The 63,217-nt window shown below is 32.7% G+C and overlaps 5 protein-coding genes across 8 annotated transcripts; all 5 read right to left on the bottom strand.

Annotated features, from left to right (window-relative positions):
• Positions 1–3,229: 3,229 nt before the first annotated feature.
• LOC130646126 (uncharacterized) lies at positions 3,230–7,807 on the bottom strand. The gene is made up of 11 exons (XM_057452265.1): positions 7,718–7,807; positions 7,381–7,444; positions 7,166–7,201; positions 6,867–6,974; positions 6,585–6,642; positions 5,997–6,021; positions 5,786–5,853; positions 5,207–5,486; positions 4,725–5,008; positions 4,293–4,527; positions 3,230–3,313 (listed from the first exon to the last, which is right to left on the bottom strand). The coding sequence occupies exons 1-11, from the start codon at positions 7,805–7,807 to the stop codon at positions 3,230–3,232; spliced, it is 1,332 nt and encodes a 443-aa protein (XP_057308248.1).
• Positions 7,808–11,987: 4,180 nt separating this feature from the next.
• LOC130646129 (zinc finger protein 91-like) lies at positions 11,988–19,678 on the bottom strand. Its single transcript, XM_057452268.1, has 4 exons — positions 19,446–19,678; positions 16,625–16,735; positions 14,544–15,267; positions 11,988–14,247 (listed from the first exon to the last, which is right to left on the bottom strand). The coding sequence occupies exons 1-4, from the start codon at positions 19,560–19,562 to the stop codon at positions 12,149–12,151; spliced, it is 3,051 nt and encodes a 1,016-aa protein (XP_057308251.1). The 5' UTR covers positions 19,563–19,678; the 3' UTR covers positions 11,988–12,148.
• Positions 19,679–21,425: 1,747 nt separating this feature from the next.
• Positions 21,426–44,697, bottom strand: LOC130646132 (dimethyladenosine transferase 1, mitochondrial-like). Of its 3 annotated transcripts, none has more exons than XM_057452271.1 (7): positions 44,548–44,697; positions 44,224–44,372; positions 42,924–43,035; positions 40,455–40,606; positions 40,180–40,299; positions 35,434–35,561; positions 21,426–21,971 (listed from the first exon to the last, which is right to left on the bottom strand). In XM_057452271.1, exons 1-7 carry the CDS (start codon positions 44,672–44,674, stop codon positions 21,773–21,775), a joined length of 987 nt encoding a protein of 328 aa, XP_057308254.1. In that variant the 5' UTR covers positions 44,675–44,697; the 3' UTR covers positions 21,426–21,772. The 3 variants fall into 3 exon arrangements, with proteins under 3 accessions (XP_057308254.1, XP_057308257.1, XP_057308255.1); XM_057452274.1 differs by lacking the exon at positions 21,426–21,971 and adding an exon at positions 23,046–23,965; XM_057452272.1 differs by lacking the exon at positions 21,426–21,971 and adding an exon at positions 23,046–23,896.
• A 535-nt stretch (positions 44,698–45,232) lies between these two features.
• LOC130646131 (coiled-coil domain-containing protein 186-like) lies at positions 45,233–62,651 on the bottom strand. 2 transcript variants are annotated; one of them, XM_057452269.1, is made up of 16 exons: positions 62,595–62,651; positions 56,442–56,552; positions 55,048–55,260; positions 53,971–54,166; positions 52,029–52,241; positions 51,724–51,814; positions 51,472–51,548; positions 51,310–51,385; positions 50,606–50,701; positions 49,689–49,747; positions 49,372–49,495; positions 48,848–48,997; positions 47,898–47,960; positions 47,648–47,704; positions 47,322–47,421; positions 45,233–47,175 (listed from the first exon to the last, which is right to left on the bottom strand). In XM_057452269.1, exons 2-16 carry the CDS (start codon positions 56,527–56,529, stop codon positions 46,997–46,999), a joined length of 1,782 nt encoding a protein of 593 aa, XP_057308252.1. In that variant the 5' UTR covers positions 56,530–56,552; positions 62,595–62,651; the 3' UTR covers positions 45,233–46,996. The 2 variants fall into 2 exon arrangements, with proteins under 2 accessions (XP_057308252.1, XP_057308253.1); XM_057452270.1 differs by lacking the exon at positions 56,442–56,552 and having other exon boundaries at positions 62,595–62,641.
• Positions 45,266–45,814, bottom strand: LOC130646125 (PRELI domain-containing protein 1, mitochondrial-like). The gene has a single exon (XM_057452264.1). It carries the CDS (start codon positions 45,812–45,814, stop codon positions 45,266–45,268), a length of 549 nt encoding a protein of 182 aa, XP_057308247.1.
• Positions 62,652–63,217: the final 566 nt, after the last annotated feature.

The raw sequence follows: 63,217 nt of genomic DNA, 5'->3' as shown, positions 1-63,217 counted from the left end.
GTAGAATAGGCCCGGCTCGGCCTAGCACCTGGAACTCACGCAACGTTGGCTAAGGGTCCCATAAGGATTTATTGATATAAGAATGAAACAAGTACGTAAATAAATATATCGTTAAATCCTTGATACGTAAAGAACTTTACATGCCCTGTAGTTGAGGTTGAAATTCAAGAGAGTCTCTACTCTGTTAATTACAAGCAGCTCATTGCTTCCTCCTTGTTTGGAAGGCCGAATAAATAATGCTTTCTAGCGTTACTTATATTATTCCTGGTGCAAAAAGTTTTAGCACAAGTAGACATTTTATCGTTATTTACAAAATTAAACCTAGTTGTAGTAATTTACCCGTCTTTTTTTCTCTGAAGTTGGTTTCATGGGTTTTGTAGCAACATGTTCAAACCAAGTGGTCTTTTTTGCATTCCGGAAGATGGCGTCAAACTGTGTTTAATTCGAAAAAAACCCCACATAATGGCGGCTTTTGGCGAGGAATCATGTGGTAAAAACAAGAAAAGGTGGCTTTATATTTGCTTTATTATTTTAAATTTTAATTAACAAATGTTAAATTAGTATTTCTCAACACACTACAAGCAAGTTAAGGTAAAAAAAAAATAAAGTTGGAGGTAATCCTTTTGTAGAAGGGGCCTGGACGATTGCGAATTTACTATACTCTCTTAAAAGGACCATTTGCATTCGTGCCTTTTAAGAGAGTATAGTAAAAAACAAACCACTGACAACCAAAGATTTCCAAATAAGGCATTCAGTGTGCACAAAATATTTACAGAGAAACATCCTGGAAGCGAGGCTGATATCATCATTATTTACTTTTCACCTCCTTTGTGATTATTCTGGCGGAAACTTTTGAAATGTCGTCAAGTGAAATAGACAACGGACAACTCTATGAAACCAGTAACAAGAGTTTTGCAGTGTTGTTATCCGCAAAGTTTTAAACGAGTTTTTATTGTTTATTTTGTTTATAAGTAGAAAGAAAAAAAGAAATGCAAAAAATCAGGTTAGTTTTCACTACCAAATTTTTGTTATTATTAAAAATTTCATCGTAAATTTTCTTTCAAGTTAAAACTTTCAACTCTTGGCTCCTTATTCCCTTTTTGATTTTTGATTTTTGACTTGATACTTCATGGTGCAAAAATGTTTTGTCTTGATACCAAGTTGTTTCCTGATTTTTCTCTATTTTTTCGGATTTAAAAAAGTTTAACCGATATCCGAAACAGACAAGAGAATCTGCGAACGAGTTTGTATTGGAAATACGTTTGAACTTTTCCTAACCTTTATTGGTAAAAAGTCAGCTAAATAGATTGGCCAAACAAAATAGGTCGGCCAATAAAGACGGTAGAAGTATTTAGTTCCGAAAAAAAAAAACTAGTCACCTGCATAAAATTTAGTTACTTTTTACTGACTAAATTTTACTAACCAAGCACCTTTTTTGCCGACTAATTTTTGGAAGAACTTTTTTAACTTAAAAAATGGTTAATAAACAAGCAAATATGCACAAGTAATTTACATTTATTAAAATGTAAATCCAAAATACCCAATGTTTTTATCGTTTGTTTTTAAAGTCGGTAAAAATTATTGGTCGATATTTTTATCGACGTATTTTTACTGATAAGGTATAAATATGTTCCTTATAAACAAAACACAAGGTTTACAGAATAGTGTATGTGATTAAGTAGAAGGGTTACCTAACAGGATCTGTGCTAAGGAGAAAAACCACCTTTACACCTAGTAAAACCCTTTTTGGAGAGATATGTTCGCAGTATTTTGCGGATTTTCTAAATATCAACGAAAAATAGCACCGTGGATAAAAGTCAGTAAAGTGGTTAGTCGGTAAAATAATTTGGTCGAAAAAGTATAATAATCACTCAGCCAAGTGACTTACTGATTTCTGAACAGTAAAGAAAGTGCACCTTTCTATAATCTAGTCTTTTTGTACTTTTAAACTTGTTGTCAGGAAAAAATGTGGAAGTCATAAAACATGGCATATCAATCAATTTAGAGTTATTCACATGTTAGGAGATAAGACTGCATAGAAAAGTTAACACCCTTGTTGATATTGAGGCTCCTTTTTTTAATTTATCTTTGTTTTAAACACTGTAATCCACAACTTCACGAAAAACTAAAAAATAATATGGCTAATAAACCCTTTAACCGGACGCTACGAGAAATTAGGACCTGGTGAAATTAAATCTATAACCGAAGTTAATAGAAGTCTTTTAAGTCACAAAAAAATTGGCATTTGGATAAGAAATAAAATACATGTCCATGTAGAAACCATGTCTTGTGACAATATAATAGGACATTTTCACGAAGCGAATTAAACGGCAAATTCCCCGCGAAATGTATCTGAGCATGCGTAGTTTTCTTTGCTTTGATTTTGCTTCGAAAAATTTGCTTTTCCAAAAAGTAGAAGCGGTTCCTACTTTTTTCAGCTTAAAACCTTAAACCAATCAGAACGCTATATTTAGTGTTTATTCTTAAAAAAACTTGTTACTGGAAACTGTCTGGTTTTTAATACCCGAAAGAGTGCTTACATTTAAATTTCCCACATGTTTTTCATTTACATGAAAGTCAAAAAAATATTTCGCAACTAATTTGTCGCCGAATTTGCAAATTTTGCCGGATTTTCCTTTAAGATTTGAGTAGCGTGTTTCGGGAAAAATCTCAGTTTTACTGAAGATTTTTGGACACAATGAAAAAAACATTCTTAAGCGTTGCGTCCACTGGCAAGCGATAGAAGCTATCATCGCTTTGTTCGTTCTATCGCTAAAATTTTAGAACTTGCTAAAAGGACACGGAATTTGTTCCATCGCTTATCTTTTATCGTTTTTTTGGTTTTAATTTTTAGAATATGGGTCTATTTTGGTAAACGATAAAAAAAAAATCATTTCTATCGTTTTTTTTTTAAAATAGACCTATCGCTAAGAGCAAAGGATTTATGTCAAATGCCGACATTTGAAATTCTAATTTCAAAAAAGAATTCGAAATTCAAAAAACACTCGAATGTGTTGTGAGAAAGATTAATTAAATACTTCGTTGTTTTGTTTTGAAAACATTCACACGCTCAGTCGTTGAATGAGCATCATGTGCAGGAAAACAATCAATCTACTTGTAGAGGAGGAAATCTCCAATGACATAAGCGATATTGGAGTTAACAAGTACGGAGCAATCATTATTGGATCCATATTGTCCAACATCCACGAATGTAAAATTGTGTTTCGCATCACAAACTGCCAGTAACTGGAGACTGAAAAACCCTTGGTAGCTGTGAAAGGTTGTGAAATAACGCCTCGCTTTTATTTGAGGCCTGAATACGTAAGTAAGTAAAAACACGTAGAATCCTCAACCGATAGATCATTCCAGCTATTTTTGAAGTGATGTTAGGCCTAATTCTTTCAAGCAGTCTGATTCTCGAACTGGATTTTTTGTATGATCTTGGAGGAAAGAATACGGAAGGAGAAACAACTCTTTTAATTCTATTGAAACACTGCGTGAGGTTCTAGCAGGTGTCTGTATAGAAACTTAATTTGAAATTTTGGCGGTTGTGTGACTAAATTATTCGTGAATAACAATTAGCAACTATGATTGGTTATAAAAACAATTAGATAATTTGATGACGAATTTGATAATATTATCAAAACAAGAAGCCATATTGAAATCGGTAAAATTTCTTTTGTTTTTATGTTAACATAATTAGCGAGGAAGCACATGCTCGACATTTTTGTAAACAAAAAGAAAAAGTTTATATCTCGTTTTAAAACGACGTTCTGTTATAAGAAGTTATTTCTTTAGTTAGAATAAACATTAATCCAGCACACATTTTGTCGGCACTCGTCCGGCGCATATCTATCTATATTGTTTTTCATGATCAAAGTGGTATACTCAAGCCTGCAAAAATAGGTTAATATCATGGTTAAACGCTTATTTCCAAACGTATTGTTGAAGTTTTTAACAGCAATGTTTACCGACTTATATTAGGCACACTTTCCACACAATAATCACGTGCCTTCAGCGTGTTACAGTCCGATTTCAATAGAAAAAAGTTAGCCCCTATTAAAGGAGAATATGGAATTTGATCATTTTTTTGCGAAAAAGACTCGGTCGAGCACCTCACGCACTGATTCTTTTGAAATTAAAAACAATAGAAAATTCAATACATTTAAAGCGTACAGAAATGAAGTTGTTTCTCCTTGCGTATTCTTTCCTCCAAGGTATGATCTATCAAACTGCTAGCTGAAGTTTAGTGTACTGTCAATTAAAATTCCTAGATATGTGTAAGAGTCAACATGGTTGATTTGAGGGTCTCTATAATTAACAGTGAAGTCGTCAGTATTTAGCGATAAACGTTTAGCTGTTCCAATAAGCACGACTTCAGTTTTACCCTTTTTTAGATTGATTATAAGTTCATTTAAATCTAAGTATGAAGATATATTTGAAAGTTCTTTTGTAAGGGTTGACATGAACACCGATTTTTTCGAGTGTGAAAAGTAGACAACAGTGTCATCTGCGTATTTTATCACTCTACAATTTTGTAATACGTCAGGCAGATCGTTGAAAAATATTACGAATAACAATGGCCCCAAAATTAAGCATTGTGGAACACCATTGAACACTGGCATTGAAGATGATAAGCTGTTCTTTATTGACACGGACTGATGAGATAATCAGTGAACCATGACAGTTCATTGTCTATAACACCGTAACTTTAAAGCTTTTACAATAAAACAGCATGACTTATAGTGTCGAACGCTTTAGTTAAGTCAATAAATACAGCTCCCGTTAACTTTCCATTATCAACTTCCTTTTTGATGTTGCCAACAAACAATGCTCCCGCGGTCGATGTAGACCTATTTGAACGATATCCAAATTGAAACTCCGATAAGAGTTGGTTGGCTTCGAGATACCCGCTTAGCTGGATATGGACTGCCTTTTCGAGTACTTTTGAGAGGGCTGGTAAAACAGAAATCGGTCGGCAACTGTCTGGTTTGTTAATATTACCTGACTTACAAACAGGTGTTATTTTGGCTGATTTCCAGATATATGGTACTTGTCCAGTTCTCAATGATAAATTGATGATGTGGAATAGTGGTTTGCTGATGATATGTGCACAGTCTTTAAGAAGTTTGGTTGGTAACTCATCTAACCCAGTGGCTTTTTATGTTCAAACGATTTTATCTTTTTCAATATAAAGCTTAGATACATATTCCATTCTGAAAATTTTAACAGTTCGTTGAGCGATGTAATGCGGAGTCTTCCAGACATAATAATTTAATAAAGATACACTAGATTTTAATGTCTTCACTATTGTCGAGAAGTAATCACAAAACGTATTTGCCTTTGCAATATTTTCTGCCTTGTTGCACGTGGTTGAAGCGAAATTTGCTTTACTCTTCGTTGGAAACAATTTTTTTCTGATGTTCCAAAATTTCCTTGGATTCAAGTTGTTCTCTTGTAACAGATTCCTATTATATTCTTCTCGGCTACGTTTAATGTTGTTATATTGAAAATGTATTGGATCATGTACTTTTGACAAACGGTTGCAGAGATATTAGGATTTAAAGGTTTTTTGATGACGTCATTAATCCGTTCATTCGGAAACGGATTCGCGGTAAAAAATCATTGACGTCACCACCTCGTTTCCAAGTTATTTGGCCTCAAAGTTTTAATTGCACTGTAATGGTTTCTCTTAGGTTATTATACTTTCCTTTAACGTTAATATTATTTTAACATTAAAGTTTGGTAAATTACAGAACAATTTTATGGGCGATGTTTTACAGACTTTATCCCAGAAAATAGTGAAGAACTAGCTGAATACCCGTGGGAGAATCTACTGAATCTCTCATTAAACTGATGTAAGGGATACCAAACAAAAACATACAGCATATGGTAATTTGAATTTTTAAAACTTACAACCCAACCTCGGCTCTTTGTCTCTTTTTATAACAGGACGGAAAAGAGAAAGAAAAAGCCCTAGGATCGAGGTTGCTTACAGTCTGCATTGCTTTATATTTATACCTGTTGAAACCAAAACGTTGAAAATATAAGCAGGTACAACAACAACAACAGAAAAAGAAATGGAAAATGTCCAACAAAATCAAAGACGTCTAACAACCGTTACCTAAAAAGAGAAATACGCTAAAACTTTATACTTGCTTTGCCATTCCAGAAGTACACCAGGAAAAAAAGGGATATCAAACAAAAAAAATCCAACATTTTTCATTAAGTCATACAAAATCAGCTATTCATCCAAAGTTATACTCAAAATATAAGAAATTAATAGTTAAAAACACATTAAAGAGAAATATAAAAACTTGAATTATTTGGTATATTGTATATCTATCGAATATTTCAATCCAAAATATTAAAAGAACAGACCCAAACTTATAATCAAGAAAATCACGCATAAAATCAAAGAAGATAGCAATGCAGCGTGGCCTTGTGATTATGGAGTTCGCTTCGTAATCACAAAGTCCGTGGTTCGGTCCACAGCGCGGTTATGTTTAGCAAGTGTCTTTACTACAACCCATGCCATGTGAGGGACATTGGGTAGGTAATGCCGGTGTATACTTAATGTATACATCCCGAACACAGGACCCATATTGATAACAGTATTTGAAACACTGAAGTGGCTATAACCTGTATAAAAATTCGGAATAATAATAATTATAATTTCGAATTTAAGAATCGAATAACTTTCAAACGGTAACGTAACAGATGTAAACATTGATTTAAGTTTAGAATTTAAGTTTAGGATTTTTATAATGACATCAACACTGAATCACACAGTCTGTACTCTTAAAAAAAGTATCAACAGAAAAATTACTTTTTACAGTTTATGTAAATTTTTCTCTAGGATATACACGCTGTTTTTATAAGAAAAGTGCGTTTTAGTTTAAGTCTGATGTTCTTAACTTTTTTGACAAATGCTATTCTCATTATTCTCATTATGTTCTTAGCATGACTATGGCCTGAAAATATATAACGTGTTAATAAAATAAAGCATGCTATAAGTTACTTACTATAGGTAGCTAATGATAATTTCTACTACCTGTAACGGCCTAGTGCTTGGACACAAAAAAGTTCAGTTCGTTTGATATACAATAAAAAAGTAAACTTCTAATCAGTTTTGTGCGTCATACAAATGTTCATATTAACAAACTATTAAAGGTTGCCTCCGACGTTATAACAAGTTCATCTTAACCGAAAGAAACCATTAAAACATTATAGAAAAAAGTATTATTTAATGATTTACTTGCAAAATAAAAGCATAAACACGATTTACTTATTCCATGTTTTCATAAAACCTTGTGGTTCGACCGCCATTATTGCAGCATTAAAAACACGCTTCAAAATCTTGAAAAAACATCAGGATACCTTCTGACGTCACAAGAGCCAAAACCACACCGTCTTGCAGCATGAAAACGACGAAGCGAGATTTCTATATGAAATTAATTATAAAGAAGTTGTTCCGCTATCACAATTCTAATTAGCTTTAAAAATATTTTCTTTTTCATATTGTAAACATGATTTTTGATTGGATGTCCCTACTCTCCAGTGGAGGATTCGAAGTATCGTATTAAGAAAGGATGTTGTGTGGGTAAAGGGATGACCTAAGAAACAAGGGCTTCATCAGACGCACAGGCCTTGTTTCTTATACCGCTTTCTGCTCGGGTAATGAAATTGATCCGTGATAGAATCAAAACAACCCGACCTGGCGTAAGCGGTCAGTCATTACGAAGGGTCTGTTTATAACGAAAGGGTTACCTCTAAATAATTCTTTCTCGATTTGTTTGTTGACCATGCTTAACAGATTTGGTTAGTGATTGATAACAAACCACGAAAGATTATTAGCGAGGTGAAAAGGAAAGGGAAAAAAATGTGCTGTCTTGTTGCTAAAGAAGACTAAGTCACGTGATTTTATGGGTTAATATAATTGGTAGGTGAAAGGCACCTGTAATTGCCGTCCGGGAAAAAAACGAGCCTTTATTACCCCTGCCGAAAGGCCCTGTAGAGAGCATATTTTTGAAAACTCAATTAAATACTCACAAATGACATAATTTTGTTTTACTTTTTATTTTATGTAATTTGTACATATTATTTTTTTATTTTTTTTATTTTTTTAATTAAGTTAAAATACATTTTCGGCATCATGGAAAACCCATGTTAACTCATTTTCAGGAACTACACGCCCTTCCATATATCCTGTGTATACCCCGTCAGGCTCTGGATAAGCATCACGAATTTTTGTCTCTGCACATGACGGGATGACCCTTCGCACAGATTTGCCAAGTCTGTTGTGAACCCACCACGTGAACTGTCGGTAAGCAGCATAGCATGTTCTAAAAGAAAAATGTTAACCTGAAATATCAAACTTATGTTCTTATAACCCATATTTCTATAAACAGCGTGTTTTGACTGGAACAACATCTACTTACTTATTGGGAACGTCATTTCTTGGAGGAAGATACGTCGATTCTCTATCATACATTCCAACCAAAGCAGTCCAGAGATTTCCTTTCCTTAAAACAATCGACTCGAAATCTTCATGATTGACTATACAGTTTATTTCTAAAGAATATATTTTTAATAACTTAATAATCAACATATAATGTTTCGTATATCCCGCTAAAAAGTACACACCTTGTAGGTTATACATATGTCTTGATTCCAGTTCGTGACAGCAAAAACATTCAGTTTCAGAGCTCATTTGACGGCAATTGTTGCATTTACACCACGACGTAGCGTCAAGGTTAATCCTTAATTCTGCTATTTGCCCATCGCTATCACTGTCATATGTCACCCACGATGAGTCCGATAAATCCCCCTTACGTTTAGGTTTAAACTGGAAGCCAAGTACAACGTTAGAATATTTTGATTCCGACTCATCCGAAGATTACAGTACTTAACAAACGTGTTGCTTTTAAAAGGAAAACAAATAATTCTGCATTAAGCAAACAAAAAATTTTTTTTCTAGCGCTAATGAATCTTCTATATCTCATAAATACTTAATACTTCGAAACATATCAACAAGGCATTCTAAACATGAATTAGTCAGTAGAATATATCACCGTGAGGTATCCTATAATTCTTTGGTCCTTGTGACGTCAATTATGCAGCCATTATGAATTTCAAAGTTCGAGAAGAAGCGTGAGCATGATAAAGCCACATGAAGTGAGGTAGCTCAAAATTTGAAAGTTTATTTACAATTATTTGCTGTACTAAACTTTTCTGTAAAAAACGAATGTTATTTTCTTTAATACTTATATGAATAGGACATTATTAGGTAGCATCATTAAAACGTCGGAGGGAACCTTTAAGCTTAGACATATTTTTAGGATATTCTAAACTTCTCACCCATTTTTCAGAGTATATCTTGCAAAATAAGGGCTTAAAGAAAATAGTTTCCGACTCAAGACACAATAACAAACTTAATATTTAAGGAAAAATTTAGCTCTGAAAGAACCGGCTAAAATATCGTTATACACCCAACTTCATTTCTCTACTAAATAATTTAAACAACACACCTGCTTTTTCTTCCGCTTTCTCAGTAGGTAGCTTGCTAGCGTTCTCTAGATACTTGATACATTTTCAATCAATTCTCTTTGTAGTAATATTCTCTTTGTTATATCATCGTACATTTTTTATTTTTTTAAAAAAAGTATTTCTAACTAACAACACCAACTTCGTTCGACAACAACAGTTTCTTCTTTTACATTTTAGATTCGAATTACATTCATATTCAAATTCGATAGATTTTTTATAAAAGGAAGTAACCTCGGTCCCAGAACACAAAAATCAGGTTTAAGTTAACCTTATTATGAGTAAACATTGTTTGAAACAATTACTTTAAAAAAGAGACAACGTTCTTCGCTTCGGTTTCCTTTTTCAGTTGAGAAACAACTTGTTTCCGTTAGATACGGCGCGCACATTGTAAACCGGGGGTAAAATTATATTATTTTATCTATAACAACCACGGGGCTTTTAAAACAAAAAAAACATATAAAAACATTTAAAAATAAATTAAAAATTAGTTTTAATAAAGTTTTTTAAAGTATTTTTTAAAGTAATAGGAAAAGAGAATTAAAAGTTTAAATAGTAACCCCCTGCTTTGCGTTTTTTTTTAACTTGGTAAATTTTAGCGTAAAGGCCACGTCATAAGAAAGGGACCCGTGATTTCCGTGTCGTGGACTCACAGTTTTACTCACGCGAAGGAATTATTATATAAGATATAATTCACTTTGCAAAAGTCACAGACAGACAAAATATCCGTATTATTATAGAGAAGCGTCCACCGTTGATAAGAAAAGTTTGAAATAGCGTCAAATGACCAAATCAAACTGTGCGCTTATTTGAAAAAATATGGCAAACGAAAACAGGTGTTATTTTTGTATAATTTAAGCCACAACTTAATTTTGCCAGAGCTCGATAATGACCCATTCAATGTTTTCCAAGTTGGTACAGTGACGTTGATCAAGCTACGCTAGATTTGTAGTATTAGATGACAATGTAGGATGTGAGAAAAGCATGACGGTGAAGAGCACAAGCGTCCACTGACAATAAACGTTCAGCGTAATACAAGTTACTGTAGGAGGATATCAGGTTGGGATTTCAGGTTAGAAACAATAAGTGTATTGTTTAGTGACAGAGAAATAAAAATAATGACCAGCCTGGTTAGAATTCAAGTAATTGTTACAAAACAATTGTGTAGTTCAAAAATTAAATATATAATTGGTAATGAGGCTACATATATCAGGACAAGATGTATTAAATATAGAATTTTTATTTCTCAAAAAACATCCAAACAAAAGATAATATATAAATTTGTCCAATAATATCTATCGTAAAAAAGAATCGACACGCTTCGTTTACAACTATACTGGACATATTTTTTGGGACACTTGCCGCACATGTATTGAAGGAAAGTTGAAGCATACCTAATCGGCAAAAAAATTAGTCGGCAAAAATAAAAAGTCGGCAAAAACATTACTCACTTGGACAAAATTTAGTTACTTTTTGCCGAGTAAATTTTTGAATTTAGTCACTTTTTGCCGACTAAATTTTTAAATTTAGTCCCTTTTTGCCAAGTAAGATTTTGAATTTAGTCACTTTTTGCCGAGTAAGATTTTGAATTTAGTCACTTTTTGCCGAGTAAGATTTTGAATTTAGTCACTAACAAAGAATAATTGCATAAACTGATAAAAATTGGCAACAAGAAAGAAAAAACGGAATTAAGGTGGTCGGAAAAAAAGTTTGGTCGACAAAAAAAATGTCGACAAAAAAGTTTGGTCGCTAATAAAAAAGGCGGCAAAAATTTAGTCAGCAAAAAAATATTCACTTAGCCAAAAATTTTGGTCACTTTTCGCCGACGTTTTTTTACCGATAAGATATTCAATTTTTTTTGGTACAATAACTTGCGTAAAGGAAGTTACAGATAATATTCAACCTCTCAAATTTAAAAATATCTTCGAGTGTTACCACCTTACCACCCGAAAACAATAGTCCTGGATGCCCTATACCTTATATTTCCCGATTCTGAGACTCCGGATAAAGTCCGTTTAGACAAAACAAATTATAAATAAATCAGATTCGCTCAAGCAAAATCATAAAACAGTCTTTTTAAAGGCTAAATTTTTTAAACCAACGGGTATCACACCTACAGACAAGATACTAAAACATAAACGCATTAAAAACCAAATTTTTCAAAACATAAATCCCTTATGGTACTAATGTTTTTACGCGGGTAAATATTATCGCGCTAAAATGTTACGAAAAGTATTTTCTCCACAAAACATTTACAAAAGTATACACTTTTAGATCCTGCTTTTTTATTACTCTGACATAAAATTTTTATGAATTAATGGTATTTCTTGTTGCTTTTTTTGCGGTTATTAATTATCGCAAATAGTATCGTGAAGAATATTTCGCGGGTAAAAATCCGCAAAAATCGCGAAAATTAGTACTGTTTATATAGAATATGCATATTAACAATATATAAAATTGTTTAAACAAAATGATACAGCTATATATAAATACATTTTTTTAATAAATAACTTTTTTCCTCTTAGAATTCAATAAAGAACACAGAATCGCAATATTTTTACAACATATACATCTATTACATTTCTTTTTTCAAATTGTCTTTCTAAGCAGACGCTTGGGAGGGTACCATATCTGTTGGGGCACTCTCTCCCATTGTTTCGTGCCTTTTAATATGTCCTTTCAAACCGTCAGAACGACGGAACCGTTGGAAACAAATTGGACATTCGTAAGGTGCTTCGTTGGTGTGGATTCGAATATGTCTTCGCAAATTACCTTTCATAGAGAACGAACGCTGACAATACGGGCAGTTATGCGATTTACTCGTATCATGAGATTGAACGTGCGTATCGTATACACTTCTTTTCGTAAAAGTTCTTGGACATTTTGGACAATTGAATACTTCTTGAACGTGCGATCGCAGGTGTATTTCAAACAACGACGAAGATGTGAATTCCTCCCCACATTGTTCACATTTCATATTGTGGTGTGCAGCCGGTGGCGGCGAAACTTTCTTCACAGAGCTATAATGAGGCTGTGAAACAGCAGGCGCCAACTTTATTAAGGATTGCTTCGATTCTTCCATTTTTTCTTTGAGAAACAAGTTTGAATCACTAGAAGAAAGTGGCAATGGTATATTACGGGGACCATCAACCGAATTGGCCATTTTAGGATCATAAATGAATATTTTCGAGTCATCAATATAATGGTGTCGATTAGGGTAAAACTGATCTTGCGAAATATTTTGGATGTTTGCATCAGATGGAAGCTTCGTAGGATACTTGTGATAAATAGGACTTCCTGGGCTCCCATTAGAATGCTGGTTTTTAGAATTGGTGATGTTTTCGTTTTGTCTTCGCAGATCTTCCATTTGCCGGGCATGATGTTGTGCAACATGGCTCTCTAATAAACCGGGACGTCGAAATGTCTCCGGACAAAAATTGCAACGCCACGTTGGTACTTCTGCGTGTAATGACATGTGGCGTTCCAGATTCTCTCGTAAAGAAAATGACCGAGCACAGACTTGACATTGGAATTGGCGTTCCATCGAATGTAAGCGCATGTGAGTTTCGTAACTGGACCTCTGGTCAAACACTCTTTTACAGACTCCACAAACGAAGTCTTGGTTGACGTGGGAGTTCATATGAGACTCGAATACTTCTTTGCTATAAAACGTTTCCTTGCATATGTCACAAGCGAAGACGGGGGTGTCAGCATGCGCAGATCTCCAATGAATGTCAAATGTTTCTTTCTTTCCAAAAGATTTGTTGCATAATGCACAACGATAAACAAGCTCTCGGAAATGCTGGCTATCTCTTTCTTCATTATGAGTATTTTCATCTTTTACACGAACAGGCAGGTGGTTGGGAACACGCACTGGATAAGGTAGTCCTTGAGTACCGTCATGGTAACTTTTGTTTTCATCTTCACCATCGCGTCGGTGTTTGGAAAAAGGACGAAAAGATGAATGTGGGTGTCTGTCAAATTCGAATGATTGTTGGGAATGATGGATTTTACCAAGCAGATTTCGAATAGGATTACGGATAGCAGATCCTTCATTTTCGTGGCTTGTTACTCGCTGGGAATCCTCTACTTCGTGGCGCCCATTTCTCTCATGGAGAGTCTCGTTACGTGGTTTATCATGATAACTATTCCATGCGTAATTAGAGTCACTTCTGCTTTGATACTGTGGAAATTCTCGAATATCATCTTGTATCAAAGGAGGAGGGCCACCGTTTTCTCGCCTATACAAAGGTGGAGGTGGTGGGCGCTCATTTTCATCAGAGGATCTAAGGTGGGGAGGAAGATGCAACTTCTCGTGACGACGCAGCTGGACAGGATCTGAATAAAGCATGGAGCACATTCGACATTTTTCATATTTCAGTCTTGGTTTATGCACACTAATTCTGTGCATTTCAAAACCAGCAATGGTTCTGAACTCATCATTGCAAATCCTGCAAGTGTATTTGTTATTATGCAATTTTTGGTGTTCAGCGTATTCGGCCAGTGATTGAAGCACTTCGTTACAGAATTGGCAAGGAAAGGTCGTGTGTGTTTGTGTATGTTCAAAAAGCATTTCTTCTGAAGGACACTGGGCATCACAGCAGGGGCATTTGTACGCACGACTCGACTTTTTAAATGCTTTTCCGCCAGACCAATAAACGTTTTTTCCATTTCCGTTGGTATTTGGAGATAACTTGTCACCTGGGGATTAAGTATAAAAAATATGATGAATATGATAAACTCACGAAATAAAAATATTTAGAATAGTTATAGTAAAAGAAGGAAAAGTTATTTCACAAAATGTGGAATGTAAAAACTGCACGCTTGTTTTTAAAAAAAACCTTGTATAAACACGTTATTGTACCACATAGAAATGAAGAACATTTGGAAAAATATTAGTGATAAAGTTACTTTCTAATACAGGAAGAAGTGAGGTATATAATTACTTAAACAAATTTTAAAACTAACGCCATGGTGGAAGTTAGAAAGCCTGTTACCTGATGGTATTTCGAAGTATGTATCAGCACCATGCATTTCTTTTTGCAGGTCTTCTTGCTCTTTCTCCTCAGCTTTTACTTCATTGGTTAGCAAAGTTTCGTCTAAGGTTTGCAAACGATTAGAGAACACGTCATCAATACAGCTTCTTTTTTCGGCGGGTTGATCATTTGTACCTGATATTTTTCTGACAATATCATCCAACGTCTTTCTTTTCTTAATTGGATGATGATCACTGGTACTAGAAGATGGTCGAAAGTCGTCTTTCTGCTCGTTATTATAACTGAGAAGATCTTTATTTGACTTTTCATCATTAGCTGTGATCGCATCAGAGTACTCGGTTGAATTGTTAAGTTGCATTGAGGAATCATCATTTGTGTTATCAGAAAGATCACCATCTTCGTCTGATCCTTGGGTTTCCTGAACAGGAACTTCGTTTTCTGGCAGTTTGTTGTAACTTTTATTTGCAAATATTTCTTGAGCGGGTGACAATTTATCAGAATACAAACTGACATCGTCATGATCTGTCTGCAAAACATCAACTTGCAAATCACTAATCGCACAGTCATTCTCATTTTGCAACTGGTCAACATTATTTTCCCTGGAAAATTCCTTCGACACAAACGTTGGTGTTCTATTTGAGGTACAATCATCCGGTGTCTTGTACTTATTTTCCTTATCTGAGTGCGATTCTTCATCGCTCATATACTCGAATTTTTGTCCATCCTGCAACAGAGATAGGAGAATTAAAGTTATAAAGAATCCCAAAGCGAAATTATCACTTTCCTCAAATACTGAAAGAACCAGGAAATATTGAAAATTACTTCTCGTGAAAATTAAATCCCTCAAGGTACAGTGGACTCTCGATATAACTATAATATAATCGATATAATAAAATTCAGTGTGCTTTAAATTCGTATTCTCAGCTAGGATTCTGTCCAAAACCAGAATTCAAATTAGCAGAAGACGTTCGAGAATTTGTTTACATGATGCATATGTAATGTCTTTACAAGCATTAGTTGTTTTGTTTGCGCAGAAGTTTCTAGATTAGCTACATTCAAAGCCATGTAACTAATGTAGAAGATGCTTATCCAGGATAAAATTGTCTATTACCTTAGTGGATAAATTTTGGCGAGTATTTAATTTGGCGAATGACCAAAATCGAATATTTGGCGGGGATTTAATTTCGCGAAGGATAAATTTTATAAAATTAGGGGAGGATTTAATTTGGCAAATACAAAAAAGTGTTTATTTTAGCGGGAATTTATTTTGGCGAATGACACAAAGAAATGAATTTTATTCATAAAACTTATTGTGAATATAAAAAAAAAATTCGCTTTTTCGGGAAAAAAAACATTTTTCTTTTCTTAATTAAAAAAAAATTGTATTTTTTTTAAATTTGGCGAACGGTAAATTATGTTAAATTTGGCAACTATTTAATTTGGCGAATAGTCAGTTATCAAAATTTTAGCGGGTATTTAATTTGACGAATTTCGCCGAAATTCGTCAAATTTAATCCTCGCCAAAATTTATCTACTTAAGGTATCATCATGATAGGAGAATTTTTCTGGATCCTAATGTGTTTTCTATTTTCTGTACTTTGAGTTCGTTACCAAGGTTTTTTGAGCTCGGGGTACGAAATATGGTTCGTTATTGGAGGATAATGGGGGGGGGGGGGGGGGGGGGTGGTTGGGGGGGGGTTGTTATATAGAGAGTTTCTTAACGCTAACTCCATGGGGAATTTGGTTCACTATATCGGGGGTTTCTTAATAATTCCTTTAATAAAGTTTCCCAATCACAAACATTCATCATTTATCTCATTTAATTATTTCTATCTGCCTGAAACAAAATATTTTTCCCTAAGCTTTTTTGCGTACTCATATTTTTAGGACAGTCATTTTTAACAGTTTTTGGCTGATTGCGCAAATAACAATTGTGATGTCAAAAGATGCTTATTAGAGACACTTCAAGTTCTTATGTCATAGCTAGTGCTAATTCTTAGAACATAATATGGGGAACGCATTTTGTTGCCCCACCCCACTCAGTAAAGTTAATGAGAGAATTTTAAACTAATTGCATATACCTCCTGCCCATGTTTCTGTTTCCAAAACTGTTTTATTAAATCTTCATAGTCAAGTAATTTTTCTTCAGCTATCCAGCTTTTAAAACAGACAAAATAATATCTTTTTTGATCCTATAAAAAGATAAAAAATATAGGTTATAATTATATATAGTTTGATTAAAATAACATCTGTATGTAAAAAAAAGAAAATTCGAAAGAAATACATTGTGTTTATAATTAGTACGAAAAATACGTATTAATACAAAGATAAACGCATTAAGAGGATATGTATAATGTGTCTACAATGTTTTGTATATATAAATCAAAATTAAAATTTTAGAAAAAGAATTGAGTAAAATAAAATAAAATGGCCGTCAGACGGATAATATATTTGATTTCGGATTCAAATTTATGCAATCCTATTGGAAATATATGAAGTAATAAACAAGTGTTAAAAATGTAACGAAGGAATGTTATTTATCAACACCACCAAAAAAAGCTCATTGATACTTCGGATAATCCCGACTCATAACTACGCAATATGAGTAATTTCAACAAAGACAGATCTATGAAAGATAAACAAAATTAGAAATAAATAAACAGAAAAAGTCGTCCTATAAATATCGTCTAATATTTGGATTAACGGAGTTAAAAACAAATTTAAGAACTAATCAAAAAAATGTTTTTAACATATCACTAATATGGAGAAAGGATAGAAGGAGATAAATAACAAAAACAAGTAAAGAGTAACAGATAGACGAATATATTTAATTTTTTTTATACTTGAAATTAAAATTCTACTCTAATTGCACTCTAAAAAAAATTAAGAATATGTTAAGAGTCACCTATGTTTATTTTTGGCATAAAAAAGACTTTTAACACCACCACAAATTATCTTTCTACTGGCGAGAGATGGAACCCTTATTTTTTTAACATTATATTAATGAAATTTTGCAGAAAGTTAAGTAAAAACTTTTTTTGTTTATGATTAAAATGGGAGTCAATTAAAAAATATGAAAAATAAAAAAAGATAGATTGCTGAAAAAATTGAAATTGTTGAAAGAAGATATATAGTCGCTATAGCAACAATCCTTTCCTTCTGAATCATTCTTGAAGAAAACCAACAAATTACGTACACTACATTCCACTTTTGAAAGTTTAGAATTCCAATGGAGACTTGAAAAAACATATCACAACAAAGTGTCCCTCATTATGTCAAGTTAAGGGATATCCGATTCCCTTATGCAAACTCACTTGAAGTGCTGCCAAGGCAAACTTCAGAAGTTTTAGAGGAGAAATTTTGTAATTAGAGAAAAAAGAACACTGACCACACGTATCAAGTATGATGCAATGTCAAATGCCAAGACACCAAAATGAAGAATAAGTTAACAGATTCGTTATTAGCAGTAGCATCCTAATCACTTGACATATACTTTATATATACAAAAAAAACACAGAAATTTCACTTTAACCTGAGGTGTTTTTTTGTTCTCATATCCTGAGCATTATTTTACTACGTTACAAAAATTTTCAAACTAAAATTTAAAATTGAAAAAAATGCAACAGTTGTTCTGTCAGCTATTTTCAGTTGTTCTTATAAAGTTGTTCTTATAAAGTTACTCTTATTAAACTTGTAGCAGCCTGTACAATGCTCAACAGAAAGAATAAAAACATAAATCTATGCTTATATATTTACTAGGTAGAATGTGCTTGTTTTTTCAACACATTTTCAGTTCTAATTTTTTTTCGTTTTTTTCTTTTAAAAAAGAGGAAATTAGAGGGTGAAATTTATAGATGGTGATGAAGATTTCATAGGATTGGTGAAATAGATTGTGTCCAAGTTATCTTTTTGTAAAAACATATATGTATATCTAATATAAACAGAGAAAAAGTTGATCGAAAATAATTGTTTTTAGCTAGTAATTCTAAACTTCAAATCCTTTATCAGGCTGATCATATTCTATTGTTACGCCGCGTATTGTAAGCAAAATCTCAGCCTCAAAATCGTACAATGGGTGCGTTTTTTTGCTACCAAGAAACGTTAAGTACAATAAAATAAAAATGACATAACCCATCACTTCGTGCACAAAGATGCGTAATTATTATTAAGCAGGCGCCACGTTATAATAATCAGGGCTGAACAATATAATACCAGTTCACAGACTTCAAAATTTAGAACGTAATTAGATATTAAAGAACATTACAAAATGTTTTTTTTAATGCAATTTTCCAAATAGAATACTAAGAAAATATTATACGAATATATTTACTGTCAAAAATTTGTAACATTAGCGAAATTTGTACAATGCTTCTTCATATCACAAATCTGAAGTAATCTTCGTGTCCCAGGTAGTAAAAAAAACATCGGACACTTTTGTCCAAACATTTTATAGCTAAAAATGAAACTGTTTTATATATTCCCTGAGTTTTAATCACTTCCCTTTTCACGAACACAATGGCATTATTTAAGAATACATAATTGCTTTTACTGACGAAAAAAATATATAATGACCGTTTAATTATTTTAATAAAAGTTGAAAGTAGAAAATCTTTTCAAAAGTTAAACTTTTTAATTCGTACTTTTACTTTCGCGTTTAGATACGCAACAAGATCTTAATCTTCGAAAGACCCACTTGCAATATTTTCATATACATTTATAATTTAATACCCATACATAGTTTATATCTAGCTACATTAACTTTATTTATATCCATGATCAAATGTACACACTTACGGCTAGGCTCACAGCTGAGAATTTCTAACACAACTTTCTCTCTTTTTGTTTCCGCAAAAATAAACATCAACTGAATTTTAATAAAAATATATAAACACAATCGCTAACCTTTCCAATTCTGGTGTCGACTATACTGTCTACTTCCACACATTCCAAGCCTTCGTACTTCATCGTTTTGCATCTGTTTTCTTTTATGATATTAACTCGGTTATCCAACTCTTCCATAATTTTTTCTCATCTTCCTGTTTAATATATCTTAAAATAACCCTGCCGGCCACAGAGGATACAGCTATCCAAGTTAATCCTAAGGATCCAACGAATTAATAAATTTGTATTGTATTTTTAAAAGCCGGGGTAACAGAAAAAAATTGAACATCTAACTTTGTTGTTACCGGGGGTTCGTTAACGTAAATAAAGAAAAATGTTAAGTTTATTAACTGCTGCTTTAAGGAGTGTAACTTCTTAATCCCCAAAGAAAGAAAAAACCTGTTATTGTATTATTTCTACAAAATTAGAATTAGTGAGTTTTTCCGAAATTTTTCCTTCACTTTTAAAATTCCCCAAGTGTACAATTAAAAACTTTTTAAAAGCTCAACCCCCGGCGTAAATTACGTTCAATCCTATTGCGCACACCATCGGAGCAAAGGAGCAGAGCTCACCGAACCATAAAATTAGCCACCTGTCTTGCTTCTATCAATAAGAAAGCACGCCTCGCTACTTTTTTCAGGTGGTAATATTTAACTTCCCACTTGAAAATCCTTACACCAAGACGGGTGATTAAACAAAGGTAACGTATTGAAAAACAGAAATTAAACCAAAATATTATTGAACTTATACACCATTTATATTTGTCAAATCCTTAAATACCGTAAGGTAACATTAGGATCCCAATTCTAATTATATAAAAGTTTCTCAGTAATAATAATTCTTAATATTTTTTTATGCGCCCCGGATTGCACGACAATAGATGCAGAGGCGTGACTGGACTGTGACAAATTGTGAAAATCCTTCAAAATTATTTTGGCAAGCGTTTGTCAAATTTATTAAGCAGTCAAAATTAATCATTGGTAAAACATCTCAAAAGCTTCATGAGAGGAAAGTATCTCCAATCAACCAACCAGGCTAGATTTGATGGACGTGCTGCTTCAGTGCATCGTTAGCCTGGGAACTAACTTGGTGAACAATAACACTAGCAACTAATAAACGTCAAACAATTTCAATCCATGACCCCCCGTCTTTATGTCAAATCTTAAACTTTTTTATTGACATAAGAAAAAAAAATGCTCGAAAAAAATTGGAGTTTATTTTCCCAGTTTTAAATCGATCTTTTGTTTCAATATGGCAGCTGAATCCTTACTGCATTTTTGTTAAGTCAACACGAAAAAAACATTGCCAATAGAAACACAAGTAACATGTTACGAAGTCCAATAATATAGGATTGACACCGAAATGAATAAATAAGTCTTTAGAAGGAGAAACAATAAGGTGTTGAAAGCTCGATTGGCTTCTAATGGATTATTCCTAAGCAACAAGAACTAACAACATAAGAATGGGAAAAACACGTTTTTTGTTTCATTTTATTTAGTGTTTTTTTCATATGTATTCCTTTCTAAAAATTAATTAGCAAAAGTTTGTTTATCCTAGGAGATCTATCCATGTTAATTATTCTATTTATTTATTTTTGAACACTTTTATTTTTTTTTAAAAAAAGTTTATCCATAATATTTAGGATTTCTTGGCTGATCATTCCCCTGAATTTTTTCACGAAGCAACGAACACACTTGAATTTTTAAAATCCATATGATATAAAAATAAATATGGCACCACCACAGTGGCGACCTCATTTTTCCCTACTCCTGTGTTATTGTTTTTCTTTATCAAAAGGGCTTGGGAATAACCAGCTAGTATACAAAAGTGATATTTTGAAGAAAAAAAACTTCACGGTTCGTGAAACATGCGGAAAGTTTTAATAAAAGAAGGGTGGGAAAATTGTGAAAACATCGAGCAATTTGATCCTCTCGGCGTAACTTGTACGATCACTGGATCAATTTATCGTGAACGAGACGGTTAGGAAACACAAGCAAAGACCAAGTTATTGTCCAGGGGAATTTTCTTATTACCTTTAGATCATGCGGCAAGTAGTTTTTCAAGAAAAGTATTTTCCCTTTTACAAAATAAATTCCATCGATAAAATAGCTTTTGCGAATCCTCGTAGTCAAAGTTCTGTGCCACAATTGTTCTGCACAACTAATTAAACAAATTATCTCCTGATATAAATAACCAAGCATAAAACTTTTAATTAACAAGATCATTCCCCACACCATCAGAACAGGTAATAACACGTGATTTTCTTAAATGGCCACGCTGGTGTATCATGCAAGTGGGTTTTTCCTTCTGGCTACGACTTTTCTGTATGGCTGGTTACACGGGCAAGTTTAGGCTTGCTTGATCAACTCGGGTTTGTTGACTTGCAGTGGAGTACAAGATTGCTTGTATTGCGTACACATTGCAATAAATTCTTGGGTAATCAAGTCAAATTCTGTAAACTGAAGTTGATGAGGTCGTAGTGTTGGGTTTACATTTGCACGTTGCAAAAGCTCGTCTGCTAAATATTCGTGACCAGGAAAGAGACGCCTACACGATAAACAAAAAACATTAAAACAAAACAAAATAAAAACAACAACAACAAAAAAAAAATAAGATCATTAAATCAGTTTTTAAAATTAAAAATCATAATCCCAGTACTAAAAACTGGATTCGTGCATGATCCATGTATTGGTAACGTGCTGTGAAGTATGTGAAAGGTATGTAAATGCTGTGTCAAAACGGCGGTAGAGTGTTAGCGATTATGTAAATATGCAAGTTATTTTTTATAGGAAACTGGTTAATGACAAATCCGGTACTAGATCTATCTAGCTAGTACCGGTTTTGTCTAGAAAGTTGTGGTAAAAAAGTGCAAGACTCTAATAGAAAGGGATTTCGTGATTAGCGAATTGACTTTAATTTGACAAATTGTCATAGTAGGCAAGCATTCACGTTTTATAAGAACATACTTTTAGTTATGGCTGGGTTGTGCCTGTTCTGAATACTTTTTCCAACCTCCAATGTTCTTATTAGCGTTCCCCCAATGATTCTTTTTTTACGGATGGAGGTAAAGATTTAATATGATTAGATGAAATAAATGTGAATGAAGTTATCATACTGTGAAAATATACATTTATATTATATTAGTAAACAGATTCTAGATATTATTTTGTTCTTACACTACGAATGAATTCAGTCTGAGTACGCTTTTATGTTTTTGATTTTTTCGCGACATCTCTGATAAAAAGTAACTTTTTTCCAACTAAGAGTTAATTGGTTAAAAAAACAACATTAAAAACCCTTTTGGATTTAAAATTAGAAAGAAGTTCAGAAATCTTTTGTTCTTAATAAAAACAAGAACAGGACTTAAATGCACGAGATTGTATCTTTCGTTATTTAAAGAGGTGACATGCAACATGGGATTAAACTTATCGGTTATTAATTTATAGAAAAAAATAATAAAAATTAGAAAAAGAATTGTATAGGTGTTTATCAAAAACTGTGTTTTTGCTTTGTCATAACATTCAAATATTAACTGATAGGAGTTATGAAATAGGCGTTAATTTTTGATTTAGTGACTTCCATGAAAATCAACAATGGGATTAATTATGACCACTGAAAGGCTGAAGCCTAAATCTGTACATGTTTTTTCTCTTCAATAAAAAGAACTATTCAAAAAAGCTAAAATCAAAGGTACCATCACCTTCGCGAAATATCCCGTTACAAAAGAAAAATAACAAAAAAAGGGCGGCTCTATATTGTGTTAAAAAATTATTTAGTATTTAAAATCACCCGGGCTGGACCTAAAAAAGTACATCTCATAAAAATATTTTCTTAATGTTGTTGAAAAATAATAACATGACTGGATGACACTAAGACTATTAGTTAGCCTCTTATCCACTAAAGCATAGCCTCTTTTCCACTGGGGGTTGGTTCGTGATCCTTGAAAACATGTCACACACTTCTCACAAACATAGCGCAAACTTAATGATGGCTGCTTGACTCAAAAATGCATGACTAATTTCAAAAATGACGATTCTCCAGGTGACGAAAAACTTGGACTAAAAAAATTTGTCCAAATATAATAGATAAGTACCGGTACTAAATAGTATTCTACTTCTAAAGAATTCTATCGGAGGTTCATTATATCGAGGTTCGTTATATTGCAGGTTCGTTATATCGGAGGTTCGTTATATCGGAGGTTCGTTATATCGGAGGTTCGTTATATCGAGGTTCGTTATATTGCAGGTTCGTTATATCGGAGGTTCGTTATATTGCAAGTTCGTTATATCGGAGGTTCGTTATATCGAGGTTCGTTATATCGGAGGTTCGTTATATCGGAGGTTCGTTATATCGGAGGTTCGTTATATCGGAGGTTCGTTATATCGGAGGTTCGTTATATCGAGGTTCGTTATATTGCGGGTTCGTTATATTGTGGGTTCGTTATATCGCCCGGTCGTAATGTTGAGAGTTCACTACATGTAAAATATGTTGCTTTCTTTCCTCATACTATACGCTTTAAATCTCAAGCATTTTCCTTATGCCTAAAACACCTTAAACGTTTGAATTACGAGCCCTTGTAAATACATATAAAGTGGCAGAATTAAATGTGAGAAAAATTTCGTTTACTGAAATTTTTTATTTGAAATCTATTAAAATACTATCTAAACATACCTGTTAAAGATTGAGTTTAACACTCACTACGAGATAGTACTACTTTGTCAGCTGAGTTGAGACATACCCAACAACGTACTAAGCTTCTTCCGAAACACTGAAAACATTCTGGGAGCGTGTTGACGTAATGAAATAAAAAAGTGCGAATTTTTCACCTTCTTTCTTAAGTAAGAAAAACTTTTCTTCCTTAATTTGAAAGTTTATAAAGTTATCCATAAAATATATTGTAAAGTCGCTTAAATAAGGCTCTGTTCAAACACTGACAATTGAAGTTGAAATGTCAGTTCTTATTTTGACGTCATCACTTTTATCATTTCCCAATATTTCTGAACTCTCAAAAGTAAAAAACCTCCATAAATAAAACTCCCACATTTATAAAGAACGGTAGCTAAGTATTCTGTAATGGCGATTTTGTAAACTTTTAAAAGGAGACAAATGTTATTCTTCGCTACGCGAACGAAAAGCAACTTCCTGAGATGTCTCATCCTATAGGGACGTATGACCTGCTTTGGTCATATTCTTTTGTTAGATATTTAAAAATCTAATAAGGATTCAGCACGTCCACAAAAGTTTTTCTGAATACTTTGTGTTGGCGAAAATATTTTTGGAGAAGTCTTAAAATGCTTCAGTTACATTACTTAGCTATACTGCGGCGTCAAACAGACATGAATGGACTGGAAATACCTCCCTATTATAGTCTAAACTTACAACTACGCAATGTACGTGACTATTCTGACATTCAACTGTCATTTCAGCTTATTATCTTGTGAAATATGATGGATCATTGTTATGGTTGGACAGGGTACACGATAGTCTATTTGGAATTAATTAATACACTAAAGACGGCGTACGAAATGAAGGGGTTGCGTGGAAATATTTTGCATCCGTCATGGTCACAAAAATATTGGTGTCAACTGTCTCTTGGCATGGAACGAAAAATGGGCGGGTAGGAAAAGTGTTTGAGATCACAGAAGAGGAGAGGTTTGGCTGAACGTAGAACAATTTAGAGTGGCTCAGAACAGTAGACAAAACATGCGTTCCTGCCACAAAAACTATTATCAAATAATTTAAGTAAACAAAAACTCCCCTTTTGTTTCTATTGTGTGGATCAATATTTGCACGTAAACTGATTTCAAAACAGTGAAAATTTGATTTTTCCTTCTATTTACACTAATTATGGTCAGCGTTCTAAAACAATGCTCTTAAAAATAACAAAAATATCAACAAAAACAAATAAAAACAACAAATAACAAAACAACAACAATAACAATAACGACAACAAACAACTAAGGCCAACAAGCGCAAACTAATTAGGAAATGAGAATGACTAAGAACAATATGAAGTCCTCATTCAACAGTCACCACACAATGTCAAATAAGAGACACTCGTGTTAGATCTTAACATATTTGGCAAGGGGATGGGCCAGAATTTGAATCTTCCGTTGATGACGCATTGAGATACACCGTTGTGTATTTATTGGCAGTGAGCCGCCATCTTGGATAGTCTTGAAACAATAAGGTGTTATTTCAATGGAGAAAAATGAGAGTCTGGCATTGCTTAGTGAGAGCTACTTAAGTGCAACTTATAAACAGGATTAAAAGCGACGCTGGACCTTACGCAATGCTAAATCCTATGAAATTAAGATTTGTAATATCAAAGGTAGATTTATTTTTTTTCTTGACTACCATTCTTACAATACTAACAGTTCGAAGAAGAAACTTTAAGGATGACTAAATAATACATTTTATGAGTTGATTTCCAGACTAAAAGTCTATCTATAGAATTTTACAGTTTATAAAAGAACACGATGCGCTAATTGATAATGCTATAGAAATTACTGTCCGAAAACCGCCTTGAATAGTCCTGTATTTTTATTAAATGCACTTAAAAAATTTATCCCAATTGTAAAGAAAACTTTAGAAACATTTCCATTTCTGTTTCATTTTCATTTTCAATAAGATTTCTGGCAACTGAAAGAGCATGGGAAAAGATAAATCCTCTTTTCACTTTCGATTCTGTTACCAAAACAGGAATCTTGAAGACATACGTAGGTGCCAAAATAAATATATAAATAGCAATACTAACACAAAGAGAGGGCGTTATCTCCAATCAAACACGCCCTTGAGAAATGAGTAATTTCTTTTAAAATTTGTGTACAAAGTATTTCACACAACAATAAATAGAAAACACGTTGTTAAAATCTTTATAAAAAACATGAGATCATCCACTTCCCTTTTAAAACATGAAAGTATTGTTAACAACTTCGTATTTTTACATTCTTGCTCTCCCAAATTGACAGTTATTCCAACAGGTAGTCGAGGAGGCGAAAAAGGAGGCCACACATTCGTCAATAACAAAACGACAACCCTTTTAAGTGAAATATCCCAAGAATTTCTCGCTGACACATTGTAGATTGGACCGCAAGGATTCCAACGACAACGCAGTAATCCGAAATATTGGTATTAACGTTTGTGGATGTATTATTTTCATCGGGAGAAGTAAACAACGACGAGTCAAATGACGTCAGTAGAATATTAGCGAAATGTTGTTTTTCTGAAGTATTACGCAAAAATAAGTTTGTGGCTATGCGAGCCCTCTAAAACGCAGTTGCATAACAAAAACAAAAAAAGGAAAAAAATGGGGACTGGAAACGACAATAAACAAAGTTCAAGACGGGCTAAGATATTTTATACGAAGCGGAAAATTCAGAAATTGGAATGTTGGTTGCAATTTTGGTTGTGTCTTTGAAAGGACAGATCTGTGTCAGTTCAAATTCATCAATACTTCGTTTATCTAAAGCTTCTTATCGAGGTATTTCGATGTCTTCTGCAATGAGTGCAGCTAGAGAAAATTATTGGTTGTTGTAAAGGACAGTGAGTCTTCAAGACATTGACAGGAATACACGATCGTTTTTGAGCGAGCTATATATTTGCAACAGAATAATAAAGAAACCAACATTCGGAAAACAAAGCAAACATTGCCTTTTATGGAGTGTGATGTATGCCATGTACGACTGTGGTAGCCATCAGATGAAAATTGCTTAGATGGTGTGGCATTATGAAGAATTCGTTATGAGGATAGCTACGAGTGGCGACAAGTTTAAAGAACAAGTTTTGTAGAGTTTAGCGGAAAACAGCAGATATTTTTCAGAAATCATTTTTAGTACTGTGAACAAAACTTAAGATTGTTTCCCTAATCATCACAAGCTATGAAAACGTTTATGAAAAGTTACAATCATCAGTTTATATAATGTCCATAATACATGTTAATAGTGATGCAAATTAACTAAAGGTTGGCTATGTAGCTTGTTTCTTGTTGCCAGTAAGATAATTTTTTTTGAATTTCAAACAATGCACATCTATACACGAGTAACTTTCAGACTTTCCTTATAAATCTTTTTCCCTGAAAGACTTTTCAAAAGTTGTTTTAACCTTTGTTCTTTTACGCATACGTACTATGCACTGAGATATGACATTAGTACACAGCCAAGAGTCAAGAAACTTAGCATTAGCATTAGTTTTGTATATATGTAAAAAAAATATGTTTCGTAATCTGAGACTGTAACCTACGTCCTTAATATCTAATTTTATACAATAGTAACGAATGTAGATTTGGTAGACATGAAAAATAGAAGAAGAAACGTATGAAGGATGTTAGAAGTTTGATTTTGATCAGTTGTTTATTGAAATGCAAGAGATTAAAATCCTTCATAAGAATGAAATGTAAAATTAAGAAAACATCACCCCTAAAAAATGTAGTATTAAACATAAAGGACTTTGTCCTAATCTAATTTCTTGCATAAGAACATGTATGTTTTACGATGAAAATATACCTATTCTGTCAAATTTTTTTAGCTAAGGATATGTTTCAAACCTTATAATTGGATATATATGTTTACTGTGATGAATTCCAAATTTAAAGTCATTTTTGGATTATTGGAAAAAATAATAAAAACTAGGACAATAAATTATCAAATAATAACCTTTGACACATCCCTGCGCAAACGAAGCTGTCATGTTGAAATAAACTTGTAAACAACAAGTAATTCATGTAGAAATAACAGACCGGAATACTTCCCCGGCTTTAAAAGTCTGTAAATTGTGTGTAGAAAATCTTTGGTAGACAAGGGAAATAATTTTGCTTATTTTCTTTGTCTAATGAGTTTTTTTGAAAATTTTATAAAAATTGGCCCTCATAATGTATTATTTATCAGTCAGAAATTATTCTTAATCTTTACTGGGATTTTTATGTGGGAGGGTTAACCACTTGAAAAATAACTTTTGAATGGCTTAAACCCCGTTGATAAAACCTAAAAAAGATAATGGCTGAAAACAAATTTGACGACATCAGCAATTTGGGTATCGGGTCATCGTCGTTAGCTACCCTATATATTATATTACCTTTCGAGACAATGCTAAGGGGGAGCAACAACAATATTCGAGTTTAACAACACCACTGACATGTCAACTCCTAAAATAAGGTTCTAAATAAAGTTTCATAAAAAATTCCACTAAGTTTCAGCTTTTGACCTTTATCATACAGCCAAAGTATAAAAAAAAACACAAAAAAAACAACGAAAAGATGCGTCAAAAAACATGCTAAATATGTTGTCGTTGCACTGAAGGAGGACCCAGAATAAAGCTGCAAGCGGCCATTTTAAACGGACAGAATAGAAATATTAATATAAGAGAAGGCTTGAGATGTGATCATAACAAAAATCAAGACTTGTTTTTACCTTTCTGCAACGTAAACATAAACTATAGCTGGGTGGGGCATAATAATTTTTTTACTTCATGTTTTAACTATACGTTTATACTTAACCACAAATATTGTTGTGAATTTTGTTTTTTAAAAATACTTGATATTGAAATGCAGGGTTTTCACTCCTTTTGAACTTAATTATTAAAAGATATATAGAACAATTTTCGTTGATTTTTTTAGGAGATTTTTTCGATCAGCGGGACAAAAATAAAAACTTAGGAGATTTTAGGAGAATCAAGGATGTCAAAGGAATTGATCAAGAAGGACAAATTGGATGGATCAATTTTTTTTTTTGCATTAGCTGATGCAGAACATTTTGGAATTGATAAATAAATCTATTCAAGCAAAAACTATCGTTATTTTTTTAGCCGGGCTTATTTTAATTCAAGGAAAGGAGAAAAATTTAAAGTAAATAAAAGATTATAAAAAACAACAAGTTTTAAGTTTACAAGTGCGTGATCGAGAATCAAAAACTATTACATTTATCGGAAGTCTCTTTTCTGCAACAGGAAATAGACAACCAAGAAAGAAATGAAGTCCTACGAAAAAAATTGTAAAACAATTCCTCCCTGAATAATTGCCTCGGACAATTACCCCCGTTAATTGTACCCCTTTATTCTACCACTTGAACAATTTCCACCTAGAATAACTTCAGGATAATCCCACCCCCCTTGATGGGACAATTTCCTCCGGATAACTGGCTTTCCTCCTCTTAGAATAACCACCCCCTTCCCTTGGATACTTTTTAGGATAACTTTTCGTGTCTTCAATAATTAGCCTAAATGTATTAGGGGGTTATTGTCCTCCAAACTGTAAAACCATTGCAGTTGATTAAACGTAGAAAAAAAATTATTTAAATTATTTTTTATCCTCCGTCTTAACATGTTTTTCTAACAGGTATAGGGAAAGAAGTAATTATCAAAAGTAACAGTAAGCTAAAAAAAATTCCCGGACTGTCGAATTGTTTATTTTTGAACAAAGAAAAACATACGTACATTTTCCTTGGAATCATCTTAATTAATTTCAGCTCTTAAAAAGTGACATGTGCCATGGAGATGTCATTTACTAACAGATAATGTCAATCGAAAACAAAACAAAAAATTAGCACCTTTTATTTGCTACTTAACAATATCACTGATATTGTTAGGTAGCAAATGAAAGGAGCATCAAGACAAAACGCTGCCGTATTTAAAAAGTTTCTTGATGCAAGTTGTTCGCCGTAATTGTGTTGAAGATTGACGACTAATATCAAGGGTTATAAAAATTGGGGATGGAACAGATACACAGATCGACTTATTTGTGATTTTGATCATACCTCTACTTTAACTCAAATCAAAAAAAGGAAAGCTCTGGCAAATATTTTAGGAGAGAAATAAAAGAATTATACAAAACCAAATAAGCAGTGAAAAATACAGACGTCCTGCATAAGTGAACATGCAGCATGGATAAAAGATGGCCATTTTTGTCTCCACAAGGAAAACGAGACATCAATATTTACTCCCTAAGATTATAGCTCAATTTTGATCGTTGTTTACTTTCTTTCGGGATTTCGAGTATTTGCACTATAAAGTCTTATTTTGTTTAGGAAAGAGTTTAAGATATGTCTCGTCAAGAATATTTGTGATAAAAAAATGTGGAAAATAGCCACAGAGGTAAACAGTCTACAATGTCTAGACTAGGAAAAATTTACATATGATAAACACATACAAAGTTCATGGATTGGTCGAGGATTATCTGTCTCAGCACAATGTTACACAATTTCAATTACATTGGAGCATGAAAAACGCCAGAATGATAAGAATAACAAGGGCAAGACAAAACAATGAAGTACAAGAAAGCATAAGAGACTAAGGAGATAGAATCAAAACGAGATTACATGTTAGCTGAAAAAACGAACTAGACTGAATTGTGCCTATAAAGACCAGACATTGAACGGATAGAGTGAAGGGACATTAGGGATGACAGGGATTTGATAGGGGGTAAATAAATACAGAAATAATAAAAGGTCGTTGTTTTTAACATATCTTGATTTGAATGCTGAAGATTAGAAAACTGGACATCTAACTTCATAAAACGTAGCAATACCCGCATTTTGTTTTATAAGAATCGACATTAAAATACTCACTGTTTTTTTTTATCTCTCTGTTTGTCTGTGAGTCAATTTAAAAAACGGGGATTTTGTAATCGCACCTATCATAATAATACCCCCGTCCGCGAAAATATAATTACTTCGTGTTAAGAGGTGGACAAGAATACACGATATAGTGATGCGGGAAGTATATATAACGGGCGACCCCTATAGTATTTTCCACGGGTTAACGACTATAATGAAGATGAAAAGTCAAGAATAAGCTCATATTGAACCTTTGTTTGGATGATTATGATTTTTTTTATTATTCTTTATTAATTCATGCAGATTTTTATACTATCACAAATATAACATTTCTTTTCTCAGGTTTCACTTGAAGTATTTTCCCCCTCAAAATCAATTTGTCTGTTTTTCTGCTTGAACAACAGCACATTAGGGGTGACTTTGACTCTAGACTTTTCAATTTTAATAGTGTTAAGAATATGCAAAGAATATAAGGATAATTTTCGCCCAAAGTTAAGAATATTTCTCTTGAAAGATAAGCGTGTATTTTAATTCACAATGTTACACGGACTTACAAAATCAAGTATGAACTTTCTAACTTCTGGAACAAAGTAATTTTTTCGTAATAATCCCTTAATTTTTGTTAAGCCTCTATTTAATTAAATTCAGTTTTGACTCTAATTTTTTTTTAAGAGCGACAAGTCTAAGTAGCAAAATCAAATCGCAAGTAAACGTTGCATTTGTAGGAAAGTAAGATTTGAGAAAATATGTTATAAAAAAAATCACACGCTTGGCGAGGTTTGATCCAATTTTAACAGTTTTACTATCATACCCCAACAAACTACAGTTCCATACAAAGGAGACTCAGAATTACATTTAATAAATAAAACCTTTCGTTAGGGCGTGAAAATGTCTTGGATGTTGACATAAAAATCTGCTTTTTTGAGCACTTGAAAAAAAAGCCTGGTTTCAACGAACCTTGTACAAACAAAAGAGACGAACAAACGCCCGGTTTCTAACTTCAGAGGTGGGAAGCCTGGTTTTCACGACCTAGGTAAATGCAAAAACCAGTTATTTACGAATCTGATATGATATGACAAAGAACAAAATTCTGGTTCCAGAAATCTAGCAGATAAAAAAAAACTCGGAGTTCCACAAAATTTAAAAACAGTTTCTTGGTTTCACCATATCGACAAAAGCCTTGTTCTACTATAAAGCATAGACGAACTTATTGAATGACAACTTTTTGTAACTAATTATTCTGACGGATTATAAATCTCATTTAAAAGGTTTTTTAAAAGATTGATACATAATTAAAACAAACAAATCTATCGTACCATTAAAACTTTATATTTTCTGTACATACTTGCGGGGATATAGCTCAGTGGTAGAGCATTCGACTGCAGATCGAGAGGTCCCTGGTTCAAACCCGGGTGTCCCCTATTTTTTTTTTTTTTAACAAGAAACAACTTGATTTGTAGCGCAAAGCTCAAAAACAGCAAGATATAATCAAACAGAAAAATTTCCATTGCCGCACTAAGCTATTGCATCGTTTTGTGATACCTTTTAGGGTTGATGAACTAGAGTATGTCGGAGCAAAAATCATGAAATCACGAGTCGCTGTTAAAATCATGAAATCTTTAAACCAGAAAAAATTCTGAGTACACGTTATTTTATCAGTAACGCAAATTTCTCGCTGAGGCAAACACTTCATATAGTCAAGCTTTCAAAAAAAAACCCTCGTTTTTAAAATAGTTTTTTCCTTCAAATCTAAATAAAATCCAACCAGAATATTATATTGCTTTAAGAACTTCAGTTTTGTCATGATAATTTGATATTCTATCTGAATCTCCTTATTTGAAGAACATAAAACCATTAAAAATTTTTGGATGACGTCATAATTATTATAATTTTTCAAATTCCGGAAGGGTGTATTAGAGGGGAAAAAATAATATTTTTTTCTTTCACTCTTTCTTTCTTTCTTTCTATCGATCTTTTTTTATTTATTATTTTATGACATTTTTGTTGTGTTTTTGTCCGTTTTAAGTTTGTTTGTTTTTCCTTTCTTTTATTTGTTTTCTTGGCTCCTCCAACTTCTCAGTTTTGATAAATTTCTTTTCTTGTATTTAAAAATAGTTTGTCATTGCAAATTTTAAAGGAGAACACGAATGGTACCTTCAATCCACCTTAATTAAAGTCCATTTCACTTTGATAACAACCTTACCACTATATTTCAAATTAAAGAATGTTAGTTTTAACAAGAACTTACGTATCCAACCGTTTTTCCAATAATTGTAATAGCAATGGCGTATATTGTTGAAGAAGCACTTTGTTCATCACTAACATACTGCCTGGCAGTGAGCGGGATTCGATCCGCGGTACCCAGAACTGGGAGCCGCAGACGAACCCACTATACTACGTGCGGCAATATGTTAGCGATGAACTCAGATAGTTTATTCGGATGGTGTGTATACATAGGTGAGTATTTATCATAGCACATCCGTATTTCATTCTCAACAGAGAATGCTTTAATATGGCAATATGACTTACACGCATTATACTCGCCCGTCATGATCAGAGGTCTGATCGGGGTGAAGCATTCTCTATTGAGAATGAAATACGGATGTGCTATGATAAATATTCACCTAAGCAATGGCGTAGTCGTCTTTAACGCTGCAGGTTTTTATAGGAAAACTAGCGATAAGTTTAGTTCGAAAAGTCCCTTAATTTTGACTCGATTATTCGGTTTTGTACTTCTTTTCTAACTTCGTTCCGAGGTTTATTTTCTTAAGGAACACATTAAATAATATAGTTTTGGAAACAAGGAATAGACAAGGGAAAAACCACGAAGTCGCCTCCATATGGCTAAGTACCACCGACGCTTTGATATGGCTCTCAGAGGACCACCAGAGCTTGGAGATAAAATCTTTGTTTTTCCATCGGTTTCTCAATTTTAAAGAACCTACCGTCGGGTTACTTATCAACTTGTTTCTTATAAAAGCAATTTTCAACAGTTAAAAACTCCACATGCAATAAATTGTAAAGCTAGGTGCCACACACGGGCCTTGCTCTAGCCAAGTGCGTACACAATGTACACCATACAGTGGACTCTCCATAACTCGAATTCTCACGGGGAATCAGAAATCGTTCGAGTTATGGAGCGGTTCGAGCTTGGAAATGTTGCTAAGTTTAGCCTTTTTACATAAGCCCCTTGAAAGAAAACGATGTATTTGAGTAATTATCTACGTTACGGGTGACTAAATCTATTCTGTTATGAAAAAATCCATTTCATATGATATTCAATATTATCATTCAAGTCCTTGAGAGACCCCATCGTTTCTTTTCAAAATTCGGAGACCGTCGAGAATACTAACAGCTTTCAAGACTTTCTATGTCGTTGGTTTAGTAATCTTGCTCTTGTCCTGGTCTTCGTTGTCTGCGTCATCTTCATTCACGTCTTCAGCTTGAGCCCCCGAGAATTCTGATTTGAATTCAGCAATGATATCAGCGGTTGATAGTCGACTAAGGGAAGTACTGACTTCGATGTCGAAATCGATGAAATCATCTGTTAAGATATCAGGGTCGATGTTGGCAGAAAATTTTGTTTTAAGTACAGAAGGTCGGTCTTTAGTGGTGGGATAGGATCCTCTTCTACGCCATCATCACTTAATTCTTTAAAAGAATCAGCTTCATTATTGATTGCTTTCTCCAATTCTTTCTTCAAGATTCCAGATTTTCGAAACAGTTGGCGAAGGTTTGGTTCGAGACATCATCCCAAGCATTCTTTAGCATAAACATCGCTAAAAGGATCGAGAATTTTGGAACAGGCTTCTAAGGTTACCTTCGTCAAATTGTTTATCTTTGTGCTTTTTCCAAGTCGATAGTGTACTTCTTGGTATTGCAAACTTTCTAGCAACATCTTTCGGGGCAGTCCCCTTTTCCAATTCATTAAGAGCATTGTACTTCATTTTACATGACTTGTTTTTTATTGGACGTTTTTTCCCTGCTACCACAGACGCCATTTCATTCATGAGAATAAGAACTTCAAAGCAACAATATTTGTAAACACACCACTTGGCAATCGAACGGCGCGGGAAAAAAAATATTGTTCGACTTAAGGAGATTTTCGAGAGATTCGAGCAGTAGAGAGTTGATTATGAGAGTTTATTAGGAAATTTTCACGGTGCCTACGAATTCGTTCGAGTTAAGGAGCGGTTCGAATTAAAGGGTTTCGAGTTATGGAGAGTCCACTGTAGTTGCTAATCGCACCATACGAAAAATTTATCACATTTGGCAAAAATTTATTTCGTGAATCGAATTTTTTTTAGTGAAATTGATATTTGCGTATTTTCAGGAATTTCATTACGCAAATTAGATGTTAATTTACGAAATTCGCAAAGAGTTCCAGTGGCAAAAATTCCAGATATAAAAAAGGTAGCTAAATAAATATATATACATTTTAATGAAAGAACGAATAAGCCAACCTTAACGGAGTTCTAATCACTTTTTTTCTTTTGGAAAATATGGCTTTAACAACCTGCTCAATGACATCGAATGGAGCATCAATTTGTGCCTTTCGACGGGGGATAAAGTGAACCAGCCAAGCATCGACCTGATATAAAAGGGAGAAGGTACAATTAGTTACAACGGTGATATATTATTAGGCTCGGTCGTATCAGTAAATGAAGACTAGTGGATTATCACGTCAAGAATAAACTTACGCGGCGAGTTTGCATATTAACGATAGAAAATTTTAATGTTGTCAACACAGAGCGGACTTTACCCCTTGTTGTATTAGAAAAAACTCAGGTACATTTATAACATCAGTGATAAAAATTAATAAAGTTGAACTTTTTTATTTCGTTTTAACTCCAGTAATTTAAAAAACATGTAAACCAACAAAATCCTTGGGTCCCGTAATTCGAATATTGCGGACTGCAATTTTTACTTTCTTGCGTATTTGGATGCTTTATCACCACTATCGCCAAAAAGAGGTAATTATGGTCCTAAAAAGGTTAGCCTTGTTCTCAACTGATTTAAAGATAGATCCCTTGTTGTTGAAAGTCTCGCGCAAAATTAACCATTGATTCGACAGAATGACGCAATCTTCTATTGCTGACTAAAGCAGTAATTCTATGTAGAGTTAATTGTTAGAGCATAACCTGACTTTTAGCTTTAGTCCGATAAAACTTGAACACTGGTACCTTATTCGTACAAATGAAAGGACGAAAAAAAAACACAATATTGTATTTGAAGATTAGTTATCAAGTAAATTGTATTAAAACATTGTTTTTAAAAATGACGACATTCCGAAAAATACATTTTTTGTCTGTAGAGTTTTTACGCATTGAATTTGTCAAAAGATGAACAAATTAAATTTGACGAGCATTTATTTTGATGATGGATGAAAAATATAAATTTGGCGAGCGTTTAATTTGGCGATGGATGAAAAAAATTGGCGAGCACTTAGTTTGGCGATTTCAGACAAAAATCGCTAAAATCGCCAAATTTAGTGCTAGCCAAAATTTGTACGATTAAATTCGAAAACTCATGTAATCTGAACATACTTAAAGGAGCCCTAGATGATTCGAATAAACAAAACTGTAATTTTATATGTTATTAATATGGTCTATAGTCCATGTGTGTAGATATGTTGCCAACATTGTCATCAACTTAAGATTGTCGAAGAGAAGCACAAGCAAACTCAAAATGCTTCAAAATGAACAGTTTAGGCTCGTATAAAGACACACAAAACAAAGCAGAAAAATTTATATTTGGCATTCTAGACAGTAAATTTTTAAATTTTTTCTCCACTTTGTCAAACCCAACCATGGTAGGTGCTTCTACATTACTAAAATATAACCCCTCCAAATGCAAACGGCCCTTAACTTTTTCGGCCAAATCAAACAACGAATAACTAAAATTTTTAGTTTAAGCTTTTATGAAGCTTCATCAAAGATTGCTAACGCAGAAATTGTTATAATATAATGTTGCCAAGAACTAAAATGGATGCCTTTAGCGTGGAATGACATATGTAATTCAATCTATAATATACATCAGCTAATTCGAACACGCAAGGAATCGAAATATATGTTCGAATAAACGATTGTTCGAATTAAGCAGCAGTAAATATAAGAGTTTCATAAAGCAAGGGACCAAAAATTTTGTTCGAAATGGCGGATGTTCGAATTAACGGCATTCGAATTGGCGGATGTGTACTGTAATTTGGGATTTTTTTAGACGATTTTTATTAAGAACGATATTAGGGAAAATATTTTGGGTAATTTAGAGTACCGAATAATCAAAAAGAGGATTAACTAAACAAATGGAGGTGAATAATTAACAATCTGGAGGGATGACTATTCAGGTAACCTCGAGCACTCTGTTGGGTTCGTGCTTGTATGCTCTCCGTGATTATAAATACCATTCTCTTCGTAATCTCATTATAACAAAATAAATAGGATTAGAAGAGGTGGCCACAAGTTATTCAACTTGTTTAAACTGCTCATGCCAAGACATCTTTACGTTTCCAAGCTCTTGCCACATCTACTTTTTTCAAGGTCGACGTTTCAAGGCAAAAATCCACTTCAATCTATTCTCAAGTTGAGGGGACACGCATTGAAACGGTCAATATTGCGTATTGTTAACCGTCAGGATTTTTCAAGCGGGCAATACGGGTTTTAAGGCATTCTGATTGGCTTAGCGCTCTTGACGACGGGCCGATATTTTGCGGTATTGCCTGTTGTCAAGAAAAATGGTAGCCTAAAATGTAAACAAGCACGAAAAAAAATTGGGGAATATTGGGAAAAATATTGGGAAAAATATTGACACATGAAATATTGGGAACATGAAATATTGGAACATGGGGACTGACAAAGAAAGAGCAAAGCGAAATTGATGCAGTACATAGAAGACAACTTAGAAATATTATAAAAGATAAAAAGATCAAGAATCAAAAATTATACGAAAAGTGCAAAGAGGAACCTATAAGTAAAACTATGAAACATACCAAATGGAGACTACTTGGACATATCCTTAGACAACCAGAGACTACACCTGCACAACAAGCTATGAAATACTACTTCGAAATCTTCCAAAAAGAAAGAGCAACGAAATTTCCAGGAAACAGACGAATTACTTTACCAACTTCTAAAGATCAAGATATCAAAACAATTCTCAAAAGAAGAAGAAGAACAACAATCAGATTCAGCAACAGTCCGTCTGGATGCTTCTTCAATATGACTAGTAAGAACGATGATCTGATATCCAGTTTTATCAAAAAACTAAATACAGGGCGATGAAATCATAAAAAATACGTCTTCTCTCATTTTCAGATTCTTTCCTTCAGCTTTGTGGTTAATATAAATATAAAACTCGTTGAAGCCCATGTTATTCTTGGCTAACTAGCTACCTAGCTAGTTAAAAAAATTATTTCAATATTCGTTGTAACTATATTTTAGTCGCGCATTCAACTTCACACCTTATTCTGTACGTGTCAAACATCACAATGTTTTGTTTACAAGGTTTTATTATATAGGGACTTTCGAATTCTAAATAGGATGTTTGATTTTAGACAGGACTGTTTCGAATTTTGACCACGAGTGTTAAGGTTTGCACAATTGCGTCAAACTTTTTATCATCTCCATCAAACTAGCGAGTTTGATGAAAATTATGATGCATCTGAGTTGAACCATCAAACACTATTTTTTCAAAAAAATGAGAAAAAAAGAAAAAAAATCGAGTTTGATGAAGTTTGATTGCGATCAAACTTTTTTATCAAACAAAATGGGTTCATCAAACCAAGTTTTGCTGTTTGATGGCTGTTTGACGCATTTGAGTCGAATTTCATCAAGTCATTTTTATTAACCGCGATGAGTGCAAAAAACATCAACAGTGGAGGGTCTTTCAAACTTTCGAATACTGCTTTCTGCATTTGATATTCCAAAACAAAAAACATATGCTCATTCATTGAACGTTGAACAAGACAAAATGGCAACGTCAGAAAGGGAAACAGAGATCAAAAATGGCGATTTGTTTGCCAAAAAAAAAAGAAAGAGAAGAAAAGCTAAAAGTTGATGATAAAGCCAAGGCCGTCAAAGATTAGACAGATGAAGAAACTTCTGAACTCATCGAATTGCTTGAAGTCAACCCTTGTTTGTGGGATATTTTCCATAAGAATTACACAAATCATGATTCAAAGGGATTAGCATACTCAGAAATGGCAATGTCTTTGAATGTCACTGTCGATTCCGTAAAGACAAAGATAAACAGTCTGAGAACACAGTTGGGAAAAGAGCTTTTCACCTCTTCGTTTTATACAGCTGCGTGTTTTTCTCGATGTTGCTTTTCATCATCAGAATCCATAAGCTCACTCAATACCAGAAGATTCGCCATTATCAACCGCCATTTTGAAATTTTGTAAATGAATACGCCTTCAATCATTTCGAATGTTTTGATAAAACGTATTTGACGGGTTGACGCAAATGGAAAATTCGATTTCATCAAACATTCGCAGTTAAAATTTTCATCAAACAGTTTGATGAGCTGTTTGATGAACAGTTTGACGCATTTGCGCCCGTCTGTAACAAAAGTTGTGCTAGTGAATTATATTATTATAAGAACATTAAACTAAAATTCTTTTTTTTTATTTTTATCTAACTTAGACGGTTAACAAATACAAAAATAACCGATTACCCCGGGCTGTACCAAAAATATCGCCCTCAGTCATTGCACCAACCTCGCAAGCTCGGGCGATATTTTGCGGTACAGCCCGGGGTAATCGGTTATTATTGTATTAATATTTAGGAAACGCGTTTGGGCGCATTCTTCGTTAAAGAAGTCAAATCATTTTGGAAAATATGAGCGCTGTGAATAGTGTAAATTGCTGCTAGAACGCACAACCGCGAAATGCTGAGTACGCAATGCTGAGTACGCAATGCTGAGTACGCAATGCTGAGTCAGCAAAAGTGGAATTTTACTTTTGCGTCGTCAAGCGCCTGCCAAGGTTCATCTTCCAGCACTTGTCATACTTACGTCTCCAAGCGTTGGGCACGGTTACTTCTTAAAGCGCTTGTCACGGTTACATCTTGAAGCATTAGCCACGCTTACGTCTTGAGGCGCTACCACCACTTACGTCTTGCAGCTTGTCACGGTTACTTCTTCAAGCAAGTTTGTATTCACTTTTATTAAACAGAAATAAATGTCAACTTTAAAACAAACTCAGTTCGTACCTCAGGTTCCGGTGTGAAGACGGCACTATTTAATATCATCGCTCTGCTCACGTGACAGTAATTTTGAGCCATTATCGAGAGTCGTGATCTATTGTAGTTGAAAGCGTCGGCAGTCAAATTCTGAAATGAGCGAAATTACCAAATATATTACATTTAAAAAACGACAACAACAGCAATAAAAAATATAATAGCATATATAATAAAAAATATAAACAACAAAAACAAAGTTAGCGAAAAAAAAACATTAAACAGTAGTAAATCTTAATTATATATACCTCGCCGACTTCTTTTTGAAACACCAACGTCATAGGAACTCGTCCATACTGGAACGGTCCTTTTCTTCGTGATATAGCTTGCAACCATTGAAGAAGCAATGGGATAGATACTGCGAAGGGTAGGTTGCCAACAAGACGGACGTTAGGTAGATCTGAACAGACGAATTATCTTCAAGTATTTAATACGTTTTTTAATTATTTTTTTATTTTTTGAAGTAGTTTATCACTGTACATTTGATAATCGTTCAGCGTGAAACTGACAGTTATATACTTTTAACTTATTTTCAAATACATTGAATTGTAACATCACTCTACTTTATCTTTGTTGGTATTGAGCACTTTCTTAACAGAAATAACTTTTGAAAACTAAGGCTATATTTATAGTTGGATCCTGAAGACCTTTTTTTAGATCTTGATTGAATATATGTACATTATAAATGCTTCTAGCCTTCCTTTTGTGCCATTTCCCGTAATCATTACTTTTAAAATTTGGGTAAAATGCCTTGTAAAGACTTACACATTTTTTGACTTTATAAATCTTGTCCGAAATTTTTTTCCGCTGAAATGAAAAATTGTGTCCGAAAGTTTTTCCGCCAAAAGAAAAATAAGTACAATCGATAAAATTACACCTCTTCAATCTCATTTTTGTAACAATAACTTCGTTATGCGGGGCTAAAGCAATTAGCGTTAAAAATCACAACAAAGTGTTGTTTTGTTTCATCAGAAAAAAGTTTTTTCACTTTTTATTCCGCGAGGTTTAATTCTTGCGAGAATTTCTTTCACCAAGGCAAATATAATATCGCTGGTTTGTTCATTTTTTTGTTTAAATTCGTCACCCGTCAATTCTGTTGTCCAACTTAATGTTAGCTTAATAATTCAAATCTTGTTTTTTGTGGTTGTCCCGGCATAACGGTCTTACAGCGAGAAATTAATAATGGCGCATTTTTGATAATCAACGGAAACACACTGTTAATAAAGATAGAAGTTGACACTTTCAAAAATCGTCTATAAAATTATAACTTGTATAAATATAATTCATTTATTTATGCATGCATTGCAAAAAAAAAAAAAAACTGAAAAATAAACAAACAGTAAAACAAAGTCCTATCACTACTTGATCAGAATCATAAGTTTATTTGAACCTAAGTCTACTTTTCTTCAGAAGAAAATGCATGTCTAGTGTGATGTATAATGGCTGGATCAATCAAACCTGAAAGTTTACAAAACCAATAACATATGGAATATGCTCAGGTAGCTGCTGAGTAATCAATGCAATTGTAGTTTAATGAACGAACATGAACGAACATCTTTGAATAATTATAATCACCTGTCACCAATAATCTGCGATACATACATACTGGTAAACCAAAGTCATGTTGAACTAATGTAGTTTTTTCTCTCTCTTCTTCTCTCTCAACCACAATAGTTGTAGTTAAAAACTTAATCACATGCTTTTCTATACCTTTAAATGAGTTACTCTCATCTCATCACGTCTTTAAACGACGAAAAACAATAATAGCTTTTCCTTGCAACAGGTTTAAAAAAAGTTTGTACTGTGTGTACAATGCGACAAAATGCAAATTCAAAATGGCTAATTTTTTTTATTGTTGCAAAGTTTATAAAAATTAGACTTAAATAACTTACTCGAAAGTTACCGTTACTTGATCAGACCAAAATTCCTCTAACTGTTCTCCGTAATTCTGTGATAGTACGATAAACAAGAAAAAAGGACGGTAAAAAAGGCCTAATATTCATCACACCGGGGAATTGAAAACTCATTAGATATTTAATTTTAATTTTATTTTATTTATCTATTTTTGACTTCTAAGGGGAAAATAAACAGCAACCTAATATTAGCAATGACGTTAATACAACACAATTAAACGCTTATTATAACACCCTATGACGCAAGTTTGCTTGTAAACCATAACAAACAATTGAATTTGTTTACACCAAATTAACATATCAATTGGACGCTGCGGTGACTAATTTTCTTGCTTTACTCCACTTGACGCTGAGGTTATTAATTTTCTCGCTTCAACCCCTGTCAAATGAACAGTACAAAATAGATATGCGAAAAAGGGCTTCGCAGGACAGTGAAGAGGTTTTTGAAGCTAAGTGAAATAAATACCAGGATTGGTGCAATATAGGGTAGCAAATATGATTAAAAATTTCCAATTTGTTGACTGCACAAACCTTGCACCCTTTTTAATTCTTATATTTCTGTTATGTCACTGGTTGATTGATTGATTTATTTTGGTGTTCAAGCATTTCAACAAAAAAGGAAAGAAGAAATTTACGCAACAATACGACACCGCAAATATTTAAGACTCTTGGCAAACAAGTTAGGAAAAAATCACTCATTGGTCAGACTCACCAACAACTGTTCTAGTCCACAGTATCTAAGAAAATCAAGAGATGTGAAGACAGTTTTAAAATGATCACGTGTTCAACAACAGTCACACATACCATTACTTTCCCATGGTGCGTGATGGACATCTGTTAATGCAGAAATGAAATCAAATTTCATGATATCCATATGATGTATTGTCATATGACCTTTAGACGCATCTTTTAAAATCTAAAATGTGAGCAAATTTTTGAAAAGAAAATTAAGCTGTTTTAAATTGTTAAACTTTCGCAAAAAAAACTTTTGAGAGTCCAAACACTCACAAAAGTTTTCGGATAAAATTAAAATTGGATAAATTTTCACGATAAAAACTTAGCAACATTTGAAATTGGAAATTTTCCACAGATTTAGTAGTTTTAACGTTTTCAAATTTCTTACTTTTTTACAGTAAAAAATAAACAATGCCACAACTTTAATTTTGTGTTCTTACAGACATAAAAGGCCATATTTCTTTTGCTAATATCAGCACTTATTCCAGCAAATACATTTGAGGAAGCAACAAGAGCACTTGTTCGATCGATTAATGTTGTGCAATGCTGATTGTTTGCAAATGAATTCTGACCGTTGTGTACACGAGATCAGTGGTTAACTCTTTAAATGACATGTTCATGTGAACGTATGTTAATACTTTAAAGAAACATATACATGGTCAACCATGTATATGTTTCTTTTAAGAGATCAGTGATGTTTATAAAAAACTCACAAAGCTCACTTTGCAACTATTCGCAAACTTTTATAACAAAAACTTTATTTGCTGCTATGACGGAAAATCTCTAAAAACAGGAAAGCAAATATGTTCTAGTTCGAATAACAAAAAATTGGTTTTGCAGCGAAGATATCTGTCCCACATTTATAAAAACAAAGTGTCGAGAATGAAATGTCAAACTGCAAACGTCTTAAATTGAAGTTTCAAAGTACAATATAAATACCGCAAATGATTCCAAACCGAACTTTAAGTACTTTTGACAGAATCACACAAGTGTTTTTGGCCAAAGCAACAAAAATACAACAAAAATGCGCAATTGATGTGATTGTGGCAGTAGCACATATATCAGGGCTCCAGAACACGGAACTGTTTGTTGTAAACTTCAAAAAACAAGGTCATGTTCACGCAATTAATTTGAGGACCAAAATTTAAATTTTCAATGTGCACTAACAATTTATGTAGAACAAATATTTACGCTCACAAATATTGAAGTCTTTAAGGGAGTTGTCTTAAAAAGCCCAAATTAAAAATAAAACAAAGCATCGTATATTTTCTAAACTGTTACGGATTCGAAAATGACAAAATATTAAATACCAAAACAACGAAATTAGTATTATGTTTATCAAATATTATATATTCTAAAAATGCTAAACCTCTAAGGATGGCAAAAATCTGTCATCTATTTCCACAGCGTGCAGATGTCTGATTCCACTACTGAGCAACGATCTTGTGAGTGAACCGGGTCCTGCACCAACTTCTACCACGTGGCAATCAAAAACATCAGCTTTGCGGGCAAATTTGTCTAAATTAGAAAATCATGGTTTACACTGTGTCAAATAGCAACACTTCTCAGAAACTTTGTTTATTTATTGACACCTGTGACATGCTAGATAATTAACATACATTGTGGAGAAACATGCATTAAAATTAATTTTTTTACTGACAAATCAGCACACAAAAAGGATGTTCCCAGATACCTGTTATATTTAAATCAAGTATGAAGTTTTGACTCAGTTGCTTTTTCGCTCTTAAACCGTATAAACGTATGATGTCAGAAATTTTGGGCATTGGAGGTAATCTTAATTGTTTTGTAGCTGTTGACATCTAATAAAAAATATAGAAAACTACCATCAGAAAATACTTGGTTGCTTTGGAAATGATTATGAACACAAACAACAACATCAATAAGGTCGCCAGTGAAAGTCAAATATTACAATATACGAAGAGAACAGATAAGTAGGTAGACGTAAATTTCACTGAGTAGAAAACTTTCCTAACCACAACTTAAGAAGATGGCAAGGGGACATTATTTGAAATATTAAACCACAGGACAACTTAAAGTACCAAGTAAACGTATGACAATCTATACAAATGAGGAGGATGAAAAATAACAAGTCAATACGATAAAGCAGTTGCAAGTGTTATTTCAATGTAAAAAATAATAGACGATATCCTAAAAAGTTGTTGTTCCATATACCTCTCTCAAGACCTGTACAAAATCAAAAAAAAACAAACAAACGAATTTAATAGTAATGGAATTAAAGAAACTTTGCAAAATAGAATACATGTTAAATTCCTGAAAAAAAAAGGAACTTTAATTGATCGCTTTTAGTCATTGGATGCATTATCAGGATATTTAGCATCCTCATAAAAAAACATGGGTACATAGAAACAATTCTTCAATATAACAATATTTTACATATTACTAGATATTGGTAATGGAAAAGTTGATTGTCCTGTTGAGTAATGATTGTTTTTCTGTAGTACACTTTCAAAACCATTATCCATTCTTTGAATGTTAGAAATATATCGCTTAGCACCAAACGATTCAAACGCATGGCACAGTCCATAAAAACTACTGCTAATCCAAGATTGTCTCCTAACTGACGTCCAGTCCTTATTATCATTGGATATTTTAAAAATAGATTTTTCTTCCACCTTTAAAAAAGTCGTTAGGGTTAAATTCTTCGTATAGGTAACAATGGTCTTTGTTTCAATATCAACATGCGATTCTTCCAGAATGTACGCAGTTGCTGTAGGTAAAATTCTTTGCAACCAGGAAGGTGTCTCGTTGGTTTTTGAATATATTCGAATCGTTTTTAAAATGTTATTTTCAACGTGCCTTGAAAGAACGTCTTCTGACAGTACGTGTTTACTGTAAGGGTTAGGATATCGCTTGTAAAACATCGAACATAAGTGATCCCACTTGTATTTTATATTTGATGACGTTTCGCAAAACTTCATCTTGCTTTATACACTAACAAACACAAATAAAACACATTATTAACTTCAATTAAACCTTCAAGTGATTCCAGTGTTACATGCATTTTAACCATGTAACACTGATTGTAACTAACTTAGGCCATATTTTATAATTATTTGCTGGTCGTCGGCCTCCACAAGAATTATAGTTAATCACTTAGAAAAACAAGAATGGAAGAAAAAAAGCATTGCTAATTGCAATTGGAAAACCTTTTTCCGCATTTCCATTTCTTGGAGGTTTATAACATTATAACAAGAAGTATGACTTTATCTAGAACACATGATTATATTGTACGGGGAATGACCTCGTAAATAGCAGTGAAACCTGTGAATCATTCACTTAGCTTTGTTACAGCAAGATACTTAAGCACATAAGGTCTATTTTACTGAATTAAATTATATTCTACAAGCGATTAAAATTTCAGGTCTTCACACCAGTTACGCAAAAGCGACATCGGATACAAAACTGACGAAAAGTTATGGCACATGCATGTCTCAAAGAAATATCTAATAGATTGAAGATTAAAGTCAGCTTCATAATTCACCAAAAACACTTTACTATCCAGTGGTAAAATTAAACAAGAATTCCTATCATTCCATCTATTCTATGGCTTCAACAAAACTTTTAAAAATAAATTAATTTAAATAATAAATTAATGATATCTACAAATCTCATAACAAAACTCTTGACATACACATATATACATCATACATCCAATACCAAAAAATCGAACGCAAGCCTAAATAAAGAAATTGCTGATTTATAAATAACGTAGACTAAAAATGAAGTAATATTTAATGCTCCCATGTTTCAAACTCTTTTGTAAAATTCTTTATCTCCGTTTTTACTGAAAAATGCAATACAAAACTCTTATCAAAATAACGTAATTCAAAGGTAACATAAAGAATTACAACCCCATCCTACTGTTACGAACAGATTAACAATTAAATGTCTATGCATTACTACACACCACCTCATTGATCCTCTCATAATACTCCAAACACAAATTAACATAAAAACAGAACTTTGTTTTCCACAAACAAAAATGTAAAAAAATATGACAGATAAAAAAATCTAACTACTCTATGTCTAACCTATGACCAACAGAAAAGACAAATTCTAAGAAGAAACTGGAGCTTTGTAAGAAAATCAAATACGATTTTCTATTGAGTGACACACATGTTATCACCAATTTCTTGTGCATATTGTTCTGAGAGCATCTGTCGTAACTCCTCGATATGGCTTCGTATACCACCTAATAATTCAAGTTTTAATTTTACTGCTTCTAAATCTGTTGTTTCGCATTCGCCTGGTAGAGGAGCACTACTTTTGTCCGGTGAATCTGAAACAGGACGAAAAACATGTACTCAAAAAAGTACATAATTCGATAACTACTTAGACATGTCGAATCTATTCAAGAATATATATCAGGAACACGTAGGTAGAATGTTATTAATTTGACATGCTTATATTTAATTGATCAATTACCTTGTAAACCAAGTAATGCATTTAAACTAGGGTCATTTCCTTTCATTCTAGAAGCACATAACGTAACAAATGACCCAACATCATCAGAACAATGAGATATCTAAATCAGTACAGTTGAAAATCAAACAACGGTTTAAAAATGATGGTGAAGTGGTATACTAGTGCTTAGAGCAGACAGAGAAATGACAACAGGTCAATTTAAGCTAAGTGTAATAAATGTTTCTAATTACCAGTAGGAAAGTTTAAAAACAAACATGTATTATTCTTCTAGCTCATGGTTGTAACTATAGTGTATATTATGTTTTCTATAGTGATTCCCCTTTTACCTCTTCAAATAATGACTTCAGCTTTACTTGATATTCTTCTGTATATGTTTCTTTATACTATAAATAGAAGTCGGCACTACAGCATTAAATACACAAAAATTAACTAGCAAGCCAAAAAGCGATAGAAAGTTTTTATAATTGGTCTTATGAAACTTGCTTTAAATAACACAAAAATCAATTCATCTTTTGTACTTTCCTTGATTAAACAAAATGTTAACAGAAGTGTTAAAAACGAGATCCTAATCCGTACCTTAATGAGATCTTGTTGTAAGTCAAGGTTATTTTCCAGCAATTCTTGAGACCTTGCAGAAAGCTATTACAAGAAAAATTAGGAAAAATCTATCAAACTTTTGTAGTCTATTACAGGCCATGTTTCCAGCACACCAAATATCATTTGTGACATTTTAAATTAAATTGCAGGACTTCGGGCTTCAAAAAGGCGTGTCACAAAAATGCGCATAAAAATAGATTTTTTGCTGATTTAACCATGCATAACTCAGTGTAAAAGTAGCATAATTTTTGGGGTATTGCGCTCTAATGTATAGTGGTATACATGACATAATAAATTAAAATAAACAAAAATTGAACAAATAAATAAAAAAGATATTGGTGCAAAAGTATGCTGGTTAACTGTTTCCATCTGCATGATTAGGGGGAAATGTGTAAAAAAAGTAACACTTATATATATTATAATGCCCGTATATGTCTGTCCATCCATCCGTCCGTTTGTCTGTCACTCAAAATAGTAGCTTAGCTTCGCAGGTAGCAAAACGCACGCAATGCGGTATAAAAAGGACGGGTGAACCCGTGGATTTTTCCACGGGCTAACAACTAGTTTGATCTATTTTCATACCGTTGTAAAATATACCCAATATAATGGGAACATGGTCACAGTTCAGTTTCTATATCCACAACCTGCTGAGTGCAGCGACAGAATGGTTAGATTTAATATTATTTAACACAGAAAATAATTCGAACACGGTTTTAATTTTGATTATTCGCTACTCAGAGCGAATTACTCAGTCCCCTAACTATCTAACTCTTTCATTTTACACTACACATTTCGAATTCCTGTTAATTCACACAAATTTGCTGCTTCGGTGTGTTAGAAGATATTGACTTGAAATTTAATTAAAAAAAGAACAACCTACGATACAGCATTGTAATGCTTAAAACAATTAAGCATTATGTGATGGTTACCTTTGAAATAGTAACGCTTTTTTCTTGCAATTCTTCTTTTAACAAAGATAAAGTTTCCTTCTGTTGCAACTTATCTTCATCAAACAATTTTTGTTTACTTAGAAATTCATAATGCAGTCGATTCATTTTTTTGTGACGCTTTTCCAGTGACTACAAAAAAGAAGTATACGATGACAGTGGTAGGTGGTAAGTTAAAAACTCAAAACTGTTCCTTGAAATTATAAAGTTTTGTTTGACACTTAGTAAAAACAAAGCTGAGCATGATAAAAGCTGAAAAGTCCAATTTCACCAAAACAACATTCAACGTATGCAGCTTTAAAATTTTCACACGAAATTTAATTACAATATTCCGAAATCATTACAAATCTTTCTCACACTGCATTTGTAGATCTGAAACAATTGGAGATGCAAATAATTGTGTAAATGGTACTGTAAATAGCATTCAATACAATCTGTTAAAAGAGGTAAAAATTGATTTCAAGCATTTTTCGAACATCGAGCAAACAAATAACATGTTGTCTCACATGCTTTAAATCTTCCCTTTCCTTTTTTAAAATATCATTCTCTTGCTTTAGTTTTTCATGATCTTCAATCGCAACAGGACCAAGTTTATCACGGGCACGATACTTTCCGAGAATATTACTAAGACTAAAAAGTAGAGCATACAAGACATTGATAAGGAACAGTTTTTCAATTTCAGTCAATACTCTGCGATGGTTGATGTCAATGCGGCAGACCGGCAAATCGTTGTATTTTATTTCTGAAAAGAAACTGAATTAAGAAAGGCTGCGAAAATATTTGTAGCCTATTGTATGTATGTACTACTAAAAATAACTGTTACCTGGAAATTTGATCATGAAGTTCTGTATTTAACCTCTGTAGCTTCTTACATTCTATATCCTACATATGAGTTTTACAATATTACAAAAAATATATTTTTATTTAAAAAAATTTATTAAAGGCATTGTTAGTGTATTATTTTATCATGAGAGAAATACATTATATCAACTCCTACATGATTTTCTTCTGGTTATTGTGTGTGTGTATGTTAGTTGGCAACATTGCTTTTTATATTGGCAAATGAAAGATAGGGTTTGCATAGTATTCTTTATCCATAAACAAAAATCATTTGTTATACACTATAGCTGTTTAGCCTGTGGAAAATTATACCCTGGAATCTTCTCTCATATACACATCCCCTGATATACATATTTCCCGCATCGCTATATCGTGCATACTTGCCCGCATTATCATGCAGCATTGAAATTTACCTGAACGGGGGTTATTTCTATGATTATTGTTGCGATTGTAATAGCGTTTTTAATTACAAAAACCAGTTTTTTTAAATCGGTTTACAGACAGACAGCGAGGATTATCATATAGTCTAGTTATTTACTACCTGTGTAAAAGTACATGGGAATTTGCCCTTGAAAAAACTTACAGGGTTTTGCCAGTTCTAAGGTTTTATGTCTCACATACTTACTGCATGTTACTAAGAAAATATAGATCTGGTCACTTGTACTGCCTCATTGCATACAAAATTGACTGACAGCATATGATTATGGTAAATATATAGTTCGTAGAATTTTTTTTTGGATTTCTAAACCTTCATAGTTTTCAAACTGATACGATTCTAAAGTGATGCTTTTCTGTATATGAAAGTCTTGCTACACTCCTTTATCAATGCCAAAGATTGGTTCCTGCAATGCTTAACTGTTTAATGTTATATAATTTTTGTAACAAATAAGTTACACTTACTTTGTTTTGGTATTCAGTTTTAATCTCTTTATATCTTTTATGTACAACTTCTTTTTTCTCTTGTATGTCTTCTTTTTCCTGATGACAATTTTTAACCTATAACAAGAATGGTATGGTGCCATTAGGGAAATAAGGTAGTGGTAACTCAGTCTTGCTGTTTTCGCAGACATACTATGATTGCAATTTTTTTAAAGGCACCGTATAATCCTTTTATCAAAATCATCTTAAACCAGTTCTTAAATTATCCCAAACACAGTTTTCAATTTTGTCTGTTATTTACTCTATATGAATTGAATTGTAAAACGTTTAAGTTAATTTTGCATTCCATAATATTCTCGGTTATTTTCACAGCTTTAAACAAAAAATGGTCATTTATAGATTAGTTTAACAAAAATATTTCGTGTACATTGTTTGTTTTGAAAATTAACCATCATAAACGAAAGGGCAGATGGACTGACAGACAGAGACTTTTAACTTAAAAGCCTGTTACTTTTAAAACAGTGTTAGGTTTTATAGGACGATTTGGCACATGCTGTATTTTGGCTGTTCTTTATTAATATGTCTTGTATTAGTCAACTTCAAGGTTTCTTTTCAGCGTTATTAATAGGAAGTAAAGCAAATTTGCCACAAGGTCTCCTTAAGTCATAGTAAGGTTGTCCTAAATACTATTTCATGCTTTCAATAAATTATTATAATAAACAGACCTCTTTCCGTAATTTTTTAAACTCTTCGGCAGTAGGTAGTTCTTCAAGGTAAGATTGTAATTTAGCGTTTTCTTGTCTAAAAATAAAAATTCTGATGGATAGGACAAGGATTTACAAATAAACTTGCTTGCTTTTTTCAATTGCATTTAGATGTTGGCTTACTTGGTAACTTTAAAATCTTGCAAAAGTTTGTCTGTCTTTGCTTGTTCCAGTTTAAGTTCTTGAACTTTTTCATCTAACTAAATCATAAAAACAAAAAGCTTTCCAGCCAACTGCAATGTTTTAGAAAATGGTGCTAAAACAATTGCCAACTATAAAGGGGGAGTTTTGCGTGTGGTCAATGATGTTGCTTCCAAATGTCTACTTTGTAAATAAAGCATCAGTGAAAACCTAATAACTAAATAAAAACGCAACCTCTTTTTTTATAACTGTAACATCAGATGAATTATTTATTTCCATTTCTTTTAACTTTATTCCAAGTTTACCAAGTTCATATTCTCTTTCACTAAAAGCAAAAAAAGGAACAAAGTAGAGCAATGAAAAGTTGAAGACGAACAGACATACTAAATATAGTATGATCACTGCAATTTGAAAAATTGTGTATGCGTATTAAAACAAAAAAATTAAATTTAGTTAACATTTTGGAAAATGTCTAGACTGCTAGTATATTTTCTGCATTCCTTGATCCGTTTGTTTAATGACACTAGATTACACCATACCCAAGCTTTCTTTGCAACTTTTCAACTTCAGCTTGTTTTACTGATTTAGCTTCCACTAGTTGTTGTTTTAAGTGTGAAACTTGATATTGGTATTCTTGTAAATGAAGCGTAAACTTTTCATTGCTGTTTGATTGAATTTGATGTTCTTTTTGAACAAGTAGCTCTTCCAGTTCTATATTTGTTTGACGCAGTTGAGTGATTATCATTTTTTGCCTACATACAAGGAAGGTAAAAGTAAACTAAATTATTAAGAAAAAAAATTAACAGTTGTGTGAACTTTAAGAGATACTATACTAGAAACTGAAATTGGAGTTTTAAATTTCATCTAGAAACTTCTTAACAATGCACAACTTTGCACAACCTGCATAGAATCCTAGCCGAGTCGGTCAAATGAATTCGACTCTGGTTATACAGTAAAATGCTATAGCTACGAGGGCAAACCAAACGTTGTAAAATAAAATCCGTCTTTTTCAACCAATCAAATGCAATAAGTACAAATTCAGCCTCTCTCCTTCACATTAGTTATGCTAACATGTACACGAAAATAAACGCCTGTCTTTTTTAATAAGTACAAACCCAAATTCTCTCATTCACATCCGCACTTAGCAATTGCGAACATGAATTTAGACATGTTAACATAACAGGCATGAAATAGTCTAAATCAAAAAGGCTGAAATCTTAAAATGGTGGGAGTAAAACTAGAACAGCATGATCTCTAAACTATAGCAAATTGGAGGTAAACAATAAAAATACAATTTTGATGTTAAGAAGCAGACTAAAATTATATTTAATTGAATTTTGGGGACAAACAAACACCAATTTGAAAACTGGTTTATGAAGATGTTGAAGGTTAACACTATTTACTATTCGAACCTGAGGGGATGGAGGAGGTTCATCCTTCTGCCAGCTTTTTTGTACTAACTTCTGAAGTATACCATTTTTAGGGTTGCAATTTAGTGATTTTTCATTATTTTTTAGTTAGCTTCAGGTTAGACAAAGAATTTTTGGTATGGTGCCATGCCTGTTGCATATTGACTCATTGGTCAACAAGTGGTCAGGAAAAAAATCAGACAAAAAGTATATAATGCGTTTATTCTTGACTAATCGATAAAGCATCATTTGAATTTTAATGACGTTAGCAAGCCATCAACAAAAAAAAAATAGAACCTTATTTTCATGTTCTCTTAAATGTGTACAGAGTTCAAACTGCTGATCAAGAAAATGTGTATGATCATCTGTTTTTGATAAACGCTTAAGAAGATATGGAAGTTTACAAATTTTGCTGATGTCAGCAATGGCCTGGTTAAAGTCTACATTTTTTTTGAGATATTTATACACCTGTTGCTCTCATCGTATAGATCTTAAAACGCTGATCAAGAAAATGTGTATCTTACACATTTTCTTGATCAGCGTACTTCTGACAAACGGTTGCACAGATTTTAGGGTTTAAAAGTTTTTCGATGACGTCATCAACCCGTTCATTCCAAAACGGATTTGGGGACTCAGGTTTGAGAAAGTTACCCAAATTGGTCCTAGGTGGTCCCTAGTTACTTACACAATGAAAAATCATTGACGTCACCATTTCCAAGTTTTTTGGCCTCAAAACTTTAAGTGCACTGTAATGGCTTCATTAATTTGATACAAGGTATTGACCTTAAATAGTGTTATTAACGTTGTGGCGTAACATTAGAAAATTTAACATTTCAGACATGCATTTTTCAGCGACATCAAAGGAAAATGAACACATCCGCTTTGCCTGTTACAGACATATAGAGATGTTTATACTATATTTTACTCAATAGTTTTAAGACTTTTTTATACCAAAATTGTTATTTCAATATTTCACTCTTTTTCTGGCTTAAAATAACAATAGGGTTAAAGACTTACGTAGTAGAGAACAAAACATCGTTTGGTACATGACAATTTTGACACAAAATCTTACTTTTGCATAATAATATCTTTTTGCTCAATGATTTCATCTTTCGCAGAAAATAAATCTTGACATTGAGCGGCTTGTGATGGAGACATCCTTTTAGTGTAGGATTGTATACTTAAACCACTTTGACTGCTACCATAATCCTTTCTATCTGTTGTTTTATCAAGCAACTTTTCACAGGGTGTTAAAATCTTCTTTGTGGCTATTAAAGAGAAATCATAATAAATGAACTAATTTTGGAAAAAATGTAAAATACACACAAGATTTTGTTTATTTTATCTTTTTGCGCTTTTAAAAATAAACAACAGTGTTTACAATAAATTCTATAAAGTAGTTGCAACTAAACAACTCAATTTTACTGAAAATTCAAACACAAGATAATGTATAAAATATTGTCTCAGCAAACTTTTGTTCTTAGGTGAAGGCAACTAGTTATTTCACAGGCAAAGCAAATTTGTTGGGTTTCTCAGTTGCCGGAATAAAAATAAATAATCTATTACCCCTTTTTGTAATTTTTAAGAATACAAAACAAAGTTGTATTTTCAAGGGAGTTACAAAAAACTTCTTTCTTGCTTTTTTCGAGATAGACTTACTCGTAATTCATTCTAAGCAAAGCAACTTTTATAAAAACAACAAATTATTTGTGACAGAGGATGCTATGACAGGCATATTTTACTTTGTGTTTCACATGCATTTGCACTATATATGTTCGGACTACGTTTGACTGTGTCATTTTAAATTAGTTCATTTTTCTTTCGCGATATTTACTGCCAACTTTAAAAAAATCTGTATTAGCATTTTTTTTATGGTTTTTTGAAAAAAAAATAGTTGGTCAGGCCTCTAGAACGAATAATTAAGTTGCCATCAACTTAAACTGCTAATTTTAACAAAAATGTCCAGATGATCTCCTAAAAAAGTTTAGGTATTCAAAATATAAAACGATAAAAAATATGTGAAGATGGCTCTTTTATTTTTCAGGAGTGAGGAAAATCAAGATGCATATCGAAAAAAAAAGAGGTAAAATATTTTCAAATCATTTAAATTAGAATCAAGTTGGATTCTAATTTAACAGTAATTTCTAACCTTTGTATGGCGATACATAACCCACAGTTTTGTTGGTATTATGTATCACTTTCTGTACCATGTCATCAGTTTGCTGATGAATTATTTCAACTTTCTCAGAGATACTAGGACAGGATTGAAAGATACGCTTCTGAGATCTTGGTGACGATAATTTCTTTGCAGTAAATGGAGTGGCTAAATTTTCATGTGTATCATTGGAATACTTGTGGAAGCCTGAAAGATAACAAAAAATTATACATACAGTAAAGCAAATACACTTCCTAGCAGTTTTTAATTGGATAGGCTCGTGTCAGCAATTATTTGCTGACAGTAAAACTCCACACAAGGAAAAATAACAAGGAAAAAAGAAACCTCAAATATAAAAGAACGAAAAAAAAAACAAAATGGAGAATATAACATTGACAAAAGAAATTTTTTTTTGCAGAGCATAGTTATGTTGCCTCTTACTGCCATGTATGAAGCGTTGAAAACCATTAAAAAACTCTACAGGCTGAAATATAGGAATAAGAAACCGTCATTAAAAAAAAATTTATAGATATCTGGTCATTAATAAAATGATCATGTATTTCAGCCTTGAGAAAAGAATCAATTGACAAATATTACAACTTTAACAACACTAAAAACAGTATATACCCACTTATGGTTAAATTAAAACATATTGGAAAATGCTAAAATTTATTTAATTAAATGCTGTTTGTTCTGTGTCGAACTTCAATATTTATTATGCATGAATTATTGTTTTTTTGCATATAATTTTATATAGTTATATAATAATTTTCTCTAGTAAATAAACATAAACACTCAGATTTAACATTAAGAACAAACTAGGGTTTTAAGGTTTTATAATGACGTCATCAACCATTTCAAATTTTAATACACTTTTTTTAATGTGTAGAGCTTGAAACGCTGTTAAAGAAAACATATAGGATTGTGTGCTTTTGACGAACGGTTGGGTTTAAAGCTTTGTTGCTGACATCATTAACCTGTGCATTTTAAAATGGTTTAACTTGTTAAAATTTTAGATAATTTCAGGTAGTCTGCAGTTACCAATGAAGGAGTTGACATAAGTTACTTCCACCCATTTCTAAGTTATCCTCAAAATTGAAGGTGCAATGTAATGACATCATTCACCTTATTCAGTGCATTCACATTAAGAAATTACACATATTCAGTAATTTTAAAGGAAAATGAACATCAACTTCGCCTGTTACCTAGTTAACATCTTATTATGAAAGAGATAAAAAGTTCAAATTATCAAGTTGTGATGAAATTGAAATTATATGCACCTAAAGGAAAAGAACATCAACTTCACCTGCTACCTAGTTAACATCTTATTATGCAAGAAATAAAAAGTCCAAATTATCAAGTTGTGATAAAATTAAAATTATATGCACCTGTAGCATCTTGTGGAGTCAATGGAACAAATTCAACTTCATCCATCTTCTTGGGTGTTGACCAACCATTCAATGAATTGCTGGACATTTATAAGTTTACTTGTTCAATAACTGTAAAAAAACAAAAAGAAAATTTTGCAAGATCGCTCTGTACGTTGGACTCACAGTACCACGATGGAAGAATTAAGGGTGAACACAGCAAAGTCTAAAGTCATGATTAGTAGCATTGCATACAAGTGTGACCTTGTATAATTGGAAAGTGGCCTTGTGGAGTTTGCAGGAAAGGGGTTGGTAGTAATCCAATTTTTGTCAGGCTTGCAAGCATTGTGTACATAAGAAGTGCAGTAGTATTGGTGGAAGGTTAAGAGCTGACATTCAGTTTGTATGCAAGCGTTGCAAAGATGAGATTATAGAGAATGAAGTATTTACCACTTCAATGATGTACAACAGTGGCTCGTTAGAGACAGTTGAGAACTTCTGTTACTTAGGTGATATGTTGGGCAGTGAAGGGGGTGTTGGAAGAAGTGTTACTTGCAGGATAGGTTCTGCTTGGAAAAAGTTCAGAGAGTTACTTCCTTTGTTGACCAGCAGAGTCTTGTCAATTGAAGTAAAAGATAGGTTGTATGAGGCCTGTGTAAGAAGCGTTATGTTGTAAACGGTAGTGAGACATGGGCAGTGAAGCAGGAAGATCTTGACCGTTTAGAAAAGAATGATATGAGAATGGTTAGGTGGATGTGTAACGCCAGTTGGAGAGACAGGACAGACTTGATACAGCGAAAGTTGAGTTTACATCTAACACAATCTAGATCAGATTGGAAGAGGGTCATTAATATACCCCGTCCAACCCGTGCTAGCATGGAAAACGGACATTAAGCGTAGAATGATGATGAATGATGTCATATTGAATCAGCATAATCTGTAATTTTTTTCATTAAAAAAGATGATTATTTATGTAATTCACACATGCAGATCATTACAGAATAATTTTATGGCCTTTCGACAAGCTGATCCTGTCTTGTGAAAATGCAACTACTATGTTTAACTCGAATTAATTGTACAAGAACAGTTGTGTATCATGTTAATAAATGACCAGACCAAATAATACAGTTTTCTTCAATTTTCTAGAACAATATTGAGAAATACTAACTTATTTTTTTTACTTGTGATTTCATAATGTATAATTTATTGAGGAAAATTTTAGGTTGGACCTGAGGGGTTATAAATACCGGGATGGGATTTTTTTTGTTTTTACCCTATAGTCATAAATATATGCAACACAATTTTTTTTTTGTTAATGCTTGAACAGAATTTACTTTTACGAAACAAAAAAGTAGTTGATTTGATACTACTCTTAGTACTACAGGTAGAACCTTGATTAAGGTTTCCTTGGTTAGAATTACCACTGTAGTTCATGATTTTATTTGTACTACATACTCATGGCATGTTTAGCATTACAGTCAGGCCTATCAATAAGGGGAGAGCGATCACTCTCGCTCACGCAAAGACTCGCCCAATTTTGAGAAATAAGAAACTAGAGTCATTGATTACTTTCCCAATCATTTTAAGCAAAGTGAAATATTAAACTTGTGCAATATTGTTGTTTACCTCAGGTATCAGTTCACCTGAAGTGAAGTAAAATATTAGGAAGAAAATATACGCAAAATTAATGTAGAACCAACTAAAGCATTTAAATGTTAAGCAGTGGTATTTGGAACAAATGTCAAGTTAATGATGTCATGGAAAAAGTACTGATATAAGCAAAAAATTATTGCTATCATTTTGTTCCTGAAGTTTGATTCCATTTGGAATACCTATCAAAAGTTATCAAAAGGATGGATAGTGTGGGTGGAATTAGCCCAACCGGTTATAATGTTCAAAACATCCCCAGACCAACTCAAGTATTAAGCGTACGACAGATGCAATTTTTCAAAAAAAAGGGAGAACTATTTCCACAACTTCTTCCTTCATTTTGGATCTCTTTATGATAGAAAATTGATTTCACCCTTCGTCTAAATTTAAAAATTCGTCTAAAAAGTACACTCAGATGTTCCTGTAAAATTGATTCCATTAAATATTACAGTTTGTGTGTACGTGCAGAAATGCATTTTCAAATGATATATAGAGTGTACAATACAAGGGAATTTACCATATCAACACCAGAGCCACTTTCTAAATAATCACACATAACCACATCACATAGACCATATGCTCAGATCTGGGTTAACATCAGCAAAATTTGAAAGAGAAAACAAAACTTTTAAAGAAAATGATTGGCATATTTTTGGTTTATCAGCAAAAATTACATAAGATAGGAAATTATAAATATATATATATATATATATAGCATACAATTTTTAGAACAGGATTTATTGTATAGTTTAAATTTTTTAATTTTTATGAGAGTTTGACCGTAATATTTGGAAGATGCTAGTTTTGCAATAAGTTTTCAGTATTCTTTGTTTAAGTACAGAATCTATTTCGTTAGAATATATTTTTTGTGATGAAGAAAAAATACACATGTTTCCCGTCAGAAAAGGATACAATTAAAGTTGTTTTTCTTTTCACAGAATTTGATTTGAGTTTTTAGGAATTTTTTTTAGTTTTTATGATTTATTTTTTTTTGACATTTTTACATACAAAACCATTCTTGTGTTTGTTGAAAAACATATTCCCCGAAAGTCTTACAGGCTTCACGAAACCACTCCTGGCACCTGTTGCAGGATACTGTCTGGGTTCTGGGACATATACGACACAAGCAATACAACTCGATTAGCAACACCTTTGCCAGACAGAGTGGTCTGATAATAAGTGCCTCTAGAAACTCAATCATTTTCTATTTCACGATGGCAGCCAGTACGGTCGTGCGCTACGCTTTACTATTATTCTTGTTGTTGTTTTGTTGAAATATTGAAACTGTTAAATGCAAAAGAAAGAATGATTTGTAGAACTGTTAAAGAGAAAAGGATTTAATATATTACATCAAAAAATTTGTGGCTTATTAGCAAATTTTAGTGGTTTCCACGCAATTTTTTCATCTCATCCAAACATAGATGTCTTTACGTTATCATATTTCAACCTCATATTTCAACCACGGAAGATGTGGATCAGCTGTATAAAATCCCAGCTTATAATATTGAATAAAATAATCGTAATACTTTAGCGCTTTATATAAATGACAACATAAACTATGTTAGGCAAACAGATTTGGAGATTGATGAACTCCAAAGCGTTGCTATAGAAATTGTCTTTAAAAATATGCATCACGTTCTTATAGCAACACAATATAGACCTCCAAACGGCACAAAACACTTGCTGAGTAATTACAATGAGTTATTAGAGAAATCATTATCGCTTTGTTGTGCAGAGTCTAAAAATAATATACTCATAGGACTTAGAATGTAAACTACCTAAATTCATGAGATGATAGAGAAGTTAAAGCAATAATTCAACAGCATGGCTTAACACAAATAATTAAAAAATAAACGCGTGTAACGCAGGACACAAATTTTTAATCGACATTATAGCATCGAACAGCCCTGCTTCAATGGCTGAACAGGACGTCATGCCAACAAGTCTCATTAATCATGATTTAGTAGGTTGAATACGAAAATTAAACAACAAAAAGCGCATGTCAAAAACAGTCAAAACTAGGAAATATACCAAATAAAACCCTGATAATATGAATCGTGATTTTGAACAAGTGAATTCATTGCATTTATCTGTTCTTTAGATATTTGTCCTAAAAGGTGTGCTAATTATGCGAAATTAAGACGTCATGAGTAAGCATTGAGCATAATTATGGTAACTAAATATTGTAACTTATGTAAAATGTTTAAAGAGTCAAAGTGAACAGCCAGAAAACATGTTTAACTCTATGTGGCTTGTCAAAATGTTAAATATAACACCCTTGCAGAGCATACTCATGACAACATGCATAATTAGTGAATCTTTTTAGTATTCCAAATTTTAAAGGACAAATCAAGAATTTTTAAAAAAAATACTCAAATTCCTAGACAACCTTTCAAGCTCTTTCATATGCAATTAACTTTATTTTTCGCAGGAGGTAATCTTTAAATCAGGAGACTCAAACACACCTGCAAATTATCATCCAATTTATAGCTATTCTTGCGGTTGGGTTCGTGTCATAATACTGGTTGAACCAATCACGGCCCAGTATATATTTTGATTAAGTAGCCATTATGAAATGATAGACAAATGACGTAATTATAATGCTTTTGTGGTGAAACCTTCATAAGTAAAATATCTATTATATATATCTTTAATATGTTTTAGATATTGCTTAATATTCCTTAATCTTTGCCATTTGGGGACATTGTGATGCCGTTTTGCTTGTAAATTCTATTATTTAAGATTTTTACTATAAAGGTTTGACTGTGAAAGGTCCACTATGTATCGCATCAAGGAGCAACTGCAGTTGAATATTAATATTTATCTGCCGTGAAACATTTATGCATCAAATAGTTGGCTACTGAGAATTAGCATGATTCCCCCATATTTTGATGTTGAATTAAAATACGTTGGTCAGTTTTGTTGAAAATTATCAGAAATTTTCAAGCATGTTACAGTCCAGTCCAGATGTAAGCGTACGCGTACGCTCAACTTGCAAAAATAATTGCTTTCATTAAAAAAAAACAATAGGATACCAAGTTCCTTTCAAATTGCGCGAAAATAATTGCTTCGTGTTAAAAACAAAAGCATAGCAAGAAACATTGTTCAAAAACAATACTCTGCGCGAGAATAAATTAAACGCGAAGGCCATTGAATTTTAATTTTTTTTAACAATGAAACTAATTATTGAAACGCGATTTTAATCTGATATATTTAAAAAACACAAGCTGTTACTTTCAAAATGCGATCTAAAAAAACATTTCTATCGCCGTTTTTCGTCTTTAAACTTTTAAAATGCGATCTAAAAAACATTTCTATCGCCGTTTTTCGTTTTTTAAACTTTTAAAATGCGATCTAAAAAAACATTTCTATCACCGTTTTCCGTTTTTAAACTTTTAAAATGCGATCTAAAAAAAAATTTCTATCGCCGTTTTCCGTTTTAAAACTTTTAAAATGCGATCTAAAAAACATTTCTATCGCCGTTTTTCGTTTTTTAAACTTTTAAAATGCGATCTAAAAAAACATTTCTATCGCCGTTTTTCGTTTTTAAACTTTTAAAATGCGATCTAAAAAAAAATTTTCTATCGCCGTTTTCCGTTTTAAAACTTTTAAAATGCGATCTAAAAAACATTTCTATCACCGTTTTTCGTTTTTTAAACTTTTAAAATGCGATTTAAAAAAACATTTCTATCGACGTTTTTCATTTTTAAACTTTTAAAATGCAATCTAAAAAACATTTCTATCGCCGTTTTTCAATTTTAAAGTTTTAAAATGCAATCTAAAAAAACATTTCTATTAAAATTAAAGTTTCAATCTTTGTTAAAATATAATAACTTCTATCGCTTAAACGCTTTAGTTAACCCGCGCAACCAACAATGCCTTCTCGCTAGTTTATTTAGTTTCCACGCAAAACATTTGTTTAATAAAAATATTAAACAATGGCTCTTCGTGTCACATTGATAGAGTTGATAACAGTTGCAATTATGCTATTGGGAATAGTTATGTTAACACTATTTAACAATAGTTACGCACAAATATAATAAGCTATTTTTTCTTCAATAATCTTTTGTTTATTACGTGCAAGTTAATGACTTACAAGACTCGCAAGATAATTAATAACAACAAAAGACAAACAACTACCGCCTCCGAGAAAAAGGTGTGAAACTTGAGCGTACGCGTATGCTTACATCTGGACTGTACTGTAAGCTGGTTGGACTATCTAGCTAGCTAGCATCAGTTAATACCTGGTAAATACCTGGTAAATATTTTGTTAGCCTTTTCATGAAGACCTTACTAACATTTCATCTAAACTGTTATTTTTTCTTTTTGCGGATGACCAGAACATATATTTTGAATCTGATGTCTTCTCAAGCTTGAAAACTGTATCAACCAAGAGCTCAAACAATTAAGCCTATGGTTAAATATCAATTGTTTAGCTCTGAATCTAAGTAAAACCAACTTTGTTATCTTTACGAAATTAAAACTAACATTAGCTGTATATAAACTTGAATAAAAACCATTTACCAAAAAATACCAGAAAAAAATTTGAACATCTGGGCTGCCATCTTTATGATCTTTTACCTGCGCTTCGCAGTAGAGCAGTTTTGTCAAGAATAATAATGCGCGAAGCGCAATTTACCTATTTTTCAGCAATTTACGTCATATAACATTAACGCAAACTTTTCAAATTCGTAAAATACAGGATGTTAAAAAAGTTACTAGTTTATTTAAAAACCGTTATTAAGTTTAAAAATATATTTCTAATGTACCACAAACAGACAATCTCTAATACAATTGTATTACTCTTTTATACATAGTCATATTAATTACGCTAACATAGTGTTTGGTGCAGCACTAATAAAACTAAAATACAGTCACTTTACTTTCATCAAAAACATGCTGCCAGAATAATCACTTTTAAAGATAGGCTGACTCATTCCAGACCATTACTTCAGTCAATGAAAGCCTTGGATGTATTTCAACTAAATATCTTTCAAACGCTTTGTTTCAAATACAAAGCAAAAAATAATGACGCACCTGAAGTATTTACTAACACCTTTCACATTTCTCATAACAAATACACAACGAGATCTGCAGATCAATACTATCCACCACTTAGGAAAACTAAAAACAGTCAATTTTCCAAT

This window comes from Hydractinia symbiolongicarpus, chromosome 5 (genome assembly GCF_029227915.1).
Source record: "Hydractinia symbiolongicarpus strain clone_291-10 chromosome 5, HSymV2.1, whole genome shotgun sequence".
NCBI classification, from domain to species: Eukaryota; Metazoa; Cnidaria; class Hydrozoa; order Anthoathecata; family Hydractiniidae; genus Hydractinia; species Hydractinia symbiolongicarpus.
Note: the sequence above shows the minus strand (reverse complement) of the source record. Positions and strands in the feature narration are given on the sequence as shown.

Excerpts from the sequence above, each read along its gene's own strand:
- LOC130646126 (XM_057452265.1), bottom strand. The coding sequence starts at position 7,807 with ATGGTCAACAAACAAATCGAGAAAGAATTATTTAGAGGTAACCCTTTC. Across the intron at positions 7,202-7,380 it reads GGCTCTTGTGACGTCAGAAG|ATGAACTTGTTATAACGTCG; the intron begins GTATCCTGATGT and ends CTTTCGGTTAAG. Across the intron at positions 5,009-5,206 it reads AAATTTTCAGAATGGAATAT|TCAGGTAATATTAACAAACC; the intron begins GTATCTAAGCTT and ends CCTGTTTGTAAG.
- LOC130646129 (XM_057452268.1), bottom strand. The coding sequence starts at position 19,562 with ATGGAAGAGTTGGATAACCGAGTTAATATCATAAAAGAAAACAGATGC. Across the intron at positions 16,736-19,445 it reads TCGACACCAGAATTGGAAAG|GATCAAAAAAGATATTATTT; the intron begins GTTAGCGATTGT and ends ATCTTTTTATAG. Across the intron at positions 15,268-16,624 it reads AACAGAAACATGGGCAGGAG|GATGGACAAAAATTCGAGTA; the intron begins GTATATGCAATT and ends TCTCTGTTGCAG.
- LOC130646132 (XM_057452271.1), bottom strand. The coding sequence starts at position 44,674 with ATGTCAACAGCTACAAAACAATTAAGATTACCTCCAATGCCCAAAATT. Across the intron at positions 44,373-44,547 it reads ACTTGATTTAAATATAACAG|ACAAATTTGCCCGCAAAGCT; the intron begins GTATCTGGGAAC and ends TTTCTAATTTAG. Across the intron at positions 35,562-40,179 it reads TCTTCACACCGGAACCTGAG|GTCGATGCTTGGCTGGTTCA; the intron begins GTACGAACTGAG and ends CTTTTATATCAG.
- LOC130646125 (XM_057452264.1), bottom strand. The coding sequence starts at position 45,814 with ATGAAGTTTTGCGAAACGTCATCAAATATAAAATACAAGTGGGATCAC.
- LOC130646131 (XM_057452269.1), bottom strand. The coding sequence starts at position 56,529 with ATGTCCAGCAATTCATTGAATGGTTGGTCAACACCCAAGAAGATGGAT. Across the intron at positions 51,549-51,723 it reads TTACAGTTATAAAAAAAGAG|TTAGATGAAAAAGTTCAAGA; the intron begins GTTGCGTTTTTA and ends TTTATGATTTAG. Across the intron at positions 51,386-51,471 it reads CAAGATTTTAAAGTTACCAA|ACAAGAAAACGCTAAATTAC; the intron begins GTAAGCCAACAT and ends TTTTATTTTTAG.